General features: G+C 36.8%; 2 protein-coding genes, 1 long non-coding RNA gene and 1 other non-coding gene across 8 annotated transcripts in view; 2 read left to right on the forward strand and 2 right to left on the reverse strand.

The window, feature by feature from the left end:
• Nucleotides 1–330, reverse strand: part of LOC115982106 (uncharacterized protein At2g33490) — a 7293-nt gene extending 6963 nt beyond the window's left edge. For 2 of the 3 annotated variants that reach the window (XM_031104624.1, XM_031104622.1), the window contains exon 1: nt 11–330. In XM_031104624.1, coding sequence (XP_030960484.1) covers nt 11–121 — 111 coding nt within the window. In that variant the 5' untranslated portion in view covers nt 122–330. The remainder of the gene's footprint in view (nt 1–10) is intronic. The other variant, XM_031104621.1, reaches the window with a different exon arrangement.
• Nucleotides 331–5916: 5586 nt separating this feature from the next.
• Nucleotides 5917–7452, forward strand: LOC115982904. 2 transcript variants are annotated; one of them, XR_004089776.1, is made up of 3 exons: nt 5917–6633; nt 6922–7136; nt 7338–7452. It is a non-coding gene; the product is annotated as an uncharacterized LOC115982904 (long non-coding RNA). The 2 variants fall into 2 exon arrangements; XR_004089777.1 differs by having other exon boundaries at nt 5917–6226.
• A 1554-nt stretch (nt 7453–9006) lies between these two features.
• On the reverse strand, nt 9007–18271 carry LOC115982109 (pyruvate dehydrogenase E1 component subunit beta-1, mitochondrial). Of its 2 annotated transcripts, none has more exons than XM_031104627.1 (16): nt 18164–18271; nt 17912–17982; nt 17713–17766; nt 17013–17093; nt 16898–16924; nt 16720–16782; nt 16496–16582; nt 15732–15857; nt 15418–15551; nt 15261–15333; nt 15081–15146; nt 14419–14457; nt 14215–14339; nt 14015–14129; nt 9525–9630; nt 9007–9373 (listed from the first exon to the last, which is right to left on the reverse strand). In XM_031104627.1, the coding sequence occupies exons 2-15, from the start codon at nt 17960–17962 to the stop codon at nt 9562–9564; spliced, it is 1110 nt and encodes a 369-aa protein (XP_030960487.1). In that variant the 5' UTR covers nt 17963–17982; nt 18164–18271; the 3' UTR covers nt 9007–9373; nt 9525–9561. The 2 variants fall into 2 exon arrangements, with proteins under 2 accessions (XP_030960487.1, XP_030960486.1); XM_031104626.1 differs by having other exon boundaries at nt 18099–18262.
• Nucleotides 18272–51355: 33084 nt separating this feature from the next.
• TRNAL-UAG lies at nt 51356–51435 on the forward strand. Its single transcript has one exon. It is a non-coding gene; the product is annotated as a tRNA-Leu (tRNA).
• Nucleotides 51436–64793: the final 13358 nt, after the last annotated feature.

Consider the following 64793-nt stretch of genomic DNA (forward strand, 5'->3'; position numbering starts at 1 on the left):
GATAGCGGACCTGAGAAGCCTGAGCGAGCTCGTCCAATTTTGGCAAAGGCCGAATATCTCTTCGCTCCTTGGAATCGTTTTTGTGCAGACCGAAACCTCGCAACTTTTTCAGCGAATTCATCGCTTTCGTATCGAGCTCTGCCAATTCAAAACTCAAAGCCTTTCTCTCTCTCTATCTCTCTCTGTGTCTCTGTGTGTGTGTTTTTTGAGCTCTGCCAATTCAGTAATTGAAAAAGCGTATTTTATGAAAAACAAAAAAACGAAGAAAGATTCTCAAAAATGGAATAAAAAACCAAATAATATTTTCTTCTTCTTCTGCTTCAGCTCTTCCATTCTATTCTTTCTATATTATGGTTACGTTAGGAACAGAGCGATGACCATCAGACTATGATAGTTTAATCAAACAAGTTTTTTTTTTTTTTTTTTAAATAAAGTATTTTATTATTTTTCAATTCCTTTTTCTTTTTCTCATAGATAGACTGGTAAAAATACTAAAATTGAAACACTTTTTGTTTTTACTTTTCGATTTGTGTATATATATAAAATCGAATGCAGCGAAAATTTAGTAGAGTTTTACCGGTGTCACGCATTATTGTTGAGTAATCAATGTAATTTGGCCACGATCTCAACCTTTTTTTATATATAATTAAAAAAATAGGGTCTTCGGGGTTGACTAATCGATCTCACGCCACGTAACAGTAAGGATAATATCACGTGTTTTTGTTTAAGAAAAATGTTACGTTCACAACATTTTCACAACAAACCTTAAATGACAGATTGGCAAGAAAGTAATTTTAATGGTAAATTTAAATTAAAAATCGTAACAATCTATGACTTAAAATTTGTAATGAAAATATTATAAACGTGTAAAATAATTTCTCTTTGTTCAAAAATCATCATTAGAGTTCAGTATATTTTTATGGTGTTTAATTCATCTACTTTCTCCAACCACTTAAATTGCCCCATAGAGCACTTGCCATTCTAGTCCAGCTCACTTTTAAATTTCATGTACTAGACATCATGTTTCTTGTATTTTAATTTCTTGCCTCGTAAAAAAAAAAAATTCCCATTTGAAAATGTTATGGTGGTAGGATTTTTTTTTTTTTTTTTATGTGAGGAAAAAAATTGAATCATTGAACTCAAAAATTGGTAAAATTAGATTAGGGTGGGGAGAGAGTGACCTTTGTTTTTTGTTTTGAATGAGTAATCCAATAAATTTCACACAAAAAAATATATATCTAAATAACAAAATTAATTTAATAAATTTTGGTAAATATCTTTCTATTCTTTTTTTGGGCCTTTTTAATTTAAAGGAGTAAGGTACAATTTATTTGTTAGTATAAAACCGTGCCACCGATTTGCTGAAAAATAAATCTTATATTTGAAACAGAAAAGTTTGCATCAAAGGTACATGAACCATTGGTTAAGATGAATTTCCTGGCATTTGCATGAACACGCTTCTTAACCCGTCCCTTAAGAACTGCTTTACCTTTACACATAATAAATTTGGTTGGCCTTCAAAACAACTAGTGAGCAGGCACTTTCGATTTTTGATACCCTAAAATACAACCCAATTGAGATGTCGACTTGTGGTAATAAGACAAGTTTGATAAATCTTCTCTTTAAGTTAATGCTAAACTTTGTCACGCGCTTTTTATTACACACACCTTATGAAATTGTGTTTTTAATTTCTATTAAAATTGTGAAATGAAAAAAACACGATTTCACAATTTTTAACTAAAATGCATATGTATATTCACAATAATTACCCGTGTGTGATAATCATTACCCGTGTAGTAAAATATAAAAAGATATTGTTTATCATTCAAGGACCACAATGTTGACCAATGACCGCTAATTAAAAGCCCAAAGGCTTTTTCCCATCTATAAAATTATTTTTGTTTTACTACCTTTCTCATTCAAGATGGCAAAGTAAAGTACGCAGTAGTGCTGCGGAGATGGTGGTAGTTTTGCTTTTTTTTTTTTTTTGTGTGTGTGAATGGTTTTTTTTCTCAATTAACGGTGTCCAAATTCAAAAGTTTCTGTATGGTGATGGTCCCATAGACTATTACAATGGAAGAAGACGAAATTCCACTTGTAAGAACAAAGTGGGAAGGCACAGACAGACTTTGTCTGGTCAAGTCAACAAAGCGTGTTCCGTGAGGCCTAAGTTTCTCTCCCTCAGTCTCCGAGTATTTACTTCTACACTTCCTTCATCGCCCTATGGCGGCCATCTAGAGGTTCCAATCAGTTTGTTGAGGGTGTTTAATTAATTATTTGGGATGTGGACCATCCTAATTCCTAGTATAGATTTTCACTACCATGCCTATAAAGTATAGATATGATATGATATGCCATCTAATTTTTGGCACGGTGGAATGTATAATATCTAGTTAGGTACTTACGACTTTAACCTTAGTAAGTTGGGTTTCAATCTATGCAAGCAAAAGCCCAATTTTTTTTTACCGTGGTCTGTGGGTTTCAGGTTGGAAGTAGGAGAGCCTTGACAAACTGTACACTTTGGCATTATCAAGAACTTCAAAATCTTATTTCATATAGTTTGCAATCGGCTCCAATATCATTTGTAGGAACAACATGCTTATTTGCAATTTCAAATGTAAGATATTAATGGCTTATATAATTCAACCTGCATATTGGATTGAATTATACTTACAAGAAAAGTAAAACTTTTGTGTTGGATGCACTTCCACACACAAAGGTTTAAGAATAACCTTTTATAAAACCTTTCATTTTTAATCAAATAAATAAGAGATTAAATTCTATAAGGATGGGAAATTTTACACCCCTAATCCCAACATGCCACATCATCTTATCATATATTTAAGAATAAGCACAATTACACTCAATTAATTCTAATACATATATATAAATCCAACCAAATTAAGAGTTTATTGAGATATTATTAAGTGTGATAGATGTATTAAATTTTATGTAAAAATTTAATGTGACAATCTCTTATTGAATTGTGTAAAACATGGGTTTTACACCTCATCCTTACTAAATTTGGACTGAATCAAAAAAATCTCAAAACAAGCGAAATATGTGTTTTGATAGTGTGTTAAATAAGTCATTAGCTTGATCAGATAATAATAAAATAATAGATTAGCTAACAAAAGAAGCTAAGTACAACTCAGCCAAAACCAACCGTCACAAACTACTACAAAAGCCCAAGAACAAAAACTATTGAAAAGAGAGAAAAATAAATGGGCCAAGGCAAAATTTATCCAGATTCACATACATGAGATAAGACAAGGCGGAGTGAGGCGATCATGTGTGATAAAGATAATACTCATGTCCACTCTAGACCTCATATCTTAAGCTATCAAAGGAAGTTCACAGTAGTTTATAAACACAAATATGAGTACTTCCTATCCAATGTGGAACTCACAGCAAAGACCAAGTGTTTGAAACATACTCACACCAACAATCCTTCACATGTTACAAACAAGAAACTCAAGAAAACATGCATCACTAATGGTACTAAGGTTTTAACATACCTAGGATAGATAAGTATGAACTAGATTAGTCATGGTGAATTAGATAGACCCTTTTAATCAAGTCATTAGGTATCTTAACTTATCATCCACATAACTTTCTTTACTAAGGTTAATCTTTAAGTAGGTTGGCACCTTATACAAGCCATGCGCCCTTGGGTTTCATAAGATTTCTAGAGACCTACCTAATTGTCTCACTAAAAGCAACACCACTTACACTCTTACATAGGTAGCATTCATCAGGAGTGCATGTAGTTAACACCCCATCCCAACAGGTAGGATTATGGATCCATTAAGAGCTTAAAACTCATCCTCAATCACTTTGCAACTTAGAATTGTCTAACTTTATTGGGATGGACTCATCATTAATCTCCTTAAAGAAAGGGCAAAACACATAATAAAATAACAATGATTTCACAAGGATCACTAATGACTTATACCCATTTAGCTTTCTTCATGATATCACTAATCACATAGGTTGGGCACCAGCCACAATGTCATAGTTTGGGTATCAATCATATCTCCCTCAATATTTCACTCACTAGTGGCTTAGCCTTTTTAATAGTGGTTTGGTCTAAGGATTGGCCAAATTTCTTTTTAACCTCACAAAGTCCAAGACATAATGTCATTATCAATAAATTGCTTCACAATAATTTGCATATCTATTTAAAATAAACAAACAAATGATATAAATAAATAAATAAATAAAACAACAACAAAAACAACACCAATTTGCTAGATCAAAAGTGATTATCTATTGTATTAACTAAGAACTCTCATAATGGTTAGTGATGTAAAGAAACTTCATTGGCAATCTTGAAATTTTTTCCAGGATTTTTCACTTGAAAAAATTAATTGTTGTATGATAAGAAATTGGAGCATCTATTTTTAATTTTGTTTGTGTTTTCATAGATTTGGTTAAATAGTGTTTGTAATAATCAGCATGCTTGTTTATATGTTGCAGCCAGGATATGTTCAGCTATTGAAAGAAAAAACAAAAGAACAAGAGCAATGTTGTGAGGTAGTGTATGAGAGAAAAATTGCTAAATAGAGAAGCAAAGATGACCACCGCTATGCAGACAAGGACAAATTTATGACAAGTGCTTACAAAAAGAAACTTGAAGAGCAGAGAAAATGGATGTAGGAAGAGGGTTTGCGTGAACGCAAGAGGCAAAGGAAGATGTACGTCTAACTTTTGCCTAATCATGTTTTGATCTTACTCAACTGGTGATTAACTTATCATGGTTCTTGCTTTATGTTACTTTACATGTGTTCTATGGTTCAACTTGAAGATTGCCAGTTTAGAACTTTAGATTATGCATTATTTCTTGCATGCTATACTAATTCTTTTTTATCCTGTTTACTGCACATTGGCATTTTCTTTAGGTATTTCTTAACTTTGAATCCTTATTAATCATTTATATTTGTGTTGTTGTTTAAAGGTTACAAAGAAGAGTGACTTGAGTGATTTTTTTACTTCAAAATTGGAAAAAATGTTGCTTTCGGTGCAAAAGATGTTGAGGTGAAGAAACCAGAGACGCAGGTTAAGTCAAAGAAGCCACCGAAACAGGCCGAGTCAAGGGAGCTAGAGAAGCTTAAATTAAAAGGCTCTGATGATACATCAGATAAAGGTCATTCACCAGATGCACTATATTCACCTTCGGAGGTTTCAGGCATGGAAGACAAATATCCTCAGATGCAAAGCCAGTTATAAACAGTTCACAATCAGCAGAACAGCCAAAGCATGACCATCTTAAGAAGTGCCCTGGCTGCAGCTAGAGAACGCTTTTTGGTACAGAAGTGCCCTGGCGGCTCCAGGATTATTTGTTAAGGGGTCAATAAGAAACATAAATTATATAAAATTTAAAAATAAAAGAGAATTTGAATATATCGACATTACAAAAAACAAAACCCAAAAAAAAAAAAAAAACAAAACAAAATACATAAAGTTTTACAATTGTTTTCTATGATGTTTCATATATTGAAATTGTAAAATGATTTCTTTATTATTATTCCTACGAGCTACATCTTTTTCAATGTACACAACCAAGCAATCATTCATCCATTGATCTTCCATTGATCCATTGGACTCATTAATTTTTTTCCCAGATTTTAAATCAAACTTTTTTTTTTGAATAAACAGTAATACTTATTAGAACACATACGAAAATAATAATAGTGTTTTAAACCAAACTTGGTTTGTTATTGAGTTTTTTTTTTTTTTTTTGTTTAAAAATGCTAAGATATTGTTAAAAAGATCATATATAAACTTATTTTAGCTAGGCTGAAAAAAAAATCCATGATCAAGGTGTTCAAAATTTTATTTTAGAGAGGTCAAAATATATATATATATATATATATATTTTTTTTTTTTTTGGTGGCCAACAGGGGGTTCATTTGAACCCCCTGGGCTCCAAGTAGAGCCGCCCATGAAAAAGAACAGTAAAAGCTCTATCTTGGAGCATTTAAATACAAATTTTAAGAACTAAAAGTTTTTTTTTTCCTTATTGTGATCTGGAATACCTGTTAAACGTTCTATCAGGAGACAGGAGCAGATTGTGGTTGCCATGTTTGTTGTGTGCACAACCTTTTTGTTGTCTTTGCATCTTGGCCTCCCCATCAAGGAGTCTGTAAGTTTTACGAGTGATTTTATGTCTAGTATCAGGCTTAGCAATCAAGAAGTTGAAGAAAGAAAAGCATGAAAAATCAAGGTCTTGGTCTCTGTTGTTTTATTCCAGAACTGATTTTATCAAACTTGTCTAGGAAGCACCTTGTAGGCCTGTAGCCAATGACCTTTGATGCATCTCCAATATTAAAAAAATTATTCGGAAATACTGAGTATTTTTTGTTTTCTGTTTTTTTTTTTTTGGCTAAACTTTGTGAATTCCAAGAGGCAGAACTGAGGTATATGAAACTTCATATTGGGATAGAATATATGAGTTCATTTTTGTCTTCTCTCCTTACCCTTCTCCTTCTTCTTGTCTATTCTATTTTACCTATTTTTTTCAACCATGTGAATGGTTCGAGTCATGTTTTTCTTTTGTCAAGTACTGCTTGGAAGGTAACCTCACAGGAAATAAATTTCGCATGAGTGGATGAGACTTGCAACTATGTTAAGGTTGGATATGTTTTATCTAATGAAGATGCATTTTTACTTTTGCTTTCCTTCTTGTGCCGGGGCTGGATCAATTTTTACTTTTCACCAGAATGATACTTTTTTTAAGTGCTTTCTACTATGATTTCATTGATTTGGTTTGCTCAAAATAACTGCTACTTCTAATATGACACTAATAATAGCTGCTGACTGGAGATGGACTGCCTTTTCTGGTCTGCTCATCAAGTTGTTCATCTTTTTCATCTTCTTTTTTAACATTTAACTTTGTTCTCTGTTTTGTGAATGGAGCAGGTTGATTGTTACAAAGGGATATACAAGTGTTAAAGTCTGGCCAATGTTTTGAGGCTTATGAGTGGTGCTTGACTATTCTTTTGATCCCTTGAACCAAGACCACGATGGGACAAAAGCCTTGGAACTTGCGGGCTTTGATTTCTTGGGCCTTGCTCCTGAGGGCGGCCGAAGAGTTCAGTCTTTCTTAGTGCAAGCAGCAGAAGCTCTTGTTGAAGGTGAGATTCTTTGCATTCATGTCCCATTTTTACTTCAGCCTATTCACACACAATATAAGAATATAAACCTTAAGATGTAGTGTTCTAGAATCCCTTCTAATGTGCATGAATATATGTCTACATTTTATCACCTACAGCATGTCATGGATTCGAGTATGGTATGAAATTATGAATCACTTATGTTTATTCATTCATCCCTAGGAAAGGGATCTTCACACAAATGTACTTCTTGGTGCGATAGCAACTATCTTCCATCCAAAACAGCATGTCATGGATTCAAGCATGTAAATTCGCCTCAAAAAAAAAAAAAAAAAAAGGTTGGTGGGGTGAGGCTACCTACCAATGACCTCTTTCAAACTTTGCAAAAGTGAGAGTTTTGTACACTTAAGTAGAATATTTTTATACTTTATTCTTAGAATAGAGATCTCCACATTAATGTACTTCTTGGTCCATAAACTTCAATCATAACCCAGAATTTGTCAGGTGCAATTGAAGCTTCATAAAGCTTATGATGTGTTATTCATGTTACTGCCTTGCTTGAACTCTTGTAAGAAAAGATTGACTTCAACAAATTTCAAAAAAAAAAAAATTTGTATTAGCAACAGAAAACTAATTAAGTAGGTCTGATCAAGGAAATTGTCTTGTGAATGATATAGTATTCCTGAGTAAAACCCATATATTTTCACCACCTTACCTGGAACTGGAAGGCTAAATATCTCAGCTAAAAAATAATCTCTTCGTTTTAGAATCTTATCTTCTTCTTCTTTTTTCTTGAATAATGAAAAAAATATTATTAATAAAATGGAAAAAAGGGAGAAGAAAAATAATCTCCTAAAGAAGAGAGCAAAAACAAAGCTCGGAATGGTGGGATGGGAATCCTTCCCTCCTAATTACAACCGTATGCCCACCCAACAATGAAGTGGGCAAGGGAGTCAGTAGATCTCAGAACAAGAGATGCTATCCATTACATTTAGAAGGGAAAATCCTCATCTTTCAAAACTTGGACCACAATGATTGCAATTTAGCTCCAGCCCACATCTTCTTAGTCGAAACTCGAAACCAACACCACCTCCACATTATGATCTCTACACACCATAGCCAGTCACATTGAGTAATTTTCTCACAGCCACATCAAAATTAACCTTTACTATTCACGGCCACAACGAAGTCCAAAAATCCAAAGAAATATTTATGTCTAATTGTTTCCCAGGCCGATTTATGGGATAAGTATACTTGTAGGATGTCTTGAGCAAGGGAGGTCAGATCAATCGCTTAAAAACTTTTAATGGCCATCCCGACAAAGATAAAACTTTTGAGGGCTATTCCGACAAAGACTGCGCAGAAATATAGCTTGGTCTTTGTTGGTGGTTCTATTGCTCGTACCATAATCTTTTCCTTTAGGTATGGGTTCTTTTGTTCTACTTACCGTACATCAGTTAATCTTATTTTGCGCTTGAAATATAGCATATACAGATTTTAAGCATATTTCATTCTTACTTGTTAGAAATTTAGACCTCCTAAACCATCGGTATTAAAAAGATCACATCTCTACGAAATGAATCACAAGCAATACGCCGCGCTCGACAATCTTTAAGACCAGAAGATCGTTATAGATTACAAAAACATAAATCCCGTACCATCCAATTATTGCAATTGCACATAGAAAACGTTTTTTTTTTTTTTTTTGGGGGGGGGGGGGGGGAGTGGGTGTGTTAAAGACAAAATGTTAACCTTGGCATTTCATGACATTTGATTCTTTGCCTAACAAAGAAAGGTTCATTAGGCTCTGAGACGTAGTTAAGTGTGTTGCCTACCACAATATGCTCATAGAAATGGTAACCTTGAACTTAACATGACTGACTAATTAACATCATCAAAGGATAAAGATTGCAAAAACTCCAAACTTTATTGTTTTTTTCTTTAACACCCCACTTTATCATCCATGCATCTAACATCCCTAAGGCTAAGGGGCGTATGCAACATATATATGACCATTCCAGCCAGAGAGTTACCAAATTAAACAAACAATGATCAGAAGACAAACGCTTAAACAGTACAAGAGGCGTTGCAAGAAAGCAATGTATTGGATGGAAATCGAATTTGTTCCAAGTCCACTGCCAAATAAAAATGACAAGTCACAAAATTTCCCGCCTTTGTGTCAATGTTCTCCAAGTTATTTCAGCGAGGTAGCTTCTTCCCATGTGATGAGAAATGAAAAAATGTACACTCTATATCTCCTGAAAAATTCAGCAAGTATTCATGCTAATCAGAAGCTTTCTAAACTAAACACCAAGTCATTCAATGAACTATGAAACTCATCCTTGATGAGAGAACTTCTAAACCTAAAAGCTGTTATTATACACAAGCAGCAACCAATAGAACTATCACCTGGATTCGGAAAAGTTTCTGGATGGGATTGGCTGAATTAAGCAGCCGCAGCCATTGGTACAGATCTGTAGCATGCTCTCTTTGCTGCACGAACAATGTCTTCAACCTGCAAAACCCATAAACCAAGAAAAAAAAATTAGTGCACAATCATAGTTAGTATTTATCCCCATAGTTGTCAAAACATGAATTATATCGTAAATCGATTTTTTATTTTTCTATATCACGTATCGTATTGTGTATCGTAAGATATATAAATACCTTCAAAAAATTATAGATATACATATATAAAAGTTGTATTTATTATAAATTCAAAATATATTCAACCAATTTAGTCACTACTTATGTAATAATATTTGTCGGACCGTGAGCTGTGCTATTCCACCTCAAAACCAATTGGTGATGAGGAAGCCACTCAAATCTTTTATGGCATTCAACATCACGCCACGCGCGCCTGTTTTTAGAGTGGTTGTAGGGAGTCAAATTGTGGTCCTCCCAACAATCCCTCCCTCACAATGACACTCCCGTGACTTGAACTCATAACCTTAGATTTGATACCATTTGTCGGACTATGAGCTATGCCATTCCACCTCAAAACCAATTGGTGACGAGGAAGACACACTCAAATTTTTTGTCATTCGACATCACGCCACGCGGGCCTGTCTTTAGAGTGGTTGTAGGGAGTCAAATTGTGGTCCCCCAACAATATTTAACAAAGTTAACTAAATAAATCAAATTAATATATGTTTATAACATACTAAATCAAATAGATTAAACTAATAAGTGGGATTACATGATAATTTCTTTTCAACATATTGCCTAATCAACTTCATCTAAGTCTATGTTATCATCATGTTCATCATCTAGCAAAATTATTTCCTCATTGACATTTTCTTCATCATCATCAACATTTACTATCTCTTTTCTTATTCTTTTATACTAATAATTTTTTCTTTATATTTCTTCTTGGCATTCTAGCTTCTTAGACTTATATCAATAATAACAAAATAAAAATAATTATATTTTCATTAATAAATTTCATGGCATATGATGCAGGAAACCAAGATTTTATGTTTTAATTTGCAATTAATATTGTTTTTGAATTTGGTTATTAATGTTGAGGGCTTTTAGGGATTTAAATTAGATGTTTTCCATATTGGTGTAATCTCCTAAACCCTATTTAACTAGTACTCCTATAATGGTGAAAGACAGATGAATTTGAATAAGATTAATTAATGAGTTGAGAAATGTGTCCTCTCCTCCCTTGTTTTCTCTGTTTGGTGGTGATGCCAAACGCCCATAGGTGATGATGCCTAAGGTTTGCAGGTAGATTCTAGGTGGTGAAGCCTAGGGTTTGTTCTTATGTTACTTTTGTTACTCTTTTATCTCCTATTTCCTATTTGTGCTGCATCAACTTGGTATCAGAGCATAAACTCGATCCAATTTCTACACAACCAAGAGAACCTTGTCTCGCCAGCACCCATCAAAAAAACCACCAGAAAATTTCATACCACAAACCATCAATCAAAGCCAAAACTTCCGACACCCCTAATCACCAGATCCACCACAACTGACCCAAAAGAAACCACCTTTCAGAACCAAGCCCAACCCACATACTCTGACCACCGCCAAAACTGACCACCATCGAAATACCCATCAAGTCAGTGGCCGAGATGTACTACAGCCCGACATTACTCCCCAGCTGCGCCTCCGAGGACGATTCAAACCCAGCACGGCCTTGCACCACCGCTAGCCATCGTACCTCCTGCATCGATTAAAGACCTTCCCCACAGTGACCCACAGTCCGATGAGCTCTGTTTCTCATCGTGCGAATGTTTTGATCCCCTTTTGTGTTGGTTTTAGATTTTGAGTTTCAGTTATGTACTTCTGCTATTTGTATTTTCACTTCATTTAAAAAAAGAAAAAAAAAAAAAAAAATCATGAGCAGTGTTGTGCCAGCCCATCCAAGTACTTAGGCTCTTATGTTATTTGCCCCACAGCCCACAGATGTGAAACTCCTGTTTTCACTTAGCAGCCCATGCACCAGCAGCAAGGCTGGCAGCCTACTTGTGCGCTTCAGCCAGCTTGCAGCCCAGGTCAGCAAATCCAAGTTTTCTTACAATTTTGGTTGAATATTATACTAGAGCACAATGGTGATTTTAGAGGCACCTAGTTTTGATAGTCGACAAGACCCATGGTTCTTCACTGAGTGGTTATATGAGATAGATGAGTTTTTTGAACAAATAGGTTTGTCATATGTGAGAAGGGCTAGGTTTGCCAAAATGAAATTGATAAGTAGAGCTAGGGACCATTGGCAAGATGTTGAAGACCTTCGCATTAGAAAGGGTAAGCCTCCCATAGCTGATTGGGAAGAAATGAAGGAAAACTCATTGAGAGATATATTCCCCCATCGGGCCATCCTATAAGCCAAGGAGAGAGAGATATGTTTCCCCATCCTATGAGCAAAGGATAGAGAAATACGTTCCTCCATCCTATGAGAAAAAGAGAGAAATATGTACCCCCACCTTATCAAAAAAAGAGAAATACAGGATAACCATGTATCACAATTTGAAGATGAGATGAATGTTCAATCTCAATCAATGGGATAGACCTGCACCTGGCCATGTATCTCAATTTGAAGATGAGATGAATGTTCAAACAATTTCTAGTCCTAAGCCTAATGTGACTTTTTGTTCAAAATCCGGTCCTAAGCCCAAGGTGAATTTTGTTCAAAATCCAGTCCTAAGCCCAAGGTGAACTTTGGTTCAAATTCTAGTCCTAAGTTCACTCCAATGCTATCTTCCATTGAAGTAGAACACAAATTCATAGAAGTATAACACAAATATACTGTAGTAGAACACAAACTTGAGAATCTCATGAAACTAGTTCAAGATTACTTTGCAATGCTCAAGAAACCTGAAGTTGGGTTTGATAATTTACATGCTCACCACAAGCCCTTAGTGTCAACGGAGGTTGCCTCACCTATACAACAAGAAGAACCTACTAAGGAAGGAGCCTAAACAACAAGGTGAAATATCTGAACCATGTGTAGCAGATTGAATTCAACCTATTGAAGTGTCAGATACATTGCCCATTGTTGAAAAGGATGATTCCATTATCCTTAATGAAGAGAAGGTTCCACAAGGAAATGTAACATTAGAGGGTGCACATGATGTGGAAGTTGATGAATTTTCTTTTGATCAACCTTTCATGGTGCATGACGACAAACAGTTTGCTAAAGTAGAAAAAGCGGATACCTTGGTGCTTCCTATGGTTCAAGATAATATTTTGATTCCACACATTGATTCTGTCATCCCAGGAAAGTTTACTGATGTGATGGAATGCAAAGCTTCGTTATTCTTGTGCTTCCAAAAGTGATTATTGTACAGAGGCAAGTACTACATACTGGAGTTCTAATCCTACTTCACTTTACAACTCGAGGTCGAGTTTTCTCCAACCAGAGGAGTATGTTGCAGGAAACCAAGATTTTATGTTTTAATTTGCAATTAATATTGTTTTTGAATTTGAATTTTGAATTTGGTTATTAATGTTAAGGGTTTTTATGGATTTAAATTAGACGTTTTCCATATTGGTGTAATCTCCTAAACCCTATTTAACTAGTACTCTTGTAGTGGTGAAAGACAGATGAATTTGAATAAGGTTAATTATTATGAGTTGAGAAATGTCTCCTCTCCTCCCTTGTTTTCTTTATCTGGCGGTGATGCCAAACACCCTTAGGTGGTGATGCCTAAGGTTCGCAGGCAGATTCTAGGTGGTGAACCCTAGGGTTTGTTCTGTTGTCACTTTTGTTCCTCTTTTATCTCCTATTTCCTATTTGTGCTGTATCAACATAGAAAATAAATTTGCATATATGAAAGTGAAGTTTCAAGTATATAGTACAAATTTTGTAGGAGAAATAGAAGGGAAAAAAAACTCATGGACATGTTATTTTATTGGACTCAATAAGTATCCCAATAATTTTGTATTGAAAAAAAGTATAACAAGTTGTTTAAATCAAATAAAAAAACAAATTATAAATTATAAAAAAATAAAAAAAATAATAAAATAATAATAATAATAATAATAAAAAACTCATTTTAAACCCACATGTATTACATATGATTCAATGATACGATACGATCCATACGATACGCACCTATGTATCAGATAATTCATAAGCACTTACAATACGCCCTGACGATACAAAACTTTTTGTACACAATATGATACATATCGTGTATTGTACAATACTGACAACTATGCTTATGCCCACAAACCAATAAAACTGTGAACATTTAAACTTAAAACACTATCAAAATTCAAAGGCATAAAATCTCATATCTCACAAATCCAGCATCCTCAGCTATTGCATCTATCAGTCTTACTAAAAATTGTGTTATTAGTAGTATGGACCTTAAGCCCATAACCACCCATCGTATTGCACTAATGACTCATAATAGATATCAAGCTTAAAGAATCAGAATATAACTGACCTGTGGGACAGCCAATCTCTCAAGATTAGCTGCATAAGGCATAGGAACATCAGCCCCACTAATTCTCTCAACTGGAGCATCAAGATAACCGAAGCTTTCCTCAACTACAGATGTGCTGTTTAAAGGAAGAAGCACAATGTAAGATTGATGGTTTCCAGAAAAACCACCCAGAGTAGATATATCAGTGGAAAGAGATAAACCAGATTTCAGCTCCAACACCATGCTGGGGAAAACCTTCTTCGACTGTAATGAGTCTGTTGGTTTTCCTGACAGAAGCATTGATTGTGGATCTATCTAATGGCCGGATTGTGCGCAAGTTTATAACCTAAAGTGATAGGAATAGTTATAAATATGTCCATAACTAAAATAGAACTAGTTGTAAGAATATTGTGGTCATTCTTTACCTCAGCACTGATTCCTTCCTTTGCAAGAATTTCAGCTGCCTGAACATAAATCAATACAATTATTTGCAGTTGGAGGCACAAATCACAGAGTGAGAGAGAGATGAAATCTAACTACAGCCTCTAGATTATTTTGATACAACTTAGAGGTAATTATAAGAAAAATTACATCCCCTACGTATAGTGCACAAGTCGAACAAAAGAAAGTTCCCACACACAGTTGAGTACTTGCAAATTTGAACAGTTGAGAAAGTTCCCGCAAAATCAACAATTCAGGGAGAGCAGTCCTCAAAAGAGAAGTGGGACATCATAGTACAAAAACTAACACCTTGCAACCAGAATCAACTCCAACTGATCAAGGGATATGCAGAACAATTGCATATCTTGGACAGGAATAGGGACTCTTGACAAAGCAATGATCAATCCAAAGGATGCTAGAACCCAGAACACCCAAGAATTGTTTCTACTATGCATTTGCAACAGTAGAAACCATTACACCAAATGCAAAATTTCACAACTAACTTCACTTCTTTGGGTGTACATTACACATTTCTCTCTCATTTTCTCATCTTACTACTCATTGTACAACTTCCAGGTCAATTTATTTCTCGCAATAGAAAAAATTACATTAAATAATATCAGCTGGGTTGGTATAGCAGACAAACCTTGAGAGCATAGCCCACCATTTTTGAAAAAGCTGTAATAGTCACATCCTTTCCTTCTCTCTCAATCTGAGGACAACAGAAAATTACAAGGTGAACAACAATTATAGTATCAAGGGAACATAGAAGAATAATAGGGGAAAAAAAAGAACAATATTCTTGTAGGTAATGTTTGAAAGTCACCTTAGCTTTCCCTATTGGTAAGCAAAAACTGGAATCAAGAACTTCAGCTGAAACAGGGAATGACTCACCATATCTGAAGCACAAAGTTCCCATCAATATGAACAATGTTTAACAGGACATGGGCAATCCAAATAAATCATAATCACAATCTACTTACAACAACTCATTTTCAAGAAAAACAACAGGATCAGGATCTCTTATGGCAGCTTTTAGCAGGCCACGAGCATCTTCAGATGAGTATGGGGTTAACACTTTCAACCCAGGGCAGGAGGCATACCACGATGCATAACACTGCATATAAAAATACATAGAGCATTGCCAAATGATTGTTTTTCTAATACCGTGAAATGAAAACTGAACATGCTGTGACAGATGGGACAGAACCAGGACCAAATTGGAAGGGCATCACACAGAAGAAGAGCAGGTAACAAAAAAGAATTAGGTACAAAAAGAAAGCCCGAGGAACCATACGTGAGAGTGCTGGGCACCAACACCAGCAGCAGCACCATTAGGCCCTCTGAAAACTATAGGAACAGATATCTGGCCAGAAGACATATAGTTTGATTTTGCAGCAGAATTAATGATGTGATCAATTGCCTGCCAACCAAAGCAAGAACTGATACTCAGTAAAGGGAAAAAAGAAAAAGAAAAAGAATTATAATATTTAGAAGAGACAAACAGGCACAACACTGTAGAAATAATACAAGAAAATCAAAGAATGAACTCTTCAAGTTACCTATAAACTAGAGAATGCACCATAAATAAATGAACCAAAAATTGTGTATAAAGTTATCAGCAATTTTGAATTACCACAGGAAGCAATCCACAATATCCTTCAATTCAACTAACAAATGACTTCTGTGTGTGTGTGTGTGTGTGTGTGTGTGTGTGTGTGTGTGTGAGAGAGAGAGAGAAACAGAGAGCTCAGAAACTACAATATCCTGATATTTTCTTTGGAACAAAAAAGGTCTAAGTGGCTTAAATACGTTGAACTCTACTAGATACTTGAATAGATTAAGATACTATTATAAGGTTTTGGAGGGTAGTTGAAGGATTAAATCAATTGAAACAGCACCATACAACACAAAATCCATATTTAAAACAAACACCTAATAAGCATTCATATCCCATCCAAACTAGACCATTCAGATCAAGATATCAACTATAATTCTGACATCAGAATATCTCTTAGCATAAGGTTTCAGAAAAATGTATACAAATAGGAAACCTCTAACCTGCATAGAAAAGTTAAATGTCATGAACTCAATAACAGGCCGCAGACCATGGTAAGCAGCACCAACTCCAATCCCAGTAAACCCAGCCTGCAAAACGTTTAACACAAAAAATGCAATGAGCCAACTGTTTCCAAAGAATATAAACAAGAATTCTAATCTACTTGACCGACCACAGAAGAAACTAAAGAATCAAAGAATGGTATGAGCAGCTCAATAGATATAACCTCAGTGATTGGTGTATCAAGAACCCTATCAGGACCATACTTGTCCAAAAGCCCTTTGGATATCTACACAAAACAAAGATTAAGACCCAATTTATAGACACGTGTATAAAATCAAATTCTGGCCTTGAAAGGTAATAGAAATCTGCGAAATTCATCTCTTCGATTGATAAAGTCTAACCTTGTATGCACCTTGATATTCACCAACCTGCACTCCCAAAAAATAAGAGGAACATAAGTACAGAAAGAATATCAAGTTTAGGAAGTACTAGTAATTTCTTTCCATTTATCCTCACCTCTTCACCCATCAAAAACACTTTCGGATCAGCAGACATTTCCTCATCAAGCGCAGAATTTAGAGCATCTCTCACCGTCATCTGTACACAATTATCATTTCAAAAGTAAAATTCAGTAAGTTTGTAAAGACTAATCCTTTATCCAAGCAAAAGAGACAGCTTTTCAAATTAGTATGACAACAATCAAGCCTCAGTCCCAGAATTTTGGAAGCTACTCATATTACTACAGCACCAAAAATGAAAGGTTTTCAGGTTCCTAAAGGTCGGGTCTTGGTGCGATGCCAATTTCCTTCCATCCAAAGCAGCATGTCACGAATTCAAGTCCGAGAATCAGCTTCTCCAAAAAATAAAAAATAAAAATGGGTGTAAGACTTCCTATCAATCAACTATCCCAATCCCCGCAAAAATGGGAGCTTTATGTTCTGGCTACAACCCTTTTTTTTTTCTTACAAATTCTTACCTTTTTTTTTTTTACGAGGTCCCCCCATCAAAGAATTTCAATCATATCCCAGCCTCCCAGGAAAATAATTGAGACATACTTAAACATCATACATATATATAATATAAATATAAGCTCAGCACTGGTATAAATAAACAAAAAAACCAAAACACAAACACAAACAAACAAGGAGTACTAAAAGTAGTCTAATAAAGCCAACTGAAAAGCATAGAATTGATACCAAAAAAAATCCACCATTACCTCTTTTCCTGCTGATGAGTAGCTTCTCAATGCCGAAACGGCAGAACGTGTCCTCTGTACAAACCAGCATTACAAGTAAGCAAATCCAAGCTAATTACAAACAAATCAACTATATATATAAACAAAAAAGATTTCATTTTCATTTTTTTTATTTTCACAACAAAAACAAATAAACAGCTAATGATTCGAGAAGTTGTACCAGAAGAGAAGCGCCTCCGGCACCTACTTTTTGCCTTATAATCCCCAACATCTTTGTCTCTAAATATTGCTCTAAAATCAACCAAATCGAAAATCACAAATCAGATCCTAGCAAATCACAGTGCTAGTAGACATTTAACAAAAATAATAATAAAAAAATGAATGAATGAAGGAAAGAAATGAAAAACCTTAAAACTTCAGAAGAAATTTATGGAGAGAGAGATTTTTGGGTTTGAGGAAAAAAAACAAGGACCTTGGAATAAGAATGGTGTGGGATCCGATCTTATTAAGACGTTCGATGTAGAAAAAGAAAATGAAGGCAGCCAGCCAGCCAAACAGGGCTTTTTGTGGGAATTTTTTTTTTTTTTTTTTTTTTAGACCATGTATTTTTTATTTTGATTTTTCTGTTGATCTTTTTGTGGGAAAAAATATATTATATATTATAATAATATAAATAATATATTTTTTGTTTTTGTTTTTGTTGTGAACAGCGATAGGCTTGGTAGGATGTGGTTAGGTTTTGTTGTATTATGATGTGCCGAACAAGTGGCCGGGTGAGGTTTGATTGCAAAAGTGAAACCAAGGGTTCGGATCATTTGGTGTGGGTTGCAGGAGGGTCCTCACCGCTTTGCATGAGAGTGTGAGAGAGAAAGTAATGAACATGCAGCAATTTTTTTTTTTTTTTTTTTTGAGAAAGATGCAATTTTTTATTTAGATATATGAAAAAAAAGTTTGGTTTTAAATATGTTTGAAAATATTTTTCTCCTACTCAACTATGTGTAGATTGAAAAGATTATTTATTTATAATTTTAGTTAAATGAATTTTTTAATAAATTATGACTTATTTAAACTGGCCTCATCACATGCACTTCATGTGTGCGATGAGGCTCTTTTTTTTCTTTCTAGTATCATAATTTTTCTTTCATATTAATTTAGGGTTTATACATTTGTCCATTAATATCACGCATCTACGAACAACTAATACAACCAAAAGTGTTACGAAAGTAGCTCCAAAAAATAAACAAATCCACTTAGGAAGTGTCATTTCAGTGTACATTTTTTTTAACCTCGTCTCATGACACTTCTGGATGTATCAGTAGTTTACAAATGCATGATATTAATGAACAAATGTGTAAATCCCAAATTGATATAAAAGAAAAATTATGACACTAAATCAAAAAATAAAAATAAAAAAGTTTCATCGCACGCACAAAGCGCATATGATGAGGCTAGTATTATTTTAACGTGATAAGATATAAAATTGAAATAGGAGGTAGATATATTGTTAGGTAGGAATGTAAAATAAATAATGTAGTGTTCTGGGATGCAAATTGCATATGTTTTCCAATATAGGGATGGGAATGCTTTCGTGCAAAAATCAATCTCTTTATTCTAATCCACTATGTATTATTCAAAGCAACTTTCATGATGGTGTTTAGTAGCTTACAATCACATAAATTTTTTTTTAATAATACTTAACCAAAAAAAAAAAAAACCTATGTTTTTATTTTATATATATAATTTTTATTTTGAGAATCTAATTTATAAATGGATAAAGCAATTTGAAAATTAATAGAAGAATGGCCCTATTTTTTTGACAATGTTTTAGTGTAAGTTAGAGTTATATTTTTACCGAATTGTTCTTTAGTTTTGTCTCCACTTAAACATAAGGGTCTAAGGACATTTTTTAACCAAAAAAACGAGAATCCTAAACAGGAGAAGCCTCTTAAATAGTAGTATAGAAATATATATATATATATATATATTTTTTTTTTATGAATAGTATAGATATATGTTAGCAGTTTAGCACTCGTATACATGTATCACATAAAATTATAATCAGTATTGACTGAGGGTAGGGATATTTATTTTGATGTGAAGACTATTGAATCGCAAAATATAATATACAAAAAAATTATATGAGTCCTTGATATTCAACTATATAAGTTGTTTCTCATCAAAAAAAAAAACTGCGTAAGTTCTTTTACACACATGAAGGACTTGCAATGTGCATAAATGCATTATTGTCCTAGCACCTATATCCATTTTTCAACCACCCGATCAACCAAAATGAAGAAGAAAGAAGAGGAAGATGTGTGTCTAACCGTCTTTGATAATTTGGTAGAGCAAATCTCAAACCACACTTCTTAATCTAACAAATCAACCTGCAAATAAATTAAAAAGTGAGTTAATAATTATATTGTTTTGACGGCTGGAAAAAAAGAAACCTCAACAATTAACTAAAAATAAATATTTCAAAATCCATTCATTTTCCATGATTCTCCATCACCTAAAAACAGCATAAATCTAAAATTCCAAAAAAAAAACTTTTATAATGCAATTAAAAAAAGTAAAGAAGATATAAAAAAATTGGAAACAAATTTACTTACGCTCCTATAAAAATAGTTTTCCACCTTTTACACATATGAAGGACTTGCTATGTGCATAAGTGCATTATAGTCCTAGCACCTATATCCATTTTTCAACCACCCGATCAACCAAAATGAAGAAGAAAGAAGAGGAAGATGTGTGACTAACTATCTTTGATAATTTGGTAGAGCAAATCTCAAACCACTCTTCTTAATCTAACAAATCAACCTAAATGGAAAGGTTGGGAGAGGTGGTCCGAGGAGGAGTATCTCCTCGGATAAACGAAGCACAGACTAAATGTATATCCTATCATTCAAAGTGACATTCCAGGAAATTCCACTGATAGGGACGTGAATGATGAACGTACAGGAGGGATGGAAGCTCAAAAATATTTAAGGGAAAGTTGCTACCACCGCATTGAATGCTCTGTAGCTAACTCTCTGGCCGCATTAATGAGGCAGTGATCTCTAAACAATATTTTTCAGCCTTACAGCTACCCCTGAAGACTTCAGAAGGGTGCTGATGGTACAAGGATCAACATGAGTGATCTATTGTTCACGTGTAAAGTGAAGATAAGGAAAGGGAGATAGTATAAATTAGAGAGAGGACCCTGAAAGAAAAGGGAGGGAAAGAGAGAGAGAAAGCACTGTAGAAATCAAAAATTGTATTTGTAACATGAGCAATTGATTTATATAAGAACTGACCTTCTCAGATTGTGGTGAGGGCGAATTTATTTAGCAAAATCCTTCCTGCTCTTGCTTGATTGTCTTTTAAATCCATTCTAATTGTTATTCAACTCATTAGGGCTTAGTTTTCTGACCTACTCTCTACAAATTCATTGTATTGGGCTCGTTGGACCAATATCCATTTACACTTTGGGTTTGGGCTCCAAACCGTGTCCTTACATCAACAATTAACTAAAAATAAATATTTCAAATTCCATTCATTTTCCATGATTCTCAGTCACCTAAAAACAGCATAAATCCAAAATTCAAAAAAAAAAAAAAGTATTATAATGCAATTAAAAAAAAGTAAAGAAGATATAAAAAATTGGAAACAAATTTACTTACACTCTGTTTGTTTCGCCGTAAAACCTTCTATAAAAATAGTTTTCACATTTTTCAGTGTTTGATTGCACAAAAAAAACTAATTAATGGAAAACTATCTTTAGTCAATGGAAAACCCTAATAAAAATAAGGCTTATTTTCTATAGGTCGTTTTCCCAAAAAAAAAAAAAGAGGAAAAAAATCTCTCTCTCATACGTCACATCTCCTATAAATATTATCTTATTTTATAGCCTCTATAGCTGCGAGAAATAGAATTTTTTTGGGCACCTTCTCTCTCTCTCTCTCTCTCACAGTAAGCTCTCTCATTTTTTCTCTCCTCATATTCTCACTGTCACTCCCTCAGGTCTCTTCTCTTCCCACAAATTTCTCTTTATCTGTCTCTCTTTTCTCTTTTCTCCTTTCTCCATGTTTCTCATCCCACAATGGAGAATGTCTGAATTGATCGTTGATGCAAAAATTGATAAAGGAATAAATCAAAAGGAAAGTTTAGAAGACAAATAAACATAATGGTTATTGATGGGACTAACTAGTTCAACTTTCCTGGACGATCTCACCAAATATACTTGTCCACCTCGACCATTAATTAGAGCATTCAATACCTCGATCTATCAAACAGTAAGCAGGCAATTGGGGCCTCATCAAAACCCATATTCATGAACCCTGAGGCGTTACAAAAAGCGCACTAAAGCCACAATTAAGGCCTCCAACGGCTAGGAACCATGAAACTGTATATATACACTTTGAACAGAGACAAACTAGGTACATAGACACACCTAAAAGCACTCATAGTTAATCTGATATTCTGTGTTATTCTTTAAAGGCTTCCTTAAACTAACTTTGGCATCGGAGGCGTTATGGTAGACACCACACTGATGACCATCTCGAGGGAGCCATCTCACTATATTTGCAGAGACAAAGATGAGGACTTAACTCCATCTGGACGCATTTACAAAGACTGACAATTTGCACTTCATCAATTTGGCACTGTTTGTGGGAACGACATTTTCATACTTAAGTTTGAAAGCGTAGTTTCCAATTAATTTCTACATTCAAATGGAGTCCAACCAGGATTCTGCAACATTAGCTCTGTAAGTCTAGGCTCTTGCAGCTAGCGTCAAAGAGCTCATCAGACAGAATCAAGAAATGAGGCTACAACTTCAACAGGAGGAGAACCGGTCTAGAGCCAATCAAGAAAATGAGGGATATAGCAATAGAATGAGCGACCGTCGAGGACCAACAACCCCAGATGAACAAAACTCAAATCTTCTCCGGGAGATAAGAAAGGAGATGGACGACCTGAGGAACACCATTAAGGGGAAAATAGACCAAAGCCTAGATAGAATGGTCAGGGCAATAGATTCGCCCTTCACCACGGCAGTCTTGGAATGCCCTGTGCTATCGAAATATCGATTGCCTCAGCTTGAGCCGTTTGACGGACTTAAGGACCCCCAGGACCACCTCAACATCTTCAAGACGACATTAGGCCTTCAACAGCCTCCTGACAAAATACTGTGTCGTTCCTTCCCCACCACTCTCAAAGGAGCTGCAAGTGAGTGGTTCAAAAAGTTACTAACATCGTCCATCGACAGCTTCAAGCAGTTAAGCAACACCTTTTTGCGCCATTTCGTCGAGGGACAACGCCCTAAGAGGCCAACAGACCATTTACTTACCATTAGACAAGGGGAGAAAGAAACCTTGAGGTCGTACGTGAAACGCTTTACTCGGGAAACTCTAGAGGTAGACAAAGCTAACGACGAAGTGCAGTTGACAACCTTTAAAGCGGGGTTGAAGTTCAGAGAGTTCATGGTTTCATTCATGAAGAATCCTCCTAAGACGGTGATAGAGATGCTCTTAAAGGCATAGAAGTACATGAATGCTGAAAATGCGTTAGCCGCCATAAAGGACGTGAAAAAGCCAGGAGATAAGGGAAGGAAGGACGACGATCATAGAGGACGAAAAAGGGAGCGTCCAAATCGTCAGACTAATGATGGGAGTAAAAGGAAAGACGAAAAAAATCCTCGAACGGTAAAATTCACTCCTTTAGTTACGTCTGTTGACAAAATTTTGGTGCAGATTAAGGATGAGCACTACTTCAAATGGCCAAGGCCATTACATTCGTTGCCAAATGTGAGTAACAAAAAGAAGTACTGCCGGTTCCACAAGAATCACGGCCACTACACAGGGGATTGCAGGGACCTAAAGGAGCAAATAGAGGAGCTTATACTAAAAGGGAAACAGTAGAAGTATGTGAAAAAGGGGGAATCTAGCAGATTCAGAGGCGACAATAAAAACCAGCACGAATCTTCACCTAGTGACGAGGATCACACGTCCCAACACCACCAAGTGTGATCGGGGAGATAAAGACGATCACAGGTGGTCCATCCACAGGTGGGTCGTTCAAATCCCTCAAGAGAGCATGCTAGAAGCAGGTGAACAATGTCCATAGAGTGCCCCTATTTAAGCAAAGACGGACAGACCGTGACATGTTTTTCTCAAAAGAGGATGCTAGAGGAGTGAAGCAACCTCATGACAGCCCTCTGGTCATAATGCTCACAATAGAAGGATTCAATACTAGGAGAATCCTTGTGGATAATGGTAGCTCTGCGGACATCATCTACCTCTCCGCTTTTTAGCAGCTGAAGCTAGATCTAGGAAGGCTTTGCCCATTCGACTCCATCCTCGTCAGCTTCAGTGGAGACAAGGTGTATCCCAAGGGCATAGTGACACTGACGGTTACAGTAAGGACGCACTTGAGGCAGCTGACTTGTCGATTGGACTTCTTGGTGGTAGACTATCCTTTATCTTATAATGTGATCATCAGGAGAGCCACACTCAACCGTTGGAAATCAGCCACGTCTACCTACTGCTTGAAGGTAAAGTTTCCAACAAAGAACAGTATGGGCGAGGTAAAAGGAGATCAAGTACTGGTCAGGGAATGCTACCAAACCGTGCTAGCTACCAAAGAAAACCATATATGGATGATCGAGGAGAAGGAAGAAAATAAAGTGGAAGCCCTGGAGACAATGGAGCTGGTTAAAGGAGAAACAGTAAGGATGACTAGAATAGGGACAACATTAAGTCCTGAGATGAGGACGAGACTCGTCCAGTTCTTTAAAAAGAACCTAAACGTCTTCGCATGGAGTCATGAGGACATGCCAGGTATATCCACGAAGGTCATCCAACACAAGTTAAATGTGGACCTCGAGAAAAAGCCCGTCTAGCAGAGACGACGAGTTTTCGCTCTAGAACGGAATCAAGCAATTACAGACGAGGTTAACAAGCTGCTGACAGCAGGTTTTATTCAAGAAGTCTACTACCCAGATTGGCTTGCCAATGTCGTCCTAATGAAGAAAGCAAATAAAAAATGGAAAATGTGTGTAGATTTCATGGACCTGAACAAAGCCTGCCTAAAAGACAGTTTCCCCCGCCAAGGATAGACCAGCTAGTAGATTCCACAGCAGGGCATAAATTACTGACGTTCATGGATGCATTCTCGGGATACAATCAAATAAAGATGGCTGAAGAAGACTAGGAGAAAACTGCTTTCATTACAAGCCAAAGGCTCTATTGCTATAAGGTAATACCCTTCGGACTGAAAAATGCAGGAGCAACCTACCAGAAGTTAGTAAATAAAATGTTTGGCAAGCAGATTGGGAGAAATATAGAGGTATATATGGATGACATGTTCGTCAAGAGTAAAGAAGAGCTTGCTCACCTGGACGACCTCAGAGAAACATTTGCGACACTCAAACAATATCAAATGAAGTTGAATCCCAGTAAATGTGCGTTTGGAGTAGCCTCGAGGAAGTTCTTGGGTTTCATGGTGTCCCAAAGGGAGATAGAGGCAAACCCAGAGAAGGTACGAGCCATACTCGATATGACATCACCAAAAACCATCAAGGAAGTCCAAAAGCTCACAGGAAGGATAGCGGCACTCAATAGGTTCGTCTCTAGAGCGACGGATAAATGTTTACCCTTCTTCAAGACGTTGAAGCAAGCTTTTGCTTGGACTAACGAATGTGAGATAGCTTTTCAAGAACTCAAGCGCTACCTAAGCAATCCACCCCTTCTAAGTCTGTCCAAGGAGGGGGAAAACTTGTATTTGTATCTGGTAGTATCAGCTACAACCATGAGTGTAGCCTTGGTTCGAGAAGAGGACAAAAAACAACTCCCAGTTTACTACATCAGCCAAGCTTTCCAAGGGGTAGAAGCCAAGTACCCAAGGATTGAGAAGATTGTGTTCGCGCTGATAATAGCTTCGCACAAGCTGCGACCTTATTTTCAAGCGAACCCCATCTTGGTAATAACGGACCAACCCATTAAGAAGTCTATAAACAAGCCCGAGGCAATAAGGAGAATGGTTCAATGGGCGATCGAGCTTAGCCAGTTTGACATTAAGTACCGCCCCAGTACAGCCATTAAGGCATAAGCTTTAGTGGACTTCATTGCCAAATTCACTCTTCTAAACGAGGACGGCCCCATCGACGAGACAGAGTGGTGGACGATACAGACCGATGGTTCGTTAGCCCAAAAGAATGGAGGAGTAAGGGTCGTCATCACCACCCCAGACAGAGAAATACTTAAATATGGAGTTCAACTAAAATTTCCAGCCACCAATAATGAAGCCGAGTACGAAGGAATATTGATAGGGTTAAAGGTCAGAAAATCACTAGGAGTTAAAAACTTGCTCCTCCAAAGTGATTCGAAGATGGTAATAGGGCAAATAAAGGAGGAGTATGAAGCAAAGGAGGAAAGAATGCAAAAATACCTCAGGCTGACGAAGCATTTGACATAGGAGTTTGATAGGGTGGAATTCGTGCAAATTCCTAGGAGCTAGAACACAATAGTAGATGAAATCGTAAGGCTAGCATCATTAGAAGAAGGATCAATAAGCATGGGCTCGGAAATGGAAGTCCAGAAGCGCCCTAGCATTGAAGAATTCTCTACATTTGCAATCTAGAGCACAGGTAACTGGATGACCCCGATCATATCATTCCTCCAAGACAGACACCTCCCACAAGACGTCGAGGAGGCCAGGAAGGTCAAAAAGAGAGCAGCCAGATTCACGATCCTAAATGACACCCTGTACAAGAGAGGCTTTTCCATGCCCTACCTGAAATGCGTAGATGAAGAGGAAGCCTAGTATATTTTGGAAGAGATTCATGAAGGGGTTTGCGGAGATAATGCAGGCCCCAGATCCTTGGTAAGTAAAGTTGTCAGAATAGATTACTTCTGGCCTACTATGCAAGTAGACATAAGGGAGCTCGTCAAAAAGTGCGACAAGTGCCAAAGGTTTGGGAATGTCCAACGCCTTCCAGCCGAGAGACTGACGACGATAGCCTCCCCTTGGCTATTCGCACAATGGGGAATCAACATCGTCGGTCTGTTGCCCCAAGGTAAAGGACAGGTAAAGTTCCTACTAGTCGCTATTAATTACTTCACAAAATGGGTTGAAATGGAGGCATTAGCAACTATCACCGAAGTAAGAATCCAGAGCTTCGTATGGAAGAACATAATTTGCAGGTTTGGAATTCCACGAACGATCATATCAGATAATAGGCGGCAGTTTGACAGTCAAAGCTTTAGGGACTTTTGTTCAAGTCTAGGGATCAAGAACCAGTTCTCATCTCTAAGACATCCACAAGCAAACGGACAGACGGAGATGACTAATCGAACACTACTTAAGATTATCAAAGTCAGGTTGGACGACGCTAAGGGGGCTTGGCCAAAAGAATTACCCAATGTCTTGTGGGCTTACAGGACCACAACAAGAACCCCAACAAGAGAAACCCCTTTCAGACTCACTTACGGCATTGAGGTAGTAATCCTAGTCAAAGTGGAAATGAGTAATATTAGACGAGAGATGTTCCACGAGGACATCAATGACGACCAATTAAGAGTCAACCTAGACTGCCTGGACGAAGTCAGAGACAGAGCCTCTAACAAGATAATGAAGTACTAACAGAAGATGGCCGATTACTACAACAAGAAAGTGAATCTCAGATGACTTGACTTAGGAGACCTTGTCCTACGCAAAGTCACCCCGGCAACCAAGGACCCTCCCCAAGGGAAACTCGGCCCAACCTGGGAAGGATCCTACCGGGTCGTCCATTACTCCAGACAAGGTAGTTACCACTTGGAGACCTTAGACAGACAGAGGCTTCCACGACCATGGAACATTGAGCACTTGAAGAAGTACCACCAATAGATGTAATAGATGATTGTATTCATTCTTGAAAATAATAAAAGAACCATTCAGCCAATGTCTTAATGCAAGCGAACCCAGCAACTTAAAAGTCAAAAATAAAATTGGCTAAGTAACAAGATTCTGCCTAAATAGATGTAAGTTACTAACGAAGCCAAAAATGACAAGATCCCTTAAATGGGTGTAAGTCAAACATAAAATTGGTGAAGTAACAAGATTCCACCTAGACGAATATAAGTTACTGATAAAGCCAAAAATGACAAGATCCCTTAAATGGGTGTAAGTCAAATATAAAATTGGCTAAGTAACAAGATTCCGCCTAGACGGATATAAGTTACTGACAAAGCCAAAAATGACAAGTTCCTTTAAATGGGTGTAAGTCAAACATAAAATTGGCTAAGTAACAAGATTCCGCCTAGACGGATGTAAGTTACTGATGAAGCCAAAAATAACAAGTGGGTGTAAGTCAAACATAAAATTGGCTAAGTAAACTCCGCCTAGATGGATGTAAGTTACCAACGAAACGATATTCCTTCAATGAGGGCAAGTGTCAACAAAAATTTTAACCAAGTACCAACAATGCAAGCTACTGACGAAGAAGAAGCATAGCAGACAGAGACAAGAATATCAATAAGCAAGTGCAGAATTACAAACATAAGTAAAAGCCCAAAGACAACAAGCAACCAGAACTGTGCTATCATTATAAGCCCAATAAACATTGGGTAAAGTTGTTCTCAAATTAGAATATTGTTCTCAAAACAGAATTAAAGAGCCCAAAACACACTGGGCCCCTAAAAAAAAAAAAGATAGAGATTACAAAGGAAAAATGACAAGTTCAGGCATTGTTGGCATTGTCACCACCATTAGGAGCACTTTCAAGAGCATCTCCCTCAGGAGCCGAGGACTGGGAGGCTTCGTTAGCGGCCATCTCTTTATCCATCTCTTCCAGATCCAAATTCTCTAGATCCACCCCGGTGGGGTGCTTAACGAAGTACCTTCTTAGGAGTTCAAAACCTTTAAAATATCAACTGAAGAGCACTGTGTTGTACTCTTCAGTTTGCTGGAAAGCCTCAATGGCCTTAGCAGCAATAGTTTTGAGTTTCTCCTTAGCAGCCAAAAGTTGTTCGTCTTTTTCCAGAGTTAGCTGCCGCTCGACTTTAAGGTCGTCACTCAAGGTCTTGGCTATTTCCTTAAAGGTATTGGCCTTGTCCATGGCGACAATTAGGTCTTTCTTCAGCTTGGAGTTTTCCGCCTCCAGAGCCTCCATCCTGGACATCACAGACACGACCTTGGCTTCCTGAGTGACGTACTCCGTTATGATGTAAAGACTCTCCCCCAACACCTGAAAAGAAAATTGGAACCTTCAAGACAATACCAAAAAAAAGGGGGGGGGGGAGAAGAGAAAGAAAGGACTGAAATTGCACAAGTACGTTACCTGAACGAGTCTATGGACATGACGAGCCACCACCTCGTTGGAAGGCACACCTAAGAAAACCTTCAGGTCCTCAACAATGACGACCTCATGTGCCCTTTCCACCGTAAGTTCAGCATCGTCCCAGATACTAGACGCATGAGAATCAACCTTCTCCTTCCCTTTGTTTGTCAAGTATGGCCTCTTGGAGATAGGAGTAGTGAACTCCTCAACCGAAATGGCTGAAGAGACTGTCCTCATTGTCTTAGTACCAGGACAATTAGAGCAATGGGGACAACTGAAGTAACCGGGGGGGGGCCCTTCCCTGTAACGCGCACTGTCCTCTTCTCGAGATTGGACAGTGGCTCGTTCTTCTTCGATCTCATTTTCGCATACATGTCTTGATTAAACTTAGTCGTCATTCCTGCAAGAGGAAAACACCTGTAAAAAAAAAAAGGCAAAAGAATTAACATGGACGAGTCGAACACTTACTCCTTTTTTTCCTAAATCTCAATATTTCACAAGACGAAGGCAAACGGTTCTGGATCAAGGCAATAAAAGGCAAGAGTTCACGGGTCCACCAGATCAGCGAAATCCTCGATTGTCCTCGCATACTCAATGGCCTTCTTAACGCGTTTCTTTTACCTACTTTTAAGCTTGGGCCATTTCTTAACTGCACTAGACAATGGACAAAGGAGTTAGATCCGATAAAATAAACAGGATGAAAATTAAGGGACTAGAAGAAATAGTGACGCACCTAAGTTGGGGGTTCTCCACCGACGGAGCAACCTTGGAAGATCACCCCAAACCTCATTAGAGGGAGTCTCCCAGTCATCCCTGGACACAAAAAAGAACCGGGGCTTCCATCTGAAGGACGAAGGCAGGTCCCGAACAATCCTAGTCTTCCTCTCCCAATGCACCAACTCATAATACCCATGCTCCTTAGACTCCTTTAAATGGTACAAGTGGATGAGCTCGTCCACTTTAATCATGTCTCCGTCCGTAGCAGCCAGCCATATCCCCATATAGCTGACCACTATCCTTCACAAATTGGGCATAAGTTGCCCAGGAGCAATACCAAAATAGCCTAAAAGCTCCATAATAAATGGGTGGACGGGGAACCTAAGTCCACACAGGAAGGCAGCCTCATAGAAGCATACCTCCCCAGGGAAGAAGTGGCAAGCCCGTTCCTCCTTATGGGGTAGACGAACCCTAACCCTATTTGGGAACTGGAATCTATCCTTAAACCTAGAAAGTGTATCGTCGTCCAAACCACACACCTCTTCAAGGGCATGAAAAGCCCTAACCTCTCGAGGGGTAGAGACGGCACTATCCCCCTCCACCTGGTCATCGCTAGAAGACAACTCGAGCTCACTTGATCTAACCTTAGACATTCTCTCCCTCTCACCCACCAAACCTTCAAACCAATTGATCGATTGACTAAGCACAGGAAATAACTCACCCAATACAACACCTAAACCACTACCCTCAAAAAAAAAATTCCCAACCAAGGGGAGAAAAGCATGGGAAGTATCTAAGGAATCCCCCAAACGAGCAAACAAAAAAGAAATCGAGGGGCACAATACCCTAACCTCAGAGCTACTGACCATGAAAACTAAAAAGAAAACAGAGGGAAAGAGATGAATACTAAAAACCTCGAAAACAAAAAACAAACACAAAAAGGAGAGAAAATCAGAAATTTATCATAGTTTATATCTACACCAAAAAGAAAATAGAAGCAAAAAGAAGGAAGAAAGGCATACCTCAAAAGAAAATTGTAGAAAGCTCAACCACGCACCAACTTGGAGAAGAATCACAAAGAAAGGTTGGAGAAGAAAAGGCTCAGAGCAATGATTGAGAGTTGGAGAAAGTGAAAGGGAAAATGAAAAGAAGAGAAGTTTTAAAACCAAGGCACAAAAACTGAAATCCAGCAGGAAATTCAAGAGTCACACAATTGGAGTATTAACTCCACTGATCAAAACACGCCACGTGGCCACGATGGATGTGGTGCTGCCACCACGCATTAAATGTGGAGGGAAATCCTAAGAGCCATGTCCAGGTCAGAAAACCTTTCACCTTCTGATGGTCATCATAGCACATCACGACGACTACAGAACCTGGGGGGTAGCTGATGGGACTGACGAGTTCAACTTCCCTGGACGATCTTGCCAAATATACTCATCCACCTTGACGCGACACGGACGAACACAGGAGAGTCATTAATTAGAACATTCAATACCTTGATCAGTTATCAAACAATAGGAAGGTCGTTAGGGCCTCATCAAAACTCATATTCATGAACCCTGAGGCGTTACAAAAAGGGCACTAAAGCCATAATTAAGGCCTCCAACGGCTAGGAACCATGAAGCTGTATATACACTTTGATCAGAGACAAACCAGGTACATAGACACACCTAAAAGCACTCATAGTTACTCTGATATTCTATATTATTCTTTAAAGGCTTCTTTATACTAACTTTGGCATCGGAGGCTTTGTGGCAGGTACCACACCGGTGACCATCTCGAGGGAACCATCTCACTATATTTGCAGAGACACGGATGAGGACTCAGCTCCATCTGAATGCACTTACAAAGACTGACGATTTGTACTTCATCAGTTATATAAGAAATGATACAAAACTTTAGCATAAGGCCTCTAAAGGACTATCAAACAAACACAAAATCATATAAAATAATTTGAAAAATGTAGTAATCCCAAATTATAATGGATGCAAATTATTAAAATTTACAAACTAGCGTTTTTTGTGTGTATTAGAATTTGGTTTTCTATTCTGTTTCAAAAGGAAAATTTTAATTTTTTGAATTGGGTAACTGAGAAAGTGGGAAGCGTGGTTTGACAATAACTGTCATAATTTTATAAGTTTTCTACTAATAAAAACAAATAATTGTATAAGTTTATCTCTTAAAAAGTTTGAATTTGATTTATAACTTGTTGTAAAAGGAAAAAGAAAATTGAATTTAGTAATTGAAAAGGTGGGAAACATGGTTGGCAAATTAAAAGCAGTTTTTTTAGGAGTAAAACATGGAAAGTGATATTTAAATCTAATCAGTTGTAAAAGAAAAAAAAATTGAATTTGGTAATTGAAAAAATGGAAAACGTTGTTGGCATATTAAGCTTTTTTGTATACTTATGTTTTTCTTCTTTAATACAAGTTTCTATCTTTGCTATTAAAAAAAAAAAAAAACATTTTTTTAAAAGTAAAACATGGAAAGTGGAATTCAAATGAGTATTTACATTTAAGTTTAAATTAAATATTTCGAGCTTAAATTACTTTTATACACTAGTTTATTTTTTGTTTAGAGTAGTGCTTAATAAATTTTAGGGGTATTCTAGATATTGTAGGTAGATGATAACTATCTTTTTGAATCCTCTTAATATATAAAGAAGAGATAATACACATAGATAATCTTATAAATTGTCATGTAATGGGTTAGAACTTAGATAATATAACTTCAAACATATTTGGAATTAAACTTTGTCTACTGTGTATATTTACGAAGGTAAATTTTATTAACCTACCCTAAAGTTTGGGCTAATGCCCACAAGTTTCAATAGATTTCAAAATTGACCAACTTGGTCCTAAAAATTGTTAGTCCCTGTTAGTCAATTTTCCTCTCCTCTCTCTCTCTCTCTCTCTCTCTCTCTCTCTCTCTCTCTCTCTCTCTCTCTCTCTCTCTCTCATCCTTCCCACCCACCCACCAATCAAAACTTGGGTTTTGTAAGAAAGGCAGCAAGTAGTGGATCTCCAAATAGAATGTGAGTAGATATGGATCGGGTAGTATGTGGTGTGGAGCTTAGTGGCAGCATTTAGTACTTTAAGAAATCTAAAGGATTTGGGCGACTTGATGCGGTGGTGGCGTTTGTGTAACTCAGCAACATGGTAGGCTTATCATTTGGTGTATTAGGTTTGGTTTTTCGTTGGGTTTTTTTTGGGTTGAGATCTGTTAGTGTGTTGTGTTGGGGAAGGGGTTCTAGCATGGTGGTTCACAATGGTTTTACAAGTTTTATGGGTTTTTTGTGGCTAGAGTTTTGGTGGTGGAAAACACGATGGTTTTTTTTTTCTTAGTTTTGGATCGACCTCAGTGGCTATATTATTCAAACTGAGAGAGAGAGAGAGAGAGATTTGGTGAGAGGAGGGATCAATGGAGAGGATAGAGTCACAGAAAGAAAAGAAAGTAAAGATACAAGTTTAAGAGAGAAGAGGAAAATGACTAACAGGGCTAACGATGTTTAGGATCCAAATTGGGTTTAGAGACCAAGTTGATCAGTTTTGAAATGTCTTGAACGTAATTGGTATTAGCTCAAATCCCATGGTAAGTTAATGAAATTTACCCTATTTACTAGTGTCCTAAATTGGATATGGTAAATGGCATCTGTAACCCATATCCACTCTCTCATGTAAGTGTGAATCTTATAAGTATGAGAATCATTCTTATATGAAATGATGGTTATACAAGTTTTTCCTTAGACTAGGTATCAAAATTCATAATTCAATTCCAACTTTTTTTTTCTTTTTTTTCATAAGTGCAAAATGGTTATTGTAGGTATGATAGGCTTAGTAGTATATATCTATATATGTTGTGCCGAGGGCCTAATCCGAGGACATCTAGTAGTCCGAGGACAGGTAAACGCTGTCATGGAAGTCTGCATTAGTGAATGAAGAAATGGGGTCTAGTCATGAGGGTTTAAGAAGGTGGTCCGAGGAGGAATGCCTCCTCAGCTGAGCAAAGCAGAAGTCAGAAGGTGTGGTCTGCCATCCAGAGCAATGTTCCAGGAGATTCTATTGATAAGGATACACATCATGGAAGTACAGGACAAAGGGGAACTATGAAATATCTAAGAGAAAGCTGCTACTACCGCATTGAATGCTCTGTAGCTAACTCTCTTGCCGCATTAATGTGGAAGTGATACCTGAACAGTAACTTTCAACCCTAAATTACTCCCAGAGACTTCAAGAAGGTGCTGATGGGACAGGGATCAACGCCAAAAATCTGGTCTACACTTGAAGGGTGGAGATGAAAGAAGGAAGACAGTATAAAAGAGAAAGAATACCCTGAGGAGGGGGATCAAGAAATTAGAAGAAAAACACTGTAACAACAGGAACTAGACTTATAATCAAATTCAAAAGAGATATATATAAGAACACATCTCCTCGGATTGTGCCGAGGATGATATTCTTTGGATAAAACCTATTTATCTTTGCTTTCAGGTCATCTAGACCCACCAAAATTGTTGTCCAATTCATTAGAGCCTAGTTATCTGACCCACTCTCTACAAATTCATTGCATTGGACTCTTTGGGCCAAGATCCTTTTGACTCTTGGGCTTAGGAACCAAATTGGGTCCATACAGTTATAAGTGGGGCAAGTGTAACGCGGGTAATAGTTAAGAAAAGTACGTGTGCATTCTCATAGTTTAGGGGAATAAGAATAACAAGGGTAAAGTGTGAATTCTCATGGTTTAAGGAATAAGTATAAAATGAGGTATAGCTTAGGGGTAAGTGTAATTTCCCCTTAGTAACTTAAGTGCGTAATGGGATTAGGTTCGGTCTTTCGGGTACCTAAGGTATAAAACTCAAACCCTAATAAGTTTAAAAATTTAAACCTAAACCCATTAAAAAAATCTAAAATTTGGTTGGGTCGTGTAAAAAAAACCAACTAAAGATATGTTTGTTTAGCTTAGAATTCCTGCTTAGTTTCAATTACAGGCCATGTAAATTTTTTTAAATCATTGTTTTTTCTAGGTAGAGTTGTACTTTTACACAACTTATGTTTTAAACAAAAATAAGCTCATCTAACAACACTCTAAATTTGATGCATTGCCTTCCCTAAATACAATCAATGATTTAGGGATAAAATTAAATAAAATATTATTCGAGAATTAAAAAAAAAAAAAAAATCATCATTAGATTCAGTTAGTTCAACTGAGTCCGCTCCTGATGATAGCTCCTTATCATCAGACCAAGACACTATTCAGTTTTTGGTGTAGGCGAAGATTGAACCTCAGATCTCGTATTTAACCATTAGAGACTTTAACAGTTGAGCTAACTGGAACTCACACAAATCACTCCTATTTAAAAAAGCAAATCATTAAGTGTTATGGCATAATGGTAAAGTGTAATAAAGTAATCATCATAGAGCCTGTGAGTTCAAATTTCTTAATAGGATTTTTTTTTTTTTTAAAGAATTCATTTGTGCAATACTCTTTTCCAAAATAAGTCGTTGTTTGGACACTTGATAGGTAAGAGTTGCAAAAAATTTCGATTGGGTATTTAAAGGTTTGTAAAAAATTTAAATTAGCAATTACAACTATGGATATTTTTTTATTTTTTTTGATGAACCAGTTACAACTATGGATAAATCATGGGAATGGAGTCAAATATATTTAAGAGATATATTTTTAATTTGACTATTTTATTCTTTTTCCTTTTTATTTTATTCCAATTTTTCAAAAAAAAAAAAACCTGAATTGCGTTTTTCAAAAATATAAATTTGAAATAAATCACCATATTTTAGGAAATAGTGAAAAGTGGATACTAATAAGCCAAATATTTTATAGAGATAATAATAATAATAATAATAATAAATAATTTGATTTAGGAAAATTTTCATTTTAACTTAGGGTATAACAAATTAAATTCTATAATTTCAAAAATAAGAAAATAAACCCCAAGATTTAAAAAGTAAAAAACAGTTTAGAATTTCAAAATGAACAAATTTTTAATTGGTTTAAAATAACAAATTAAATCTTGAGATTTAAAATATATATATAGAATTCAAAAATACAACCCATTAAAATAATATAAACAACCCAATATATTAATTTATCTATAACCTCTCTCTCTTCCTCCCTAACCCATGAAAATAAATGAATTAAATAATAGTAGCAACATGCTACATGGGTCTACTACTACTAACATATCAAAATTATTAATTTTACATCTTTGATATAGCATGTATTTTGGTATTTGAAGTGCTAAAAATAGTTGTTTTAGTGATTTTATAACCACAACTCATTTACTAGATTTTTTTCCTAATGGATGCCCTACTTAATGAATTGGCTTACTAGAACCACATTTTAGCGTTTGTCAATTGTTTCACTTTCTTTCTTTTTTATTAAATGTGTGGAGGCATATTTCATAGATTAAAAATGGCAGAGAATTTAGCCAAAAAATTAAAAGAGCGGCTGTGGTTGGCGGTCAAATGGAGGACTGGAGAATATGAGAATTGAGAAGTGACAATCTAGAGCTTGAGAGTCGTCGCAACTCACAAGCCACATAAGTCTTCGTCCTACAGTAGTTGCAAAAGAAAATTGACAAACTTAACAACCTTTGTTAAACTATTATATAATTTATAAATACACAAAATTAGAAAAACAAAGTGACAAAAACTTTAAACGTAGGTACTACCGTACCAGGAAAAAACCTCCAAAAGAAAATGAAAATAAAGAGTAGAGAGAAAAACAAAGAGTGGTGTGCATGAAGTATTACTAAAAGGAAAAAATAAAATAAAATAAAAAAACAAAAAAAAAAAGTTATATATAGGTACCAAATAAAACCTCCAAAGAAAATGAAAATAAAGAGGTAGAGTAGGACAAAAAAAAAAAACAAATTGAGAAGAATAAAAAAAACAAATTAATTTTTTTTTTTAGCTGAACAAATTTAAATATATAGAACCAGGGCCGGCTAAATAGTGGAGCCAAAGATACGGTCGCTTAAGGCCTCAAGCAAAAAAAAAAGGCCCCCAAATTTTAACCAATAGGGTTATTTATAATCAATAAAAAAAATAAAATTTTTTACCAGATGAAAAACAAATAAAAAATAGAGAAAAATGCAATGTTCATAATAATTTTCACAATACTTTTACAACTAATGTTAAGTAGCAGGTTGTTACAGCCTATTATTTATGGCAAAAAAATAATTATAGTGATATTTTCAAATATAAAACAAAAAGCAACTTAAAAACTAGGATTTGTTGTAAAAAATATTGTAAATGTTACATTTAAAAAAAAAAAGAATAATAATAAGAGTTTAGTTAGCAAACTTTTAGTAGTTCTCGTTTAAATCTACCACTACACCACTCTTTTACTTATTACTATCAATTCACCCCATCAACAAGTATGAAAAATTTTGTCAAATTTTTTCTGTTTATAAAATTTCTAAAAAATAAAAAAATTATACATAATTCATGTTAATTAGTGATAATTTTACATCTAAAACAAGATAATCAATTTTCGTCTTAACCCCCCAAATGCATCAAGCCGGCCTGTACAGAACATATATAGAAGTAGGTGTAATGTTATGGTTATGGACACGTGACATCGTGTTGTTTGTGTACACCCACCTACCACCCAAGTAGTGATTGCAATTATTCGGTGGAGGAAAACTGCCGCTACCTCCCATTTTGTAGGTTCCAGCGTGACATGGATGACTCAATAATTTCACCAAACACTTGGTTTCCCTGTTTGGTATATTTTATGAATGATGCGGTAGAAGTTGGTTTTGACTCTTGAATCAAGCTATTCAAAATTGGGAAAATAATAAGAAATTATATTCAACAATTTTGGGCTTATTTGTTTGTTAGTTTGTAAAACGTGTATTGAAAATTTCTAAAAAAACTGTTTTTTTGAGATAGAAAAAAAAATGTTTTATTATTTTCAAAAAAAGCTCTCGGAAAAATTTCACTCAGAAAACTGATTTTAGAAACAAAAAATTGAGAACTTGTTTGGTAAAAAAAAAAACATTTGAAAATTGTTTTATAACGCTTTACTTGTATATATTATATATAAAAAGTAAAAACACCAAGTTGAGTTTTCTTTATTCTGCAGTTTTGTGCCGTGAACCTTATTAACGCATGATCCACCGTGTTTAATCTTTTTCTTTAGCACTGATATCTAATATATTGAATTTTGACTAAGCATGTGTTTGGTAAAAATTTAAAAGTCAATTTATTTTACTATTTAGCTTATTTTTGTTATTATTTATGTACTCTATTACACTTTTTGATACTATTCATAAGTCTCGTTGTACTATTTCAGTTAATTTTTACATTTATCTACAGTACTTTCAGTAAAAAAATTTCAATTTCAACAAAATAAACAGATTTCAAACAGACCCTAATGATGTGTTTGATGGCAAACATGTGTGTTTGCTAATTGGTTTAGGTCATCTATCTATCTATCCATTGTTGTCATGGTCTGTTCAATAGTCTTCTCCATAGTTGCACTTTGTAATTAAATGCATTGCACAATTTGTAAATGGCAAAGTTCAGAAAGGAAAACCCTCAAACTTACTTTTTCGGTCAAAATGTTGATCCACACTTTGACCATAATACTATTTTGGCTCCAGTGTTGAACTTTGGGCAATTTTAGCTCAATTTTTAAATTCGATTGAGTATAATTATGAGTTTTTATGTTGGGCAAAATTTAAGTACAATACTTAATATTGTTCCTTAGGTTTCCTTTTTAAAATTCTGTCATATGACTTTTTTCTCGTAGGATGGAAATACATTTTTTAGTTAAATAGTCACATGACTGAATTTTAAGAGGAAAACTTAAAAAACAACACATAAAGTATTATACATAAGTTTTGTACATTTATGTTTTTCAAATTTAAACTAATCACATTTTAATAAGATATATAACTGATTAAAATATCAAAAATCATAATTATATCAAGGATTCATATATTACTTTTATTACACTATTGTCTAAAAATTTAATTATTTAAACTAATGTGATTTTTTGACATGTAATTGATTTTAATTAATGAGTAAATTACAAAATTAGTCTCTATCATTTACACTATATTTCAATCTAGTCTCTAACTTTTCAATTGTGTCAATTTGGTCATTAACCTTTTTAGTGTCGTGCTGATTTAGTCCCGATCGTTATCTTTGGATGGAAAAAGCTGATATGTGAAACGGAACAATAAAAAAAATTATTTTCCATGACATAAAAAAAAATACAAATTAAAATCTACACGTGATATTGAGTACCTAAGACCAAGCTATATTTTTCTTTTCTATCATTTTCTAGGGAACCAAAAACACAACAATAATCAAAGAAAATCTCAACTACAACAAGAAACATGGAGATCTTAGCTTCAATTTTACATCACTTTCTTGACAACCAAACACTACAAAAAATAGAGAACTCAAAATATACCAAGAAAATCCACCATTGTCGAATCAAACTTTTTTTCTCAAAACTGCAAAATTTTTAGATCTCCTAAACTCAAAACACAAAACACAAAAGAAAAAAAAAAGATTTTGGAAAGAAACAATAGAGTTTTAACATTGGTTGTAGATTTGCTTTTCTTTGCGGCGAATTTGATGTGGTTGACGCGAAGATAATGTAGAAGAGACTGAGCTGCAAAGGTTGTCCTTGAGATTGATGTTGATTTGCTCTTCAGGTTCATCACGGTGGTTGGGTTTGAAAATGGGGTTTTGGGTTGATTGTAGATCCATGGGTTTGGTCAACGGTGTTTTGTTTTGAGTATTAGAGCAACCACATTAGCTCACCTATAATCTTCTAAAATACAAAAAAAAAGTACCAATTTTACACATTCTAACCCAAAAAACACCCACATCAGTCTTTGTAAAGATGTGTAAATATACACCATGGCCGTGTAAATGAACAGTAACTGTGCATATATGCACGGTTACTGTTCACCATGTAAATGATTTTTTAATTCTTTTTTTCTCTCTCCTCTATCAGACACAACAAACTAGCGCGGCAAAATAAGAAGGAAGAAGAATATAACCACCAAACCCCCAAACCCAGTGCCACCACCAAACACCACAACCTAGCACAGAAAAATATCCCAAAATCAATGGAAAAGCAATTAGAAAATCCAACTCAAAATCAAGACAAGCCCACTGGAAAACCCAACTCAAAATAAATTAAAACTCACCGGGAAACCCAACCCAAAAACAGTCCACACCCATCGAGAAACCCAGCCCAAACCATACTCAACGGAAAACTCACGTGAAATGCCCAACGGAGCCAGATCTGCCGCGTTGATCTACTGCCACTGTTGTCGCCCGATTTGCTGTCATCGGGTCTTCCGCCGGATCTTCCATTGCTGTTGTCGGTTAGGGGTGGAAGGCGAAGGGTTAGTGGTGGAGGAGAGAGGGAGGGCGAAAGCGAAAGGGAGGCCGAATCAGTTGATGGTTGAGGCAGCGGCGACGGCGAGCTGGGAGTGAGTTGGATCGGTGAGTTGAGAGTGAGTGAGGGAAAGAGAAACGGGTGAGTGAGCTGAAAAAGGAAAATAGAATGAGGGAAAGAGAGAATGGGTGAAGGAAAGAGAGAAACGGTTATTAATAAATAATAATAATAATAAATAATATTATTTAATTAGAATAAATTTGTAAAATAGATTAACTGATGTGGGTGTTTTGAAAATGTGATAGTGTAAAATAGAAAAAGTAGGTTTTTAGTGTAAAATAGACGGAAATTTTTAGACGAACTGATGTGGTTGCTCTTAGATGTGTAGTTTTGTAAGTAGATCATGGTGGCTAGAAATTATAATTAATTTTAGATGTGTTTGGCAGCCCAAAAAATAAAAGAAAAAAAATTGCAAGTTGATTTTTTTTGGGTAAAGAGATGGAGATTAAATATTAATAATTGAATAGACCATAAAATTCATAGGGTATAGAATTAGAGCTAGCTTCAAAAACATCGGACTCTAACAATGCCAAAATTGATGGTCTTAAAAGAAGCTATTGGGAAGCTATTGGTGTGCTAAACTTTATAGTCTTTGTTCGAATCCCTTCAACTGAACCAATTGTTGGGGTTTATGCCCTAAAATCTAATTTATTGGCATGTCATAAATAATTAAATTGTTTAATTATATGAGATTATTTATAAATGAACTAATGAAATATTATCATAGTACTTGAGATGCATTGTATGTGATTTAGTCACAGGAGATATAAATCACAAGTTTCTTGTAAACTCAAAATATAGTTCGTAGTCGGTGATGAAATTGAGCGTTTTATCTACGAAGACTATAACACACCAACCAAGATGGTTTGTCTTGATCATAGAAATGGAGACTTCTAGTTGATGTGTTAATGTATCTTAAGAGTTAAGACATATTGAACTGGACCGCTATGAGCTTAATTATTCAATCAACAACTGTCACCTGAATAATTAATCTCACGACTTCTAATTTCATAAACTCTCAATCCTGAGAGGATAATGAACTCAATCATGAAATGTAGGTTACTTTGATATATCAGGAGTGAGATCTAATATTCACGGTCAAAACCTCAATATGTTGGGTAACCACACGTAGTGTTGAGGGAACACATATTCTCAAGATAAAATCCATAATCTCTTTTTATAGAGACACGAAATATCACCTTGAAATAAGTTTAATAGGAACTGATTATTCAAGACGCCCACTTTAGTAAGGAATTACTAAAGCTTATATTTATTGAAATCGGATTTCAATAAATGTAAATAACTAAAAGATTAAACCGGGTATTCAATGATAAAATAGTTGTTTACAAAGTGACAGTTTATTATGACTTTGTTCACTATGAATATTTCATGGAGGGGTCAAATGATATCATTAGAGTCTTGGGATATAATTTATTAATAAGGCCTAGAGTGCAATTATATTTATATATTGGTATTAAATATAATTAATGGTAACTTTAGATTTGTCAAGAGTTGACAAATAAGCTCAAGGCTCATTGGAGTTAGAGTCTTATTTGTTCCCTTTGGTCCCATCTCAAGTCACAAACTAAAACCCAATTGGGCAGGTCCAAAAAGCTAGCCCAATTAGATAATCAATTATGTATAAGTAGAGAAAAATACAGAATTTTCTAAATAAGAAATTGTTTTGGAAATGGAGTGTATGTGAGTATAAGTCACTCTCTTATTTTCCCTTGAACACATACATGTAAACTGATTGAGAGACCACACTTCTTGGGTATCATGTGGAATTGAGATAATGATTAGAGGTATTCTCAAGTCTTGGTTTTGAATTTTACAGCATCAAGGTACATTTTCTATTCTTTGTTCTAGAATTCAAGGTTATATGTTATCTCTCATAAATGAAGTAAATCCATGATTGTTGCTTTTGCTGTGTGTTTTGTATAAGATGCAAAACTAGATTTTCCAACACCAATTACCTCTCGCAAAGGCCTCAATGTCTTCATTATAGACCAAATACTCGAATCAAGCTTTATCTCAACTAGGAAAGTGATGGCAGGAAAAGTGACGAAAGCTTTGTATCTGGAAGCTTTTCATATATAAAAGAAGAAGAAAAGGTTTATTAGTAGATACTAGGGCTGTCCATTGGTCGGGCGGGTCGGGTTTTTGCCCAACCCGCAACCGACTCGTACAAGATCGGGTGGTCATTTTTCAACCCGTAACCGACCCATAGCAGTAACGGGTTCATCGGTTCAGATTGCCAGCGGGTGGTCGTCGATTTTGGGTGAACCTGATTATCACTGGAATCTTTCGAAACGCAGCGAGATCTCGCCAGATCGGGCAAGATCTTGCCAGATCCATCCAAGATCCGGTGAGATCCAGTAGGATTTGGCGAGATTTCTGCCAAATCGTGATGAGAAATCACTGGTTCGGCCAGATTCAATGTTTATTGTGCCAGAAATCGACGGATTTAAGTGAAAAGGTTGCCGGAATCTGGAAAAAAATGGCCTGAATCTGGAAAAAATATGCCGGAATCTGGAAAAAATATGCCGGATTCTGGAAAATTAGCTGGAATCTGGAAAAAAAATTGCCGGATTTTGGAAAAAGTGGTCGGAATCTGGGAAAAATGGTTGGAATCTGGAAAAAATGGCTGGATTTTAATGGATGTCGGGCAGGTTGGGTTTCACGGGTTTTAGAGGAAGAGATCCGACACCCGACCCGCCAGCGTCGGGTTTTTGGAGTCAGGACCCGAGTCCGACCACCGGAGCCATCGGATCGGGTGATTCCGGGTCGGGTCTAGGCGGGTGGGGCGGGTTGGGCGGGTGGGCGGTTTATTTGGACAGCCCTAGTAGATACTGACTAGTGATTAGCAAGAGAGAGAGAGTTAGGGATTTTAGTGAGATGATACTAATGCACATGAGTGCAAATTTTAATTTGGTTTTTTTTTTAATAATTTGACATGGCAGTACAGTTGGCAGTTAATATGGCATGAAAAATAATTTTTTATTATTCTATTTGACACATTAGCTTTTTCCATCCAATGGATAACAGTAAGGACTAAATCGACACAACATTGAAAAGGTTAGGGACCAAATTGATACAATTGAAACGTTAGGGACAAAATTGAAATATAGTGTAAAGGATATGGACTAACTTTGTAATTTACCCTTAATTATTATTAATTTTTTTGAGAAGATACCCTTAATTAATTCATTTAAGAACCTATCAAAATTAGTTAATCAAGATCACATGGATTTAATCCAAGATTGCAAAAATGTGTATTAAAAATTTAATCTTGATGTGGCTTGGTCTTTTGATTGAGTAGTCTGATTGATGCATTCAACATGTTGTCTTAATCGATGCATTTTGGATTTAATTTTACTAGTTGAAGGCCCTTGCATTGCATGTATTTCATACATTTGTAAATTTATAAATATAATAAATAAATATGTTTCAAAGAAGTATTAGAAGTAATATAAAAAATTTTAGTGTAATAAACATTACCTTTTTGCAAAAAAAAAAATTAATTTTTACATACACACACATATATATAATGATTAGAGGAGTTTGGATAAATCTGTGGGGTCCACTGTGTTCAATTTATTTACAACTATGTCATTAAAAATATTTTTTGTATCTTGGAAACATTCTCTCAGCTGTTTTCAAAATCTTGTTTTGAACAGGGAAAATATGAAACAATTTTTTTTTTTTCCTGAAAACTGTATTTAGAGAACATGAGCCAAACAAGCCCTAAAAACATGCTGTCTAAATATTGTATTTAAAACAAAAAGTTGTATTACTTTCAAAAAAAAAAGTTGTATTTAAATCCTCTTACCAAACAGGCCCTAAATATCCCAAAATCTGTGACTTGAATGCTAATTCTCTAATTATCTTTATCAACATCGTGCCAGGAAGTAGGTTGTTGCCACCTTTCATTTTTTGTGATGTTGAGCCTATAGAATATTCATTTAAAATACTGATAAGAATTTATTCAGAGAAAAGTAAAAGGGTCTGGTTCCCCTTCAGTTAAAATTCCTCCCAATCTCTCCCTTTTTTTACACAGGTGAAGAACAAATGGCAAAGAAAAAAAAATGATACTTAAAAATTAACCACATCACAACATAATTTCCTCCCCTCTCTCTTAACCCCTATCAGCAAGCTCCCTTAGAAAAACCACCACTCATACACCAACTGATTTTGCTTTGTGGTGATCTAAAGTCGACGTAGGAGCTCATCATCTTTTTGTTTATGGAGGTGACTTCATTGGATTCGTTAACTATGCAACTATGGGGTTAACAATGAAACCCAAATCTAGAAGTTTCCCAAATTTTTGGATTTAAGTTATGAATCCCAATTCATTTTGTTGCTTAAAATCACAATACCCATGGCTTAAAATTTCTACAAAAGCAACAAAGAAAGAGAGAAAATTTATAAAAATAAAATAAAATAAAATAAAATAAAAAGAATGAAATTTTGAGTTAGGAATTAACTTAAGATTGGTAAAAATCAAATTGGTTAGTTGCAAAAGTTTCAAAGACTTTTGTGGAAACAACAAACAAAGAGAAAAGAGAACACTCAAGATTGTTAAAAACCAAATGGGTTTGTCACAAAAGCTTTAAAGACTTTCTTTTTTGTGCTTAAAATCACAAACCCATGTTTCAAATTTCAATAAAAACAACAAAGAAAGAGCAACATATTAAAGTGGTTGAGATTCTAAGTTTGGGACTTAGAGGGAGAGAGAGCAGGAAATTTTGGTTAAGTGGGTTCGTGATTATGTCATCGGCCATGGTTCCGAGACTCCTGTGGTTCTCTAAAATAAATTTCGATCGATCCTTGCCAATTGCTGCCCAAGGTGTTGGTGTCGGGGCTATGAGTGTTGAAGCCTAAAGGTGTGAAAAAGTCAGGAATTAATTATGTTGTGATATGGTTAATTTTTAAGTGATAGAATTATTTTTTCTTTGCCACATGTTCTTCATCAATATGAAAAAATGGAGAGAATGGGAGGAATTTAAACTGGAGGGGAGCTAGACCCAAAGGGAAAATATATTCACAAAAAACTATCATTTTTTTAATGAAAATTAATAAAAACATGATTATTTGGAAGGGAAACAAAAAGTACTTCTGATAGGCCAAGAATGTATTGACCCCTTGTGATATATTAATTGATTAATTAGCCAAATTTATCCATTAATCAAATTAACATGCAATGTACGTGGCAACATAAACAAATCAATATTTAACTAAGTATGCAACGAAAATTAAATTGACACGGTGATTTGTTTACGAATGGGGAAAACCTACACGGCAAAAACCTCACCAGGTGATTTTAAAGTCACCACTCTCGAGAATCTACTATTATCAAAACAAGAGATTACAAGTAAAGGAATTCCAGTACCTTATACCAACCTACAGTTGAACCCTTACCCCAATACCCAATTGAACTTGTTCTATAGTGACAATCTCTCATTTTCAATGTATGGCTCCTAGTATGTGACTAACTAATAGATGCACGAATCCCAGTACGCGATTTAATCACCAATTTGAGAAAGATGTTGGCTGCAAAGTTCCTTCAATTTATTTAAACGATGAAAATCAAGAAGCTCCTTGGTCACAAAACCCTACGGTGTACAAATATAGCAGCTTCTTCGAGAGAAAGAAAAACTAGGGCAAATTCTATCTTCAGTCACAATTTGCATAAACAAGACTTTGCTCTACACTTGTGCAACTGTGCAACCTTTGACGGTCTCAAAATAATCCTTATATATGTTTAGAATTGTGAGAAAAGAAAGCCTAAATATATACTCACGGATTGGATGAAAATCAATTTTGAAAAACTGAGTTTCATAAACCTCGATATATGCTAGTTGTCGAGCATTTAAAATCTGGCAATTCATTACTTGATTCTTGGACAGACTTGCATGGCTTTAACACTTGAACTTGAAACCTTATTCCTTGAAATATTAAACACATCATAGATCTACCCAATTACAAGTAAAATGCGTTTTGTCAAAGGATTAGCCAATTACATAAAATATTAACATATGTTTCTAATATTGAATCACATATATCCTAACAACTTCTAAGGCAAACATTTTTTCTTCCAAGTAATAAACACAGTTTTTAACTTTTTATCTTATTTTTAAACAAATAACTAGCCATATCTGTTTGGATATAGTCTTTTACAGAAAATTCATTTTTTATTTAATTTATAAAGTTTGTTAAAGTGTAATTGTACATGCAAAAAAAATTATATTTCAAAAAGAGTATTGTTATGTCTGTAACATTTTCACTATAAATTATAGATAGCAAGCTATTAGAGCATTCACATCAAAGGTTTTCAATTTTTTATCTTTTAACAACTCAAAAAACTACTTCGGGTGCGTTTGGATAACAACACAAAAAACTACTTCGGGTGCGTTTGGATACCACTTATTTTACTGAAAACTGAAAACAATGTAGCAAAATAAATTTTAATTGTGTGAATAGTGCCTTGGGACCCATTTTTAATGAAAAAGTTGCTGAAAAAAGAGGTTTGTGGGTCCTCTAAACAGTGCACGAGACCGACTGGTGTGCACTATCCACCACTTATTTTGCTAGTGTGAATAGTGCACTGACAGACAGTAAAAAAAAACGCTTCTCCCAAAAAAAAAAAAAAACGCCAAAATGTTGAACATGGAAGTTTTCATTTGTATCCAAATAGATACTTCATGTGAGTTTGGATAGTGATAGGAGTGGCGTTTTACGCGTCTGCCTTTTTTTGGCTAGGTCCCTACACTGTTCATGGAACCCGCAAGTATAGAATTTAGCAAATTTTTCTTTAAAATTAGATCCTACGACACTATTTACACATTTAAAAATTATTTTGCTACAGTATTTTTAACAATAAATTTTCAGTTTTCAGCAATAAGTGGTATCCAAATAGATTCTTCATCTATTTTAATACCTCACTCTACAATACTCACAACGTCAAAGGTTTTTTTATTTTATTTTTTTACCAAATCATTAAAATATTCATTTTTATTCTTTTTTATTCTCCATTTGCGTCTCTTTTCTCCCAAGCAAAAACAACCAACAAACCCACCACTCATGGCCACCGCCAGCCACCATAACCATACCACCACTGCCACCCACAAGCTACAACCACCTATCCAACTCGGTCATAGATCCACCGAACTAGCCACAGCCACCACCCACTGCACATCCCAAAAAAACCTAAGTCCACCCACTACACAAACCAAAACCCACACACGGCACAAATTGAAACCCACACATGGCACAAATGGAAACACAAGCCACTACACACGGCACAAACTAAAACACAAGCCACAACACACGACACAAACTGAAACCCACCCATCGCACAAACTGAAACCCAAATCAACCAATAACCAAACACAACAAGAAAGAGTGAGATTTTCGGCCATAGCAAATGAAATTTAAAAAAAAAAAAAAACAATAGAAGAAAGGGAAAAAGGAGCAGCAACCATGCGTCATCGATCTCAACCACTAGAATGCCACCGTTGCTGATTTCAATAGCCACCACAAGCTCACAAACTGCCACCACCACAATCTCCCATTTTGCTAAGAGGTTTTGAGTTAGAAGAGGTAGAAGCTTAGGAGAGAGAGAGAGAGAGAGAGAGAGAGAGAGAGAAAAGAAAAATATTTTTTAAGGGAAAGAAGAGAGAGAATAAATAAAATGTTAGTTTCTATTATAAGTTTATAGTTATAGTAAACTGCCAAAAGATGGCAACTTACTATAGCTCCATTTCCTCTTTTTCTTTTTTTAGTATAACATCTTTTTTGTAGTTTGCATTTTAGGCTGCATTTGGTTTAATGTAAATCGAATTTCGAGTGTAAAATGAATGCAGGGGAAAGTGAATTCCCATAAGGAAAATGAAATCCAGGTGTTTGGTTTTGCAATGGAAAATAGTCCAGAAAACGATTTCTGGTGTTTGGTAACATTTTGAAAATGCTATTTTCCTACAAATTTTTCACATTTTCTTAGCCATTTTCTCAGCTTTCAAACGAATTTTATAACAAAAAAATTCAAAATATACACTTAACACAACCAAAAATCAAAATAAAAACATCTTTTATTCACAAACTTGGTGAGAGGAGAAAGAAAGAGAGAGAGAGATTGAGGGAAAGAGAGATAGATCAAGAAAGAGAGGATTGGAGTGGATGGAGGTGGCGGCGGCTAGATCGGGTGGGTTTGGGGGTGGAGTGGAGTGGGCTGGTGGTCAGTGGCGGCCAATGGGGGTTTGAGAAATGGGTTTGCGGAATGGGTTCATCGAAGTGGTGGGTTCGTTGGAGTGGGTTTGAGCAATGGGTTTTCTGGGTTTCAGGGATGGGTGTGGTGGGATGCAACCAAATCGGGTTGAGTTTGAATAAGAAAAAATGGAGGGGACGACGAAGCTGGAGGGGACTTCAGACAACGCCTTGTGGTTTGGGCATTGCTAGACGAAGATGGAGGGGACTTCCGATGAGGGTGGGTTTGAACAGATGGGTTTACGCAAGCAACAAAAAGGAAGGAAGAGGAACAAAGCACTCACCGTCACATGGAGGGGACGAGGACGGCGATCTGACCGGCAAGAATGAGCTTCAGGTGGTGTGTGCTTGAGCTCTGTCTCAGTCTCTCTCTTTTGGGTGTGTTTTTCGGAAAATGGTTGAAGGTAAAATCAAAGCGTAAACGATTTTACGCTTTTGGTGGGTTATTTTATGGTCAACGAGTTGCTGATTTTCCGTGGGTGCCCAAACACACACAAGGGTGTAAAATAGTTTCCTGAAATTGAAATCATGTGAGACAAACGCAGCCCCTAAAATAGCATTTTAGCAATTATACCTTATTTGTTGTGTGTGCTTTAGAGCATTCGCATCAGGTTTCTTCAAATTATTCTATTTTACCATCTCAAAACCTACTTTATCATTTATACCATACCATTTTACATCACTCTCAACATCCCAACTTTTATTTTCCTATTCTACTCATTAAAATAATATATCTACCCAATAAAATATATTTTTTCTTTTTTTGTTTTTTCCCAATTTTCTCCTCCCCACGCGTATACATCTTCTAGACTCCTCCACACGCGCCTCCACTGCTCACAAGCTCCTTCAACCTCTAGCACCTTGCCTCCACTACCCAGTCACCACCACCGTGCCTCCACCATGCCCACCACTGCCCACCAAAATCCCACTAGAACAAAAACCCATATTAAAAAAAAAAAAAAAAAAAACCTAGACACTGCTGCCGTTAGATCAACCTTCCCTCCATCGTTGATCAACCCATCATCGGCGAGAATCACAAAAAAAAAAAAAAAAAAAAAAAAATCAACCCCGGTCAAAACCCAGATATCGCCACCGCTGGATCAACATTTCCTTCATCATTGATCAACCCATCATCGATGAGAATCACAGCAACACAACCGGAAAAAAAAAAAAAATCAAATCAACCCCGATCAAAACCCAGACACCGCCGTTGCTAGATCAACTTCGCCACTACCACCGCTAGATCAACGTTTCCTCCATCGTTGATCAACCCATCATCGGCAAAGAATCACAACATCACAACATATAAAAAAAAAAAAAAAAAAAAAAAAAAAAAAAAAAAAAAAAAAACCCAGATCAAAACCCAGACACTACCGTCGCTAGATCAACATCGCCACTACCGCCGCTAGATCAACTTTTCCTCCATCGTTGATCAACCCATCATCGGCAAGAATCACAGCATCACAACATGAAAAAAAAAGAAAAAAAAAACCCAGATCAAAACCCAGACACTGCCGCCGTTAGATCAACACTGCCACCATCACTGCTAGATCAACCTTCCCTCCATCGTTGATTAACCCATCATCGGCGAGAATCACAACATCGCAACAGGGGAAAAAAAAAAAAAAAAAAAAAAAAAAAACCAGATCAACCCCGATCAAAACCCAGACATCGCCGCCGCTAGATCAACATTTCCTTCATCATTGATCAACCCAGATCAACCCATCATCGGTGAGAATCACAGCAACACAACAGGGAAAAAAAAATTCAGATCAACCCCGATCAAAACCCAAACACCGCCACTGCTAGATCAACATCGCCACTACCGCGGCTAGATCAACGTTTCCTCCATCGTTGATCAACCCATCATCGGCAAGGATCACAGCATCACAACATGAAAAAAGAAAAAAGAAAAAAAGAAAAAAGAAAGAAAAAAGAAAGGCCCAAATCAATGTTTCCTCCACTGTGATGTGTGATGTTGATGTTGGGAGGAAGATGGTGTTTGGGTTTGAAGAGAGGAGAGTGCAGATGAGAAAGAGAGAAGGAAGAGAGAGAAGAAAACAGAAATAATGAGAGAGAGGAGAGAGAAATATTGGGGAAAAGGAGAAGAAAATATTAGTTTTTTTTTTTACAATACTGCTATAGTGCAATTCTACCTTTAGAATTGCACAGTAGCAGTATTGCAAAAAAATTTGCAATACTTGGGTTTTACAATCCTAGATGCTAAGTACTTTGGGGTTTGAAATGCCAAATTCTCTTTACATTTGGTATTTGCAATCCCCAGTGTTGATGCTCTTACTAGTTATCATTTGAATTCACCACTAAACTCATTTTTTACTTCCCAATAATAATCTATTATTTAGGATTTATTGTGAAAATATTATAAAAGTATTGTAGACCTAGTATTTGTTTTTTAAAGTCTTATAATTAATTAAAATAAATAAAATTCTCTAATAAAAAATAAAAAGGCTAACAGAAAATTTTTTCTATTTTGATGTCCTTTATATTTTGAAACATGTTCTTTTTGAATTGCAGAATCATGCATAATGCAACAGAATAAAGGCAACCATTATACATTTTCTCCTCAAAAAAAAAAAAAAAAAAAAAGAATAAAGGCAACCATTAAGGTTGGAAATTACAAACTTTTGTGTTGTAACTTTGACGCAATATGTAATAAATTATGAGTAATAAGAGAAAAAATTATGAATTTATGTAAAATTACTCAAGCCGAAAAAGGTAACTTGCTGGAATGCACCTGGCTTTTAATAAGCAAAGTTGCCCATGTCAATTTGAAGACAAAATTAACAGTCGACACAGACTAAGGCCCATTACTTTCTTGCCCGGCCCAACCAGAGGTTTCTCACTGGCATATGAATTCTAATAAGAGGTGTCAATAAATTTTATGAGCTAATTAATTTATGATATTATCAGAGCACATGTGACAGTTTGGCCGAGTGGTCTAAGGCGCCAGATTTAGGCTCTGGTCCGAAAGGGCGTGGGTTCAAATCCCACAGCTGTCAGCAATTTATGTAAAATAGTTTTCACATCAAAGGATGAGCTATCTGCCGGTATGGATTTTGCTAAAACATTTACTGCGAGTTTTTTTGTTTCTTTCTAGGAGAATCAAACATTAGTGCGACTTTTTTATTTTTTGGAGAATCAAACATTAATTAGTGCGACTTAAACTGGGTCAAACAATTATAAAATACCAAACTAAACTGGGTAACAATAAAATAAAAAAGAGACATGAAATCAATACAAAAAGGAAGGCCAAAATTTCAGCAAAAAAAAAAGGAAGGCCAAAATAACGTTTACTAGTTAAGTTTCAAATGAGTGAGTGGTATATTGATCCTTCCATTAGACATACAGGTAAAAAAAAAACAAAAAAAAACCTTAGCGAGCATTGTTGGTTTACTAACTTCCATTAGTTTTTTCCTATGTATTTAACAAAGCAATAATGCTCATTTTTAAAACTTCAAGGATCAACTAATAGTGCTAATTTTTAAAATCTCAAAAACTAATAACACTCATTTGAAACTTCAGATACTAAAAGCATTATTGATTTTTGAAGTTTCAAATAAGTACTATTGATCTTTTTATTAATTGATACATAGGCAAAGAATTTTTCAAGTGACCGTCATGGGTCCCTTAGTCAATTGATCTATAAGTTTCTTTGTTTGTGTTTAATAAAGCAATAGCGCTCATTTTTCAAACTTCAAGGACCAATTAATAGTGCTAATTTTTAAAATTTCTACGACTAATTGCGTTCACTTGAAATTTCAAATATTAAAAGCACCCATTTTTTAAATTTTAGTTATTAAAAGCAGCCAAAATAATTTGAGGTTAACATTTTCATAATAGTGTGGCACGTAAACTTTTGAGACTTTATAATTTTACACATCATTAATTTTAATATTTTTTTTAATTAAAATTATATTATATTTTATATTTAAATCCTCTATTTGCATTTTAACACGTGATATTTTCATTAAATAGTAAAATATGTAGTTTTATAGACAAACACAATCAAAGTAAAACGCCTAAATGCTAGAATATAATTTTTTTTTTTTGAGATATAATATAAAATGTTTTATATATATAAAATGCATATTAATTACTATTGTAATGATCAAATTTTATATTTAGACCAAAATAAAAAATAAAGAGAGAAATGTTATGTCCATAATATTTATACAACAAATTTTAAGTGATAAATTATTACTTATTATTATTGATAGTAAAATTTTTTACTAATGAGTTCAAATTAAAAACAACAACTTAAAAAAAAGAGAGAGAATTATAACAAATTAACTATGGGAGCAAGATGATGGAAATAAGAGAATTTGAGCAATGAAAAGTGAAAACACATTAATTAATTGGTACATATGTATGAAGCCTAACTCAGTACTACAGCAACCAGCTCCCTTCATAAATGTTCATCATCCACTTTCCCTTCATACATGTGTGCGTCTGCAATCAGAGCATGCCATTTTAGACGCACACAGCGTGGCACTATCACTCCTTTAATTTAGATTTGATGGTGCCACGCTAATGTGCGTCTAAAGATCTTGGTCTTACTCGTGCTTCTTTTCCTCTTCCCCTGTCAGCCTCGATCTCTTTCTCTCTCAACTCACACAAATACTAAGGGATCTATCTGATCGTGGAGTGCGGGGATTGCTCTATTTATAACAGGCCTCGTGACTATTAAGAACTTGGAAGCGTTGCAACATATACAGTGAATCATTGGAATGCTGGAAAAAATTCGGTTTATAATAAATCTTGAAAAGAAACAAAACAAAACCTTGGAAATGATAGAAAAAGTTGACCCTTGAGAGTGATGATATAATATGATATGATATGATATGATATACTTTAGCTAGTTACCAACTGGGGCGCATCAAAGGGACACGCGGCTACCTATATGCGGTGAAGGTTAGCTGGTTAGTCACTTAGTCCTATATTCATTCATGTAGGAATCTGACTCTGTTTAGCCAGCTTTTTGCGTTTGGGCGCCAAGTGGCCATTGAATAATAGCTGCTTTACTATGAAGGAACCTGTACAGCTTACAAGTGGAAAAAACAAACAGTATTTTTTTTTGTTTTTTGTTTTTATGGTGATAAGTACCGGCAGATCCGCAGATTGAACAGTAAGTTTAGGTCAAATTAGAATGCGATAGCATTGGATGAATGTAAACGGTGCTAGATATGATCACATGATGAGCGCAGAACAGAAATAATATGGTATAAGTTTAGTTTAGGCTCTTTAAAACACATGAAAGGCCATCTCTTGCCAAATGGCCTTCCATCCAATTGGCCCGTGCATGTCCAAATCCCTATGGTGGAACATGTCGGGGGGATTGAATCCTCTCAAACCTTCACGGATATGGACGGACAACTTTTTTTTTTTTTGCCTCCATTTTGAAAAGGAAAATATAACTTTTAATTTTTTAATTATTTACTCCCTCCGTCTTACTTTGTTTGTCCTTTATTTTATTTTGAGATGTTCCAAAATATTGTCCTGTTTCTAAAAATAAAAGTCATTAATTTACTTATATTCCTATTATACCCCTATTAATTTACTAATTCAATTTTTTGATAAATTTATTTAAGGGTAGTTTAGGAAACTTACACATTTTTAAAAGGTAGACAAGATAATAAATGATGTTCCCTTAAAAAGTTTGACTTTTCAAATAGGACAAACAAAAAATGGACGGAGGGAGTATCTTTTAACTCTTTTCTGGTTTTTTTAAATTTTTAAATTTTCTCCTCAACTTGTATTGCATCAAATGCATCTGTTAGGATTAACCCACTATACCAAAAGTTAGAGTTGATAGTAAGGGCACAATTTTATTTCCTTAAAGGGTGGTCGCCTAACATCAACGGGTTGATTGAGACTTGGCTCACTAGGCATCTGCCCAACAATCCCACCCCTAACATTTGCACATGCGCACCAGGGAGTTGAATATGTGACTTGGCTCTAATATTAATTGTTGGATCAAACACTTACTCACTACACCAAAAGTTATAGTTGATGATAGTGGCCCAACTTAGTCTCCGCCTCTAGCAAGATGTTGACTTTAGCTTACTAGGCCTCCACCCAACAACATCAAGCTAAATCCAACCTCCACTTGACAAGAACTACGAGATACACTATAAGAACAATTACATATTAAATTAACAAATTTATAGATATAATAAATTTCACATATTTTTAACATGACATTTAAGATGAAAAATTGTGATTAGTGCAATATTATTTCAAATGGTACTATCAACATCACTTTTATTACATATCATTTACAATCAATCACATCAATAGTTATGAAAAAATTGTGAAATGTGTTGTCTTTCTACACTTATTGATAAAGTTAAAGATGGGTTAATTTGTTAAATACGTAATGGGCCCAAGTATATTATAAGTTCAATTAGGGTTACTTAAACATATATATATATATATATATATATATATACTCACCTTATGGTACATTATATACACAATTGGTCACAATAAATAAGTACTTGCTTAGTTGTTCTCATGTGGATGTATGTCATCATGTCGAACTATGTCCATTTATATGTTCTCTCTTTTGCTTCCACTTCTCTCTTTAATATTATATATACTATTTCTATTAGATTTTAACATGGTATCATAGTTAGGGTTCATCTTCAATCTTTCCTCGTCCATAATGCCTCCTCCTAACACTAGTTTCATCATTGTTGAAGCATTGTCCTCCTTGGAAATTGACATTTTGTGTCTTCTTTTGAACCTCCCAATATATTGTTTAAAAGAGCTTAGGCCGATCTACATGACATCGCAATAATCCACCTAAAGTGAGCCTCCATGTGCCTTTATGTGCCACCATAAGTTTTGGTGCGTCGATCACATATGTGCTTCCACGCACCACCAGATCTCCCCACATGCCAACAACTTCACTCACAAGCTCCCACGTGACACGCACATAATAGCTTTAGTATACATGCATGCACAAAGTACTCTATGCCTCTTCATGTTGTACCTTGTGTCACATTATCAACCACGTCATGCCTAGGTATGCCAATAATCACGCTAGTAGTTGCATCATGTTAGCATCCTAAGCCATGACATCATTAGTGCCATATCAACAACTAATGTTGTTCTTCATGGTTTAGGTTGACCTGACCTAACCTTACCCGACTTGACCTAGGTCCAATACTTGAATCATACTCGCTAATCAAACCACTTAATGAAACTGTTGACCAAGGTTGATGAGTGTGAGAGTGCCTTTTTCGGGATACTCAGGCCCAAGGATCCCGGGCCTGAATGAAAAGGAAGGATTTGGTGGACCGGGCCTTGACTCACCACAGCTAACGAGCTGTTTAAGAATCAAGTGAATGCAGAGAATACTCCTGACAATATACAGAAAAATGACAAACAAGGATATCGAAGAGTGCCAAAAATTAACAACGTAAGTTCAGAAGGAAAGAAAAACAGGATTAGCAAGACGATAAAAAAAAATAGTGCTGTGGGGATCCTGGGAATTATGAAACAGTATTTCATTAATACATTATCTGTTTGATTACAGAAAGCTCACTAGGACGTGATACAAGGTCCAATCAAGCTCAAAAATTGCAGTCTTGAATGGCTATTTCAGCCTTCAAAACTTGCAAAGTTTGATTCTCGTTGAATCCGAGTATGTGCAATAGTGGCCTTTATAGGATATCGGGAAGCAGTATTTGTTTTTCCCTTAGTATTTTCTTTCTGCACAGATTTTTCTGATAGTTTTTCTTAGAGAATTTCTTCTTTCTTGCGTTTCTTTCTTTTTTTTCTCACTGCTTTCTTCACAACCCATCCCCTCCTTTTATAATGGAGTTTTTGGGCATCCCGGGGAACCGTTGGTTCCCCTGTTTTGTTCTTTTGCAAACAGAGCATGTTCTGTCCCCATCGTCTCGGTAAGTCCCTTTTCCATTTTCTCTCATTCTTTCCTTCTCTTGGTTCTGATTCTTTCGAAAGCTTCTGGTTGCCCATCCTCTTTGGGACGTGCTGAGGTATGCCCTTGTCGGTATCCCCATTTCTGGTGTCTTCCTCTTTTCCCTTTCTTTTCTATTTGGGCGGAATCCTGTTCTGCCATTTTTGAAAGTCGTTTGTTACCATTCTTCTTCCCTGTCCTGGTTCCTCGAGGCCCTTTTTCTGTCTGTGCCATGAGAGGTCGCTCGCATTTTTTGCTTTTATTTCTTGTTTTTTTCTTCTTCTGTCTTCTTTCTATCGATCTGTCCCAGTTTTCCTTTTTATTTGTGCTTAAAGGGATTTGCACTTATTGAGGATCCTTACTTCTTTATACTTTGCCGTGATCTCTTTTTGTGGATGCGTCTTTCTTTTCTGGGCTTCAGGATCCTTTGGGCCTTTCTTTTATTCCCCCATGGGTCTTCCGTATCTATTATTTTGGGCTTAGCCTGAATTTTTCCTTTTGGGCTTGACTTGTTCTTCTGTTTTGGGCTTATTTCATTATGACCCTTTTTAGACCTCAACATTTAGCCCCCCGAGCTCGTGGGTTGCCTGAAGCCCACGCGTGAGTGATTTAGGTTTCTTAAGATTTTCGTGATATCCCCCTTTTCTCAACTTCTACTGGGTTCCCTTTCTTTTTACTTGGGGTCCCGGCCCTTTTCTGCTGCTTTTTGTCACCTCCTTTTCGCGCGTCGCATTCCCTTATAATTATTACTTTTTGCAGCTTCCTCTTCACTCGGGACGTGGCAGTTAGGTATTTGAGGTAAAACCCCTCTACCCACTTTTCTCGTTTCCTGTTACTTCTCATTAATAACTGCTGATTAATCCCTTCTTCAAATTAAATTTCTTGGCAACTGGCGTGTCTTTCCATAAACTGTTTTCCCCAACTGCTATTTACGCCTTTATTGTAGCCGTTTCATCTTATCACTTTGCTTCTCTGAGTCTTTCACTCTTTGTGTTTCTCTTTCTTTTTCTCTTCTTCTCTGTTACTCTGGTCTTCTTCCCTTTCGCACCTTCAGTCTCTTTTCTTCTCATAGTACGTGTTGTTCCGATGGCTTCTTCTTCTTCTCGAAAGAGGAGAGAGCGTACTCCCAGTTCTTCTGAGGGTGAAGGTTCTTCTGGTTCTGCTCAGAGTGATTCTCACGAGGTTACTGAACGTCCGGCCTTCCCTTTACGGGATCCTTGGTATTCTCTCAGTTTATTTTTCCCTCATATATCTCATGGTGAGGCTCCTCCATCCCCTCACGTTTGGATGTTTTCTGGCCAAGCAGGTTTCGCTGGTTCCGCCCAAGTTCCTGATCCTAGAGAGATTTTCGATCTCCAGATCAGACAAGGAATCCGAGAGGCGGTTCCTATTTTCTTTGATTTTGTTCCGGGCAAGATTCAGGGCTGGCCTATATGGGTAGACAAGGAACTGTCTGATGCTGAGTTTGTGGGTCGTTTGGAGCGCGCTGGTATCCTAAAGGCGGTGGCTATTTCCAGAAACCTTGAGGGCTTCAGAGACGCCAAAGGGCTCAGGCATCTGGTACGTCGTTGGTGCCCTTCCCTTCATACTTTTTTCTTTTCTACCGGTGAATTGACGATCACTTTGGAGGATGTGGTTAATAACTTCCTCCTCCCGGTGTTTGGTGAAGAGAACCCCTTTGATATTAACCTTTCTGGTAAGGATCTCGGGGTAGAAGAGAAATTATTTGGTCATTTTGGTGGTCGCGCTGCCTCTCCTGGTGGTAAGCCAGCTAGGATGGGGAGATGGGTGATGACCCTCTCTCATGAGAAAGATAAGGAAGTGAGGTGGGCCGGTTTTCTGGCTTTTTGGCTTAGTAAGTTTTTGTTTAGTGAGTTCCCTGGGTATGGAGTTAAGTCTTCGTTTTTTCCATTAGTAATCAAGTTGGCTCGAGGTACCCAGTATCCTTTGGCCCCTCTTTGGCCCCTCTGTTTTTGGGTCATGTTTACTCTCAATTAGACCAGCTTCATGGAGATGAGGCTGAGGGTGATTCTTGTTATGTGATCACTTCATCTCTTCACTGTGCTATTCTTCAGATTTTCATGTGGGACCGTTCTGCAGCTACTTTGGCTAAGTGCAGGAATTTGAAATTTGTGAAGGACAAGTTCCAAGGATCCCCCGACATAGTGAAGGGTCTTTGTGGCAATTCTACTGATGTCTTTCCCATTATTTTTCGTTGGATTAGCTTGAAAGGTGGTGGCCTCAATCTTGTGGAGTTGTTTGACCAAGCAGGGAGCTTATATTGGAGATCCCCTCGTGAGTTTGGTCCTGGCTTTGCGTGTGATTCTGTGTTGTCTTCTTTTTTATCTTCTACAGGTAATACCTTTGACTTGCGCCGTGGCGATGAGGGCAGTCTGGCTTATCTTGCCTGCATTAGCCCCTCCTGGCTTCTTGTGCCTTCTTCAAGTGGCCCAAAATATACTCATTATTCAACACACCGGGTGCTCCGACAATTTGGTTTTGACCAGGACATTCCTCCAGTTTTTAAGGATGTGGTGCCATCCCTTCCTTCCTTGGATCCTTTCCTGAGGCTGCAGGCCTTTTCTTATTGGTCACGGAGGAGCCCCCAATTTGCAGTGCCTAACTCCCAGAGAGGAGTCTTTGCTTCTAGTGGCTATACCAGTTATTGGAGAAGAGTACAAAAGTCTTTTGTTGATTATGTTGGCACTGGTACAGTTCGGGATGCCCCGAATCCTAGCATCGTTTCTGCTCCGACATCCAATAGACGTTTATCCCTTCCTACTGCTGGGATTGTTTCTGCTGCTGCAAGCAGCAAGACTGGATTTACAGAGTGGCATGCCTCCAGGGGAGGTTGGGTGGCTTATGGACAGGATTTTCCTGAGACCTGGCTGGGTGATAGTCTCATCATTGGTGCTTCCTCTGGGGTGCCCATCAAAAAGGGTGCAACAGAGACAATAAGTGTTGCCACTGCTCCGAGTAAAGGTAAGGATGTCAAGTCGAAGAAAATGAAAGCTGCTGATGTTGGCGAAAGTACAGGGGGTGTGGAGATAGGCTCTGAGGCAAAAAGAAGGAAAACGGGGAAATCTCAAGCACACTTGGCATCTCAGGAAGGCAAAGATGTCAGGGAATCTTTGGTTTCAAGGACCCGGAAGAAGACCAAGGTAGAGTCTTCTTTTCCCCAGGTTCCTGTGACTGCTTCAATCCATGGTTCTTTAGGATCCTCTGGTTTGGTATCCCAGCCTCCTTTAGGACCCTCTGGGCGTACTCGTAGTAAGCAAAAGACTTCCAGAGAATCTGTAGAGAGAGAGAGAAGGGCAAGACTTCTTTCCTTCTTCTCTTTTTTTTTTTTTACCTGTTCACCTTGTTGCACTTATTTCTATTTTACTGACGAGTGGTGATTTCCTTTGTAGTCCAAGCGCAAGTCTGATCACAAGAAGGGTAAGAGCCAATCTTCTGGAGACGACATGGTATATGTGTTCCCCCTTTTCTTTTGTTCTTTCCCTTTTGTTCTGACATTGTGTTGTTAGCATTTCCTGCTGTTGTGTTTTTCTCTCTTTTTTTTTTTTTACTTGACACTGCCTTCTCCGCTTCTTCTTCCTTTAGGTGGAGGTATCCCCTCCTATGACTGACAAGGCTCTGGGGGAGGAAACTATCACAGCTCTTTCTGTTGTTTTTCCTGTTATGGGGGATGAGCCCCCTACTGATGATCCAGCTGAGGAAACCGGGCAACCGATGCAAGGTTCCCAGGATTCTCAGGATCCCAAAGCTTCTAGGATCCCGTCATCTCAAAGTCCCCATCTTGAACGCACTCCTAGTCCTATCAGGACTATGTTTCCTCAATCCTTGTCAAATAAAGGTGCTTTGGGAGACACTCATTTATCCAAACAAACAGGTAAACTTTGTTTCCTTGAAATAGCGTTATATTTTTACTTTCTTTTCCAGTTTTTCTTGAGTTCCTCCTTTTCCTTTTCCTTTTAGGTCAAACCAGTGAGAAATCCGCTCCCAGTTGCCTCTTCTTTAGATGCAAGCTGCTCCCATCGTGTTTCCTTTTCTCCCCCTTTTTTTTTTCTTTTTTATATGGCGAAGCCCCCTGCATCTATCCCTTCCTTTAGCCATTTTGCCACTGGTCCTTCACCTTTTCTTCAACTTGCCTTATGTTCCTTCCCAGAATCTTTGGGGAAGTCAGGAGATCAGGAAGAAGAGGCTCTGCCCCAAGAAGCTGGAACTGGTTTGTTCTTCTTTTTCCCCTTTTTTTTTTTTTAAAGACTAAATCTGTTCTTCCTTTTCTTTTCTTCTTTTTTTTGGATATTGATACAAGCTTTGCAGGTTCTGAGCCTGTTATCCCTGAAGGAATTGTGAGACCTATTCAAGTTGCTGACCTTCATCCAGAGCAAAAGGCTGCAAGTCCTCCTGTCTCTGCAAGTGGTGACACAGATGGGGGATGCCTCGAAAATGGCTGCCTCAGATCTTGATTCAAGGCTTTCCTCTTTCCTGCTCGCTTTGATCTCTTGGAATTCAACAGTCTTCCTGCCAGCCACTTCCATGTTTTTGGGTCTTCTTATGGCAGCTTCCTGCGCTTCTCTGTTCCTGTGGAAGGCCTGCCGCTGCTAGAGAGTCTGCTCAAGAGTCACGGGGATTTCACCAGTGGCTTCAGGGGAGGCGTTTTTCTAGGCAATATTTTGATGGAGTTGCTGTGTGCTGTGCTGATTTCCCTAAGGAATTCCTCTGTAGATTCCTTGTCTGAAGAAAAGCTTCTGGAGTGGAGAGGGGTGGTGCAAGACCTTCTGAAGGCTAAGTTCAATTTGTCTTTTCTGCTGGATCACTTGCGTCTGCTGGATCATATGCTGTTTCAGAGGCAATCATTCAAGAGTATAGACACTGAGATAGCTGCTGCTGAGGAAGCTTTGGCTCATGCTCACAAGGTTTTACAAGACTTGAAGGTCAAGCAGCAGAGGATCCTTTCTACTTTGGCTGTGCCTGTTATTTCTCCGGATGCCTCCCTGTTGGCCGGCCTCATTCCTTAGCTTATTTTTTTAGATTTACATAAACAATTTGGGGTTGTATAAGTTTTCTTTCTTTTTTTAACATTGCTCTACTCTTTGCTTTCTCTTTTTTTTTTGTATTTGAAAACTGCTTCTCATTTCTTAGTATGTGAATCTGCCTTTTTCTTTGGTATATTGCCTTTTCTTCCTTGTGACTCTTTTCTTTCCTGAGTCCTGGACCATGGTTTCCACAGGCTTTACTGCAAATTCTGGTCCAGGTACCTGGTAATCTATTATGCAAGTACTGAACTGGGTACACTAGTATCCTTTCCTATGTATATATTTTTTTTTGAGATACGGTCCCAGTTCATGAACTTTGACAGGTTCCCCTTTTGCCAAGTGCTAGGCTAGGTATCCTAGATACTTTAATTTTATTCTGTGATCCTAGACCTATGCACTTGGAACTGTTTGTGGGATATCTGAAATTATTTGTGAGGTGGATCTTGGGCCATATGTAAAAGGGTATTACATACTCTCCCTTTTTTCTTTTACTCAGGTATCCTTCCTTAAATCTATCCAAATTTGGTCTTTGCAGTATTTAAAGAAAAACTTAAATGTTGAAGAAACAGGAACTTCATTAAAACATGGTCATTTTTAAGGAACAAAGAAAAAGTCTTTTGGTGCAGTATTGACCACAAAGTGTCAATCTATCACATGTTCCTGAACAAAATTATCTTAGACCAGAATTCATGATAAAGGCTGAAAAATAAAAAAGACAAAAAATAAAAAGAACTTAGCAGATAGTGAAGCTGGTGAAAGGACCCTGAGGTACCGGGATCCCCTTGTCCTTATGCATAGTATTGCTTCAGCCATTTCCCGTTTATGGGCTCTGTCAGGACTGTTCCATCTTCTTTGGCAAGGTAATAATACCCACTCTCATGAGCTGCATTGATGATGTAGGGTCCTTCCCATTTTGGGGTGAACTTGGAAGGCCCTGGCAGGTTCCTCCTCACGTGCTCCGCCATCCTTAGTACTAATTGCCCTTTAGTGAACACTCTTGGGCGTACTGCTTGTGCATATGCTCTGGTCATTCTTTGCTGGTATCTCTGGCTCCTTTTCTTGGCCAGCTCTCTTTCTTCTTCTACTCCTTCCAGATCTGCTAGCCTCTTTTCATTGCTTGCGTCCTCACTCTCTCCTTGATTTTCCTCCAGAACTACCCTTGGTGTAGGAATGACTAACTCCACAGGGCTGATGGCTTCTGTTCCATAAACCAGGGAGAATCCTGTGGCTGTCTTTACAGAGCTTCTACATGCCCAAAGCACATCTGCCAGATGGTCACTCCATTTTCCTCCATACTCATGCTTCATTCTTCTTAAGGATTTTCAATATTACCCTATTAGTAGCTTCAGCATGGCCGTTTCCTTGTGGGTAGTATGGGGTAGATCTTCCATGCTTGATGTGGTATGCTTCAATTAATCCCTTCATATCTTTGTTTATGAATGGGGTTCCATTATCGCTGATCAATCTTCTGGGGATCCCGAACCTTGTAATGATGTGGTCTCGAATGAAATTTGCTACAGCTGCTCCAGTAGCTTTTTTCAAAGGGATGGCCTCTACCCATTTTGTAAAGTACTCCGTGGCTGCCAGGATCCATATATAACCATTGGATGGAGGGTTTATAGGCCCTATGAGATCGAGCCCCCAAGTATGAAAAGGCCATGGCGTCATCATATCCTGTAGGACATTTGGGTGAGTGTGAATTGCATCTCCCAGGACTTGGCAAGCATGACATGTTTTGACCAGCTCCTCAGAGTCTCTTTTCATCGTTGGCCAGTAATATCCCAACAATAGTAACTGCTTGTACAGCCTTCTCTTCCCTGGGTGACTTCCACAATCTCCAGAGTGTACCTCTCTGACTACTTCTCTAACTTCCTTTGGTCCCAGGCATCTGAGGGGATTCCCATGGTATCCCTTTTTGAATAAAATGTCATTCTGTAGGAAATACCTGCACGCTAGTTTTTTGAGCTTGTGGGCCAGTTCCCTGTCGGTTGGCAGGATCCCCTGAACCAGGTATCCTATGAAAGGAACCCGCCAATCTTCTGCAATAAACACCGCGTAGCTTTCTTCTTTATCAATTGCCAAACGACATTCCTGGCATTTCCCCTGTATGATTGCTGCTTCCTTGTCCATATCTGGCCAGTAATACCCCATGCGTTGCATCCTTCTGTACAGGCTGACCTTTTCTGCAACTCCACATGCTTGGGCGTGTAATTCTTCTAGTTTCGACTTTCCTTCCTTCTCGGTGATACATCTGGACAGTATTCCTCCTAGCAGTCTTCTATACAATTCTCTTTCTATCTGGGTGTAATCCATTAGTTCTTTGATGTTCCCTCTAGGGCCTACCTCTTTCATCTTTTCTTTGACTTCGTCCCTCCAGTCCCACTGTTTGGATTCTCCGGGGTACATCCCTTGGAGGATCCTTACAATAGAATGTTCCTGCCTCCCTATTTTTATCAGCGTATCCCTCCCATCAAATGGTATTTGGGATCCCAAGGTGGCAAGCGCATCAGCAAACCTGTTTTCACTTCTTTGAGTGTATTCTATACTGAAAGTTTGAAATTCCATCTCCAACCTTTGTGCCCAAGTCCTGTAGGCTGCTAAGCTTTATTCCCGTAATGCAAAGTCACATTTCACTTGGGAGACTACAAGATTGGAATCTCCCAACACTCTCATATGTTTCACTCCTATGATGAGTGCTATAGTCAACCCAGTTAAGTATGCCTCATATTCAGCTGCATTATTAGAGCATGAGAAACCAAGCTTGAAAGACAGGGGCATGATATCCCCATTTTCACAGCTTAGTACAATTCCTACCCCATTTGAAGTTGCTGTAGCCGACCCGTCAAACCTCATGGTCCATTTCTTCCCTGGGATCTCCATCACTGCTACCTCACCAGGGATTTCTTCGCTCAGCGGGCCTTCTTCCTTTCCTGGGAATTGAGCTAGCAAATCTGCTATGGCCTGGCTCTTGACAGCCTTGGGAGTTCTTATACCTATATCATATTGTGAGAGCAACACTAGCCATTGTGCTATCCTTCCTGTGAGAAGGGGCTGGTGCAGGAGTGCTTTTATGGGGTGGGACTTGGTTACCAAGAGGATTTGGTGAGCTGAGAAGTACCTCTTCAACCTTTGGGATGCATAAATGATCACTAGGCAGGCTTTCTCTATTCTGGGGTACCTGGTCTCGGTATCCTTAAGTGTTCTGCTTACATAATATATGGGCTGCTCATTTCCTTGGTCATCTTCTTGTGCCAGCAAAGCTCCTATTGCCTGAGAGTTTGATGCGAAGTATAGCAACAGGGGTCGCCCACGTACTGGTGCCTGGAGGGTGGGCAGATGATTCATAATGCCCTGAATTCTTTGAAAAGCTTCCTGCTGCTCCGTTCCCCAG

The sequence above is a fragment of the Quercus lobata genome, chromosome 3, assembly GCF_001633185.2.
Source record: "Quercus lobata isolate SW786 chromosome 3, ValleyOak3.0 Primary Assembly, whole genome shotgun sequence".
NCBI lineage: Eukaryota > Viridiplantae > Streptophyta > Magnoliopsida > Fagales > Fagaceae > Quercus > Quercus lobata.

Bases quoted from the DNA above. Each gene is read 5' to 3' on its own strand.
- LOC115982109 (XM_031104627.1), bottom strand. From the start codon at position 17,962: ATGTTGGGGATTATAAGGCAAAAAGTAGGTGCCGGAGGCGCTTCTCTT. The intron at 16,783-16,897 runs GTTAGACTTTAT...TGTTTTGTGTAG, and splicing joins AATATCAAGGTGCATACAAG to ATATCCAAAGGGCTTTTGGA. The intron at 15,334-15,417 runs GTAAGTAGATTG...TTTGTGCTTCAG, and splicing joins TTTCTTGAAAATGAGTTGTT to ATATGGTGAGTCATTCCCTG.